At 41.2% G+C, this 65,647-nt stretch overlaps 1 protein-coding gene across 1 annotated transcript; it reads right to left on the bottom strand.

Moving 5' to 3' along the window:
• Nucleotides 1-32,518: 32,518 nt before the first annotated feature.
• Nucleotides 32,519-64,732, bottom strand: FHIP2A (FHF complex subunit HOOK interacting protein 2A). Its single transcript, XM_074158977.1, has 17 exons — nucleotides 64,688-64,732; nucleotides 56,723-56,801; nucleotides 54,688-54,857; nucleotides 52,486-52,590; nucleotides 52,018-52,140; nucleotides 47,423-47,716; nucleotides 46,369-46,565; nucleotides 45,082-45,196; nucleotides 44,900-44,976; nucleotides 44,601-44,793; nucleotides 43,272-43,441; nucleotides 42,210-42,353; nucleotides 40,405-40,495; nucleotides 38,550-38,693; nucleotides 34,058-34,198; nucleotides 32,861-32,964; nucleotides 32,519-32,761 (listed from the first exon to the last, which is right to left on the bottom strand). Exons 1-17 carry the CDS (start codon nucleotides 64,730-64,732, stop codon nucleotides 32,656-32,658), a joined length of 2,298 nt encoding a protein of 765 aa, XP_074015078.1. The 3' UTR covers nucleotides 32,519-32,655.
• Nucleotides 64,733-65,647: the final 915 nt, after the last annotated feature.

The raw sequence follows: 65,647 nt of genomic DNA, 5'->3' as shown, positions 1-65,647 counted from the left end.
TAATCACCTGCCTGTGGAAATATTTGCTGTTACCATAAGCAGCGAGGGACGATTCCCTGGTGAGTGGTTGCCAGTGGACATCTTTCCAGGACGTGGAAGCGAGGTGTCAGAGTCCTTCTCCAGAAGGTAAAATGGCAACACCACACAGGGATAAAAGGGGTAAAAATCGCTACTGATTTACATGCAGTTAAAATTTAAGTGGAGTTGTGGAAGGCATATTACAAACCATGATGGAGTTTCTGCTGCGGACATGGTTTAGTCAGGCTAACTGTTTGAAAACTATTCTCACCAATTCACTGCTAAAAAGAGCTTAAATACAGATTGCTCTGTAACTGGGCTCAAGCAAAACTATTTAAACGTGACTATTAAGAAATGGTGTTAGTAAGCTGCCACACAGGGAGATTGCAGCCCAAGGACTGAAATGCAGACCTGTCACACCGCCATCGCCAGCAGTATCGTTGGGTCAGCAGAGTGCTCTGAAAACATCGCAAAGGATCAGAGGGAGATTATGCAGAAATGAGAGCTTCTCTCTTGGCATAAAGATGTCTTTAACGCAAAGAGCACCTCAGCTTTCAATAACGCAGCAGCAGACAGGGCCTGTGAAAAAAACCCCACCAAACCTATACTGCCTTCTCAGGACTGACTTAAGCAGGGAATTGTCTAAAATGATGTAATTAACCTGACACAGGCATAGGGCACGAGCTAAAGGTCAGTGTCTGACCCCCAGTACTGTTCCCACAAATTGCAGAAAGCTCAGAAAGCTTTTATTCTTCTTTTTTTTTTTTTTTTTTAAGACAGGGTTTCAGGTGTCTAAAGGAACTACCCCCACTCTCATTTTTAGTATTGAGCAGGAAGTTCTTGTATATCTCCCAAACTTCTGCATCAGCAATTAAAACACAACACTTTGTTATTGCACCAGATGGAGACTTTGAAGGCTTAGAAAGAAGAGCTTTGCTTTGACTTCACCGGGCATTGGATAAGGGCCCAGAATAAGAATTGTGAAAAACTATTAATGACTGTCAGTATTTGAGTGAGCTGGAAGTATAAGTGTACATAAATCACACATGGCTCTCTTCATGGGGCAAGGTTATTCAGCATTCAAAATGGTGGGAATGATGTACCAAACTGTTCATCTCAAGGGCATTATTTCAGATTTGCCTCATGTTTCTTGTGATTAAAAGTCATTACCATCTGCTCAGTAGCCTATTTGAAATGAGATGTTTATCTCCAATGATTCCTAGCCAAGCCAGGATCCACAACAACCAAAAGCATGATTAGAGTGACTGACTTTATTTGCAACCTTAATAAAGGGACTCAGTAAGTGGCTGAAAGGGTGATGTTGCTTTATGTATGGAACATGACAGGTCTAGTAGAGGCAGGCCAAATCCTCCGCTCAGGTCACTGGAATTGCATAAAGTAATGCCTCGAGGATCTGGTGCAATTATGCTTTATATAGAAGAGATAATGGGTAGTAGCTGTTGTACATGCAAACAGCACGAGTGCTATTGCACAAGACGAGAAATCCCTTACTCTCTTGTGCAGAACAGACACAACATTTTCTTCTGCCTTCTCCAGAAAGACTCTCACTTCTTTGTGGGCTTTCCAACTGGCTTTTTCTGAGGTAATGCACACAGACCACAGTGCAGAAGATAATGATGCTGCATTACAGCTTTTAAAGTAGAGTCAGTAGCAACAGGGCATTTCTGTGTTTGTGTTCACTTTATGATTCCAGCTTTATTGTCTGTATCCAAATTGGAGCAAATAACTGCAAGGAAGTTAATCCCAGCTCATGTTCTTCCTGTAAAAACAGAGTTGCAGCTGTTTGAAAGTTTAGGTCCTAGTCATGTAAGCTGCTCCCTTGTCAGCTAGTGGAATTTTGTCCATAATAGGAACTATCAAAGCCTGAAATAGATTTTTTTTTTCCTCTAACTGTTCCATCTATTCTGATAATAAGGCATAGATAAAGATCTCTTCAACTTGTTAGTTCATTTGGTCCCATTCAGATGGGCACAAAGCACATAATTCATTGTATGTGAGTGGTTCTTCTGAACAAAAGTAGGTTCTTTAGTATCTTGTTGAAGTGCAGCAATTTTGAAAAAAAAAATGTCAGTTATTGCAGGCAAGGGAAAGAAAACTACCCATGGCATACACTAATACTAGGTTTGGTAATTTTTGTTAGTCATTCTGCCCATAAGAAAAGGTTCATAAACTGCAAGCATTTAATAAACAGATTTTTGTATTTTGTTCAGAACAAGATTGGTAGTTAAGGTTTACATCAATTTGTATTTCATGTGTATGCTTTTGTTTGTTTTTAAGGGATATTTTCTTTACACCTTTATTCTCATTTCTCTGATATTAGAGGGATTGTTTTTAATTGAGAATAGTTTAGACAAAAAGAGATTTTGTTTAGCTGATTTAATGCAGATTTATAGTGTCAAATTGAGTTGAACTGGGCAGAATATAGTAGGATCCAAATGTTTTTAGCTGTTTCTTCTTTATGTGAAATGCAGTTCTGGCAGTTAGCTAAACAAGAGAACAGCAGGTTTTTTCCTGATCACTGGTAGGTCACAAATCATTGAATCGTTTAGTTTGGAAAAGAACCTTTAAGATCATCGAGCACAGCCATTAACCTAGCACTGCCAAGTCCACCACTAAACCGCGTCCCTAAGCACCACGTCTACCCATCTTTTAAATACCTCCAGGGATGGCGACTCAACCACTCCCCAGGGCAGCCTATTCCAATGCTTGACAACCCTTTCAGTGAAGAAATTTTTCCTAATATCCAATCCAAACCTCTACTGGTGGAACTTGAGGCCATTTCCTCTTGTCCTATTGCCTGTTACTTGGGAGAAGAAACCAACTCCCACCTCTAAAACCTCCTTTCAGGTAGTTGTAAATAGCAATAAGGTCTCCCTTCAGCCTCCTTTTCTCCAGGCCAAACAATCCCAGCTCCCTCAGCCGCTCCTCATAGGACTTGGTGCAAAAATATGGAGAAATACAATAGAGATATGATTTCAATTGCTCCGTATGGACCCTTTCTAAACATAGTGCATTACTAAGCGAGGACAGATCTATTATGGACTGGGAAGGTACTTTCAATCTCTGATACATGCCCAGGTGTGTTTGCAATGACAGAGGACTAAGCATGATCTGGAATCAGAAGATTCAGTGATGCTGAGGGGAAGAAAAACAAAATTTTGCAGTTCTTTGATTTTGTTGCTAATAAAAGTCTCAGTGGGATTCTCAGTTCTTGTTTACGTTTACAGTTTCTTGTTACAGTTGCTGTCAAAGAACTAATTTTCCAAGAAGCTGCATCCTAATTAGGAATAAGGAAGAATTCACCAGATGTGCATATGGAAGAAGCATCACATAAGGGATTGTTTATATGAACAATTCAAGTCCAACCTGCCCCTCTGTAAATTCAGAACATTAGGTTAAAAGGACCTAGACACTATCAAATCTGAGAAGCTGCTAAATGCCATGGCTAGAAAATAAATGCAGCAATGCAAGTTGAACTGGAGTGTGCTTTCTTGAAAAACATTTAATCTTGATTTAGACATAGTGGGAGACAAAAAAAAAAAAAAATAGTTCTGTAGCTTCACTAGTAGTTCAAGTTTATACCTGTTTTCCCAACTGGCTTTGTACAATTTTAGCATTCTGATAAATGTCTTGTGAGCACAAAATAGATTCTGATTAATGGTTTATGATGGATGTGCAATAAAGAGAATATCTGAACTCCTCAAATGACTTCCTTTCCCCACCTATTTGAGTGAAGGAAGAGATTGTACCTCCAGAAAAAAAGCCACCTTCAACATCTAGCATTAAACTCACATCAAAGTTAAATACATATTGTTGTGGTAATTTTCTTGGCACAAGAAAGCTAAAGCCTATGAAGCCCCCATCTGTGGAGAGTGAATTGCTTGTCTTCCCAAACACTCTTGCCCTTCCAGATTCAATGTGCTCTAAGGACGGTGGTGGCAGAGCCATCTCCTCTGCACAACCAGCTGAGGTGGCTCAGGTCCCCAGCCCACTACTGGAAGCCTGTAGCAAATGCTTAGGGAAAGCGTAAGAATGAACACTGCAAGGAGCTTCCTTCTTCCCTCACATACCCTCCCAACTTCTTCTTGTCAGCAGCTGGAGGTATTTTCAGCCAAAGTTTGAATGCGGACCATTATATTTAACCATTATCAGTGGGTCTTCCTGCAGTTGTCTGCCTAATTGCTTTGAAATGGTATCTACATTCAGCTTTTACTCTGTGGCAATGACTTTCTCAAGTTAGTTGGAGGTTGTATGAAGGAGTTCTATTTATTTTGTCCTTTATTTCGAGCTACCTTGACTAGCACAAGGTACCTCCTGATTCCAGTATAATGAAAAATGAAAAATTCACTCATTTATTTCCTCCATCTCTCTTATGATTTGAAAGGCCTTAAATCATAGCTTGCTCTCCCTCCCTCTGTCTCTTCTCAATGTGAAGTATCCTATTAAGTCTTTCTGAAGCTTTCTATTTAGTCACTCCTTGGACAGAGGGTATTTGTTGGCTATAATCTTCATTATGGTTCTAACTATCTTCTTCATCTATTTTTAGATTTTACAATGTCCTTCTTGATACAGGGTAACCAGTATTTTACTAAGCAGTTACAGTATGGCCCCACTATGGTTTTATAGCATGGCACGACAAGACCTTCTGTTGTGCTTTCTGTTCCTTCCCAAAATTCTTAGCACCTGATTTACTTTTTTGATCTCTTTATGAGGTGCAAAGCTTGACCCCTTGAGCACAGCTTAGACACTCTTTCTGCACCAGTAAGAACATGGAGCATCATTAACAGCGCTGGAGATACATGGTGTGAGGTGTCTCAGGCCCTCACCACACTTTCCTGATTGCCTGACACTTCATGTATTGCAAGTGAAGCTGACTGATGCCCGATAGCTCTTCTTTTTCTCCCCGCATCCTCCATCTTCCATTGCATGGATGCTTTTAGGGGGGTCTACTGGACAAAGACAAGTTATATTACTGGGGGAAAGAATAGTTTTTTGCATAAGCAGGATAGCACATGTCGTTATTAGTTTTTCCTTCCAGTCTGACAAGTTTTCATACCCTTCCCAAGAATGGCCCACACTGGGTGACTCACAGCAAGAAAGTAAACAGCCAGCTGAAGAGCATTTCTGCAAAAGGCAGATGGAAGAAGCACAGCAATGAAAGTTCACTCCACATTAGGGTCTTGGACTTCCAGGCCAAAATGTAACAATTTCTTAAAAGCTCTGGTCTATCCTATGCTTGTAAGAATAAAGAAATATCTCTCCTCAGACTGAAGAAGGGCTGTCCAGAAACCCTACAAAGGGCAGTTGCTAAGCATCTCAGGTTCTTCCTGCCAAGAAGAGTGGGAACATAAGTAGATGACCTCTCCCCAGGCACGACCTCAATCAGCACCTCTCTCCTCTAACTGGAGACATCCCCACAACAGTACTCACACACAGAGGCAGAAACTGGCATTTCTCAACCTAATTCTAACCTGACAGCTTTCTCAAGCCGCCTTCTTTCTTTTGTTCCCTGGAAAGAGTCAGTCCTTTGGCTCTAGCTTTCAAATGAAGACACTGTACCCACATTCATCTTCTACCTGATCATTCACCCCTTGCAACTGCTCCTGAATATTTACCCAACTTAACACCTTCTTTGCTTTGAGAGGTTTGTAAACATCACCAGCCCAAGCACATACCTATGGTAAGATGGTCAAAGCAGTGGATTTGCTGTCCATTATCCCAAGAACAAAATTGGAGCTGAGGTGTTTGCTCTGTTCTGTGGCCAGAGGAGTCAGGGGCTATTCTGCTATGTTTTGCCTGGAAAATAACCTGCTGGCCCAAGAACAACCATAGCACACCTCCTTCATCCTCTTTTATTGGCAGAATCTCACCCTAAACAAGCACAACTAACCATGGATTGGTTCCAATTAATTCAGAAGTGCAGGCAAACAGAAGTAGCCATTGCCCACGGGCAGGGGGTGCCAATTGCATCACTAATGAGAACTCCAGAATCAATATCAAGCAGCTGCAGGCAGTGAAGTATATTTCTAATGCACATTATAATACTGTTGACAGAAATTGTTCCATTTGCTATAAATTATTCAACTTTTAATTGTTTAGGCTTTGGAGTCTGTAAAGATGCTAATTGCCAACTGTAAGATTAAATTGATAATATCTGCTTTTTTTTTTCCATAAAGTTAGACTTAAAATCGCAGAGAGAAGAAGGACTTTGATTTTACAAATACCTTGTTAAAAATAAGGAGATCAAAGAGATGATGAGTATTCCGCTTTTTTATTCTGGGTTGCAATCATTAAAACAGTGTTTCATATTTACCATGTCTGCGTGAACAAAGTAATGAATATTTTGGCCAGTGCACATACCTAGATCAATATTCCACTCCACCCGGGTTATCCCATCCCATTTCTTCATCATGGACAATGAGCAACCCTAAGATGAGACTCTATTTTTGCCTGTCACATCTGAAGTCCTATACTTTTCTTCAAAATAAGAAAGTAAAAGAGTCAAGTATTTGTCAGTTTTCTGACGTTTCCTCCAGGTTTTCATGTATTTCTAGCATTCTTTCATTGGTTGTTTTATCTTGCAGGGCTTGTAAGGATATTGTCTAGACAGATGGACAAAGAGAAAGTTTGCTTGTAATCACTATGGGCAAATGATAATGAGAAGTTTATTCAGAAATATTTTTGCTTAGAAAAAAGACACTACTTGCTAGAAATATAAATCTGATATCACCTATAAAGTCAGTCTGGATTTTTCCATTTTAAGCTGATTTCCTTTAATATGAAACTCTGCTTAAACTGTTTGATGAGGGAAGGAGTTACTATACTGGTATCCTGATTCACGTTCCACTTCTGAAAGGAACATCAGTGCATCCAATCTCAAATGTAAAAAATTAAATGAAATAAAGAATTTTTTTTCTGTTAGATGTTGAAAAATCCTTCCTGGAAAGCTGAAAAAAGGCCAGAGTATTTCTGTCTTTTAGCTCAGAAGTTCGCTTTGAAGCAATATTCACTTACACAGCTGAAGAGCTTGATCCCAGGAGTGCTATCTGTTGAAGTCAGTGAGAGGTAAAGGATGCTCAAAATCATGCCCTAATTGCAAACTTGGCTTGAAGGTATGTTCTGTGTCCTACTAAGAAGCCAGTTTACAGCAATCATCCTGTGCTGTAATAAAATCATGGTAGGCTGTGGTGGCTGAGACTGCCAGCATATAACTGTAGCATTGAAAAGGGGCATTAAAGGGATGTACTTTGGCAATGATATTTTGGCAAATGATAATCAAAAGGTGACCAGGGACATGCAAAAGATGATCTACTTCAGTTACTGCTTGAGTATCCTTTTGGTTTAAGCCCTTGTGTTCATAGGAATATCATTAAGTTACTTTGTTTCTGGAGTATATTTATTACTTTTAAATCCAGTGCAGTCTATTTAGTCTTTCTTGATGCTTCTTTGTGAAACATTAATGAGAAGCTCACGCACACAGTCATAGAATTTTTCTGATTACTCCATTCATATTTAATAAGCTTGCTGCTTACACTTCAGAGCAACAACAGAAATTAGATAATGCAATACTTTAGTCCTGGAGTGCCCCTAAATTTGGCTCTAAATTATTCATTATACTGGCTGAGGGCAAGAGAACTGTCATAACCCTAAATTTATCAAAATCCTACATTGTCTAATTTGTCCCTCTTTGTTGTTATTCCCACTTTAAAAATTAACTAATTTTTATTGAAACTGAAAACATCCAGTTTTTATCTGGTGCAGATTTATCATCATTCTCTGCAGAAGTACTGCTGTCAGCTAAAAACAAAGATAATTTAGTTGGACTTCAGCTGTATATACAAAATGTGAGCCCTGCAATGAAGTGAGACTGGGAAGGTCTGTTTTGTTAAGGTAGTGATTGTATTTTCTAGCTAAGACAGTATTTTTTTAAAACTGTCAATTAGACAAGGACACAGATATTAACCAGCTGCACTCCCACATTTTTAGATTTTTATGGTTTCATTCTGTAAACTGAATGTCTTTTCATATGAGTTAAATCCAGAAACACACTATCAATGTAATATTTTTAGGGTCTTTAAAGTAAATAAACCTTGTGAGGTAAAAGGTGTAATCTAAGCCTAGGTGGCCTCTCAAGCAGAGTCTAAAATCATATCTTAAATGTTAGTGCCCTCTTAATCTATTTACCAAAACAGACAGAATGTGTCATACCTTCTGATTCATCGCGGGGAATGTCACATTCTTAGAAGTCATATCTGAAAACAGGACCACATATAGCCCAGTTGAGATGTGTCTCAAATTTCACAAAAGCAGACATTTCATGAGAACAGCTCACTTAGGCGACTTGCGTCCTCTGATCTGATCTTCTAGTAGAGATTTCCTGTTCTCACAGGAATGGTTCATAAAGCACTTCTGAGTTTAAAGCTTTAATGGAGTACGTACACACGCCCAGCATGAAAATGGATCAGGTACCTGGGGCACTGGCTCTGAGGTTCACATCTAAGGGTCACTCTGGACTGGATGCTGTCTAACAATGTGGGGTGAAACCAGGCTCACAGGGAGGGCCACCAGAGCATCAGTGAAACACCACCCCCTTCCAAAACATCTCAGGGGAAAATAAATATGAAAAATAACGTGGAGTCTAACTACCTTACACACAAGCAAGGGGAAGCAGTGCAGCTACCCCCACTTTATCCTCATTGCCTGCACCGCTGAGTGAAACGGCCGCGCTGTGGCAAGCCCCAGTCCAGACGAGCAGCACCACAAAAACTAGTCACTCATTCCCACACCTCAGCTTGACCAACCAACCTGGTCTAAAAGACTAAAATGAGGAAATGGCATAGAAAATGTTGTTACACTGTTCCGAAAATACAGTAAGTCCCCGTTCAAAGTTTGGAACCTCTTTGTACATGTTGCCTTTCAGGTGAGGTGTGTGATAATGCATCATTATCATCACCTGTTATTAAGAAATAAAGTAACACATGTAAGAGTCGGAGGCATTTCATCACATCTCGAGTGCTGTCTCTCTGGAACTCTCACAGAGACAGATTGCATATCCTGACAGCAGTCCAAGGGGGAAAAAAACAACTTTGGGAAGGCAACACAATCTAAATTTCTTAGAGTTGAGCCAACAGACAGATGGCAGGAACTAAACGTCCTTAAAAAAATCCCCTGGCCGTGGCTGTCCTGGCGTCAGTCTGATACTCTGCCAAACTGAGAGCCCCAATGAATGAACTGCAAGGAGCTTATAGTTGTTCCAGTCCAAAAGAGCTTAAGGGGGAAAGAGTTGGAATAGATGAGCTGCTGCAAATGACAGCAGCTCAGAAAGTTAATGTGGGAACCTGCCCATTCAATACTGACAGAGGGAGAGACGAACCCTAAAAGAAATCTGTGATTTGATAGTCATATTAATAAGTTATTTTTCAGCAATAGTGGAACAGTTATTGTAACTGCTGCATGGCTGGAAGATCCAGCTGCTGGAAATGCACCTCTTGTGCAGAAAAGAAGGGCAAGGCTTTTCCCAATTAAATCCTCGAAAATAAAGCTTAAATTAGATTTGTCCTGGACATGGCAGAGGCAGGTTGATGGAGTAGAAGCCTCTCTGCTCTTCCCTCTGCTGTCTGTGCTGTCTGCACAGCCACACTCCTGGGCAGGTACAGCCACGCAGCTCCCCCAGCCACCCACGCTGCTCATGCCACAGCTGAGCTTAAGGATTCCTCTTTCAGATAAATCCCATTAAATTATGGGAAAGCCTTAGTTTTCCCCTGCATTTTGGAGAGCAGGAAATACCAGCTGAGGGAGGAATGAAACCTAGAATAACAGCTTGTATTAAACAAGACTTGAGAGACTTTTTCCTCATTCTTTTAAGTACAGCTTAATGGTTCAGATGACTAAAAGAGGATCTGCTTTCCTCTCCAGAAGCATTCATCCAGATTTAGTTTAAAAGTCCAACTGTTTTAACACTGGAAACTGTGGGTTTTGTGAGGTTTCAGCAACACAGTACACTTGCTTTTCCCCACAAAGCTTCACGTTGTCTGACCAGCATAAAATGACAGTGGAGCCAGACCAAATGCTCACAGGAAGATTCTTGTGGGTCAGAGAATCACCATCATGTCTCCAAAATCAGCTGTGGTTTGTACTTAGTGTCAGCAGCCAAGGCAACAGCCTTGTACGATGCTGGTTGACTAAGCTTCAGTTCATAGGAACACACTCCTAAATGTTTCCGAAAATCTTCTGAGCTCCTTTCAGAGGTTTCACGGGGAGGGAACAGATAGAAAGGATGACCTTCCCTCAGAAGCCCTTCCCTCAATGGGTAGAGTTGGCAAGGTCTCCCACTCCTAATTCATATTTCCATCTGGCCTCCCATTGAAGGATGAGGGTGAAAACATGCCTGGGGGAAGGCTGGCCACAGACCTATTCTTGGTTTTCCCTGCATCATTGCTGTCCAAAGCGAAGGAAACAACCCGGACGGTTACAGGCAGGCAGGAGGGCCACAAATACTTATAAACCGCTGAGCTGATTAAAATTGCTTTGATCATCACAGTAATTCTGGATCAAAGATACTGTGGCAAATCACTGTGCTGGAGCCATTTGCGGGTGAACATTTCTCCCCCAAAGCCTGCAAGAGGGAGGCTTTATTCCACAGTAAAAAGTGAGAGATTGAAGCAAACTATCAGAGGAGTGAGCAGGCTGCGGGGTCTTCTCATTTCCACTGGGGCCAGCCTTAGACAGCCAGTCCAGGCTCAGGGAGCAAAGAGGACACTTAAAGCCACTTTTCTACTTTCTGATTTTGATTGCTGTGTGCTTCTTGCCCGCAGATCCAGGCCTTTACTGTTTTATTTACCCTTCCCAGAAGTGCACTTAGCGATAAATGGAAGATTCGAATTCAGACATTCACTCTGGGGAAAAAGTAGGTTACAATAAATAATGGTAGCAGGTTAAGTCATCCAGGTATTGTGTATGCTCTTAATGGTTATCAGAGAAAAAATATGCCATAATTCTTACAAATAACTTTTTTTTTTTCCCCAACAACGTCCATTTTAAATTATATCTCATGAGAGATTTCAGCTATTTTCTTTGCTTTCAAACACAGCTTCCCTCTGTGTTTCTGACTCTGAAGTAGAGAGCTGAATTCAAAATCTGTTAGAAGATGCCTGGAGGTATATGTGGCACAAAGACACAGGAACTTTATCTTCTTTTCTGGCTGCTCTGAACTGATTGTGAGGATTAATGATTTATCTCTCTTTAAAGAACTCCTTGGAGCTACATAGTCTCAAATCAGATAAAGTACATACCATTCCCTGACCAGGCACCTGCCAATTTAGGTTTAGCCTTTAATCTGGGCGCATCTAGTTTTACAAAGATTTGACTTAAAGAAAAGTTTCTTGAGAGGTATCATCAGTGTTCATCAGTTTTCCAAAACCTGTATGATATTCCTTCTGAGAGCCCTGCTAACCTGGATTTTTTTTGGAGAATAAAGGAGAAATAGTAGAAATTTACCTTTCTGCTGAGAACAGTCCAATACCACACCTCTGTCCTGGGTAAATCCTTGAAGAGTGTGTAGGGCTTGAGCTGGCTTCTGACACAAGGACAAAGTTTGCCTTGGAGAGTATCACAGTCATATTTCAGCCTGCCTTCAGGACCAATGTAGGTTATCAGCAGGCACAGAGAAAGCAGGTGGCTCCCTCATCGACCTAACATCTGTTCAGGTTTGCTGCAAACTTACATATCTGTGCAGAAAGGGAGTAAGGGATTGCTCAGAAGCAGAAATACACAATGTTGGTCTATAGACAAGTCTTTAAGAGGTCAATACGGATGTTTCTGGAAATACACCAGAGACGATGCGGCTCAGTGACATTAAATCTGATTATTGACTCCCTTGTAACAAAGTCAATGGGAGTCATCTTGGTGAGAGCATGTTTGGACTAGATACTTGTCTGATTCGTGTCCTTATTTATGAGTCCAAAGTGGGATTTGTTATTTGGGGTAAAAAAGAAACCAAGCAATTCATTCACATATACAATAAAAAGGAATTCACACACAGTCAGAAGTCTGCCAAATGCAAGGCAGCTCCAGAGAAAAATGACATTGTAAACCACTTCATAGCTTAAAAGAAAATAAGCTGGGCGTACAACAAGGTAGGAACCATCTGCTTGGCTTCAGTGGCAATTTCCCCAGAGTAATCATTGCAGGGGTGGATAGCTCATGAAACAGAGGAATTTTTTTCCTCCTCTCATAATTAAATTTACTGGGTTTCTGTGGAGCAGTTCCTGGCACAGAGTAAGACATGTGTATGTAATACCTTATCATTGTAAGGCTACATAATTACAGTGATAAACAAGCCCATTTAGTTTAGCAGAGTCTGACATTTCGTCTGATTGACAGACCTTCATTTGCTACCAATCATAAGTCCATTTTTTGTAGTCATGTCAGATTTCCCATTCAGCCACTGCTCCATGCACCAAAATACCTTTCCCTTCCTGCAGCATCCAAGATAAATATCTCTTTGATGTAGTACCAGATTTCTCTAGGAAGCTAAAATTTGAAGGGGTGACCATATTTGCTTCATTCTTCTTCATGACATTCAGACTAAGCAGTTGGCCTTTACACAGGTCTTCTGTAGAGCTGGGAGCAGAGAACATGAATCAAGGAGGTAGAGGTCTGTATGACCTTGTAATAAATTGATATCGTCCTTTGACTCAATGCTTTTGGACCTGCACCATAAATTCTTGATCAGGATGTAAATTCAGCCCTACTCCTAGTTTGCTTCTGCTGTGGTATCTGGAATTAGTATTGCAAGTAGTGATTCAGTTCTAATGCAATGGGAGTTAAATATTGCTGCCAATCTAAGTACATTTAATTAAGCAATATTTACAGAGCAATTGGATGTTCTGAGAACTACAATATAGTGACCTGGAATTCTTCAAGTAGCCTCTTCCTTTCTTTCTTATTTCAATACTTCCTTTTGCGTCTCAGCTTCTTTTGCGCTGGCAATTTAACGCTGTGTCACATCCTCACAGCTGACCTTTAGAGGACAAGAAGCTAGGACCACTGTGTTGGTTATGTGCTTTTTCCCTTACAGTTTCGAATAACACATATTAGATTTACGTTTATTTTCTATGTGAAGTGAAAACAACCTTGAGCGTTACACAATGTCAAAAGGAACATTTTGTTGAATCTTTTTTAATATGCTAAGCTTTATTTTTTCAGTTCCCACGCTAAGTGGAAAAGGCTAGACGAAGAAGAAGCAATAATTGTCTAGTATTGTCTGTATTATTATTAAAAATTAATAAATTACATGTAAAAACAAAAATGAATAATATATCTCCAAGCAGTGGGCCTGACAAGGAAAATCCATATTCTGGCTCTATTTTCTCAATATACATCAAGTAAAGAAACTGACTCCTATGAAGGAGTTTAAAATTATGTTGATGTATAGAATGTCTTGGGTTAGAAGGGACATTAAAGCTCATCTAGTCCCAACCCCCCTGCCATGGGCAGGGACACCTCCCACCAAACCAGGTTGCTCAAAGCCCCATCCAGCCTGGCCTTGAACACTTCCAGGGATGGGGCATCCACAGCTTCTCTGGACAACCTGTTCCAGTGCCTCACCACCCTCACAGGAAAGAATTTCTTCCTAAATATCTAATCTAAATCTCCCTTCTTTCAGTTTAAAACTGTTCTCCCTCATCCTACCACTCCACTCCCTGATAAAGAGTCCCTTCCCATCTCTCCTTTGGGCTCTATTAATATATATGGAATGTAAATATAGTCAGGTGATTTCACAGAGAGAGAGGGACAGAGAAAAAAAAATAGAAAAAAAGAAAGATTTTTAGAATAGGCTTTTATTGTACCTTTTGCAATGTTTGATTGACTTTCTAATGTCCTCTTTTGCAGTATCATTCTGCATAATCAGAACCAGAAGGAAAAATTATCAATGAGCAAAGCAATCTAGTCAGCATTTTCCTCCATACAGTTGTTAAAGAAACCATGTAACCTGCGACAGGGGTTAGTAGTGTTCAATATCAGACCCAGCCTGGAGACACTGGTCAATCAATGAAACCCAGCTCCTTAAGGGAAGGGCAGTCGCTTCTTTAGTTGATTGTGTATGGACCCAAATTTTGGTCATACCATCTGCTGGGCAGCTGGATGTTTCCTGATCTCTAAATATGCTACAAAGACACTATATATACTACAAAGCTTTTCTAAAATGCCCCACGCTCCGCTAGCAAAGTCTCTGAACCTCAAGATTCTGACAGCATTTTTCCTTCCAGGAACACAATGAGGATTTTTGTGTCTCGTGGCTGCAGGCTGTGATGCACCGAGGCTGGCTGAGCTCTCAAGGGTGCAACGGGAACCTGTAAGTCCTCAGACGAACCCAGAACTTGAGATTTTGCTCCATTTCCTCTTCACCTGGCAACCTGGTTGTTGCACATTTAGAAAACATAAATGTTAGATGAAGTTAAGTTGGACTGTGAACAACCTTTTGCATTTACAGGGTAGTCCCAGTGCTACGTCCGTAGAAAGAGTTCTCAAGCTGGTGCGTACTCCAACTCACACACCTTGAGTGGTTTAAGGATACTTCTATGTACGTAATATTTGGGCCCGATGTGACTTTCAGGGAGTGCATTGCTGCATGGTACAGCCCACAGTCTTCAGCAATTTCACAAGTTCTCTATCAATCTTTACAAAACACAGTATTTTGCGCTAAGAGGCTGTTTAAGAGGGCTCGTATTCCAGCTCCCATTAAAATTAAGCAGAGCAAAGACATCCCCGGCTTCTCGGCAAAGCTGGAAGCTCAGGCTGTCCATCCTGCAGTGCAACACGGTTATGCTACAGTTCTGCAGGATATGCCAGACGGATTTAGGGCAGTAGCTGGTCTGGGAACAGGGGTAGGTGAGGAGCAGATGCCTCATCCCTTTCTGCTGCCTCCGCTCTGGGGACAGATAAGCTGGGGGCCTTGGGGACAGAGCAATCTCTTGAACCAGCGCAGCAGAAATCCCCGGGGTACTGAATCTGTGTTTTGGATCACTAAGGTGGAGCGTTACAGATTTTTTTCTATAATGCATATTTTGAGGTAAATACCAGTTGCAGTGAAGCATCTTCTATGAAATAGTCTGTTAGAAAAGGGTCAAACTGCTGATGTACCAATTACCGTTATAAACCACCACTGGCGAGTGTCCACGCAGCCATGAGGAACGTGGCTCACACAAACTGCTCCAATTATGATAAAACAGTCAGATATACATCGGGCTGGGTTTCACTGCCTGGCAATGAGCAGGGATTGCAGCCTTAGACTGATGATGAACTGGCTGCGTAAACTTTAATTAGCCGGCGACAAGGCAGAATAAGAACAACTGTTTTACTGTGCAAAGTAAATACTTGCTCTCCTGCTTCCCCCATCCCTGAAATTTATTGCCCACTTGAACGTGTCCCCATCTGAGACGCAGGGAGGCAGATGCTGGGGAGGTGACGAAGAGGTTTTTGCAGCCTGACCCCTCAGGAGAAATAGCTGCAGCTAAACCTTTTATGCTGACACATTTTTCTGAAATATTTATACCCAGTCATCCCCAGTTGTTTACCTCATGGTCTCCTCTCCTTGCTCACCCCAAGCTGCCTTATCAGGCAGCCTCCACTGTTTAGGAAGCACAGAAAAAAAAGTTAGGAGTCTGGAATTAGAGAAAAGCCTTTTTGGCATGCATTGAAGCATCCACTAAGAGAGCTGCGGAGGATTAATTGGGCAGGCGGGAAGGGCTGGGAGTGGAGACTGGCAGGTGCCCTGTGGAAGCATGTAAAGGGCAGAAGTTCCCCTTGCCTCGGCAGGCCTGACGGCTGTCGATTTTAGGTGGGATCTGCTTTTCAGGACCAGTTATGAACCGCTGAGTGGCCTGGCTGGTTGTTTCACTCAGTCCGTGCTGGATGCGTTCCCCTTACCTGCTGGCAGAAAGGGCAGGCGCACCCTCGGGAGCAGCTGCAGCAGCCACTCACAGCAGGGACAAAGGGAAAAGCCTTAGAACAAGTGGCAGAAACTGGGTTAGTGCTGAAAGGTGTGAGTGGAAGCGGTGTTCTCAAAGACATCTTTCTCATAGACTTCTGTATATTCACTTTCTTAGTGGCTGAGAAGCAGGTGACACTCCTTAGCATCATTTTCAATGAGGACAATGCTGAACTCCTGCCCTTCATGCTCTCCCCTCTGACCTGTCTAATTACTGTAGGAGAAGGGGAGCCCAAAGAAAGTCAATATGGAAAAAAACATGTTGGATCCTGATATCAGTCAAACTGCTGGTGGAAGGGTACAACCTCTCTGAGGTCATAGATTTAGCTGAGAACAGCAGATTTGTCCTTTTCAACAAATTTGTAAGATGAGGTGCTTTTGCTGTGGGGTTTTTGGTTTCCTTTGCTCAGTTGTTGTGGTTTTCTTACTGTCTCTAGATCCAGGCTGCCTGAAGACAACCGTGGTTTTGTCAGTGATGTTAGTGTAATAGGAATTTGATCTTGACATACGCTGAGTTCACAGGCTATATAAACTATAATATTTTGTATATCTGCTCTAAATCCAGACAGCCAGAGAGCTGAAGGTACATTTCTCCACTGCAAACAGATCTGCTAAAAAGCATGAAATAGATCTTGATTTATAGGAGAGCCACCATTGCAGATTCGGTTGTACCTTACATGAGGAATGGAAGGAGAATCATGAGCAAACAAACTTTATTGACTTTATTCTTTCCTTAACTAAGTGGCAAACTTCTGAAAATGTGCATGGTAGCCATTTTATGAAATATGAAAGCAAGCACTAAATTACAATCCTCAAATCACCAATTCAGAGCCCTCAGAAATTTTTTTTTTTTTTCATTTCTTCCACTATAATTTCCGGGCTGGAGCTCTAGCCATTAATAGCAGCTACATCATTACACTGCGGTGACACTTCAGCAGCACCCTCATCCATTTCAGTCATTGATCCACTAATGTGTGCCGGATGAAAAAGGAAAAGGTCCAGCTCATTCATCCTCCCCCTCCTTTCTCCTCCTCTCACCAGGTGGCAACCACTCACCCTTTGCTTTAAATCCCTATCAGATTTCAGATGCTCAGTGTTAATTGTCTCTGTACAAGGACTGACCCCAGCCAGTGAAACTAAAATTAAAGTAACAGGGGCACAGAAGTGGGTGCAATGGTACAGAAGTGAATGGATCTGCAGCTGCTTCCCTTGGCCCACAGTCTGCTGACACCACTGGAAACGACAAGTTAGAGCCATAAAGCACACTTGTCGGCACTGGATTCTTCCTGGAATATGAAGCTGAACCAGAAAAAGAGTAGGAGAAAGGCTAAAGAAATTAGACAATAAATAGATCAAAGATACAGCAACGTGCTGCTGCAGAAATGGTACTTTAAGTAGTGTCAACTGCACAAGTAATTCTGTAATTCCAGTTGCATATGGAGCAAAAAAATATCCTTCCTGTGGACATCCACAGTTAATCCATATTGCAACTCTGTGTTTAGGTGATTTTCTGAGTTACAAAGATACGGAGCTGGAAGGTACATTGCTTATGCTTGTAGCTTGTTGAGGTTTTCAAATCCAGCAACCTGTTCTGTTGGTTTGGTTTTTTTAAAAAAATCTATCCAACTAACCTATAGGCACATTCTTGCTTTCCCTTCTCCCTCTTTGCTTGGTACATCTGTTCTTTTGTTCTGCTTTCCCTTATCTTTATATTGCTCATTTTGGGGATCAAAGGATAAAGGAAATAAAAATCCTGTTAGTTTTCAAAGGTCCACACAGCGGTAGATAATTGGTTTCCAATCAAGCCCAGACTGTCTTTGATCTCCGAAGCCCTTGCAAAGAACATTTTGCTAAGACACAAGCATATGTGTTCTGTAGCACTACCAGGAGATCTAATTTTGAAAGTCTGCAATTACCTGTGCAGTGGCACTTATAAAGATGAGAGGGACTGATAACTGCTGTGTTTTTATACCATCTTCCATTAAACTTGCATTAATGAGACGTAACTACACCCTTCTGAAGAGGTACTTTCAGGAATATTTCTCTCATGCTCTAGTAACGGAGGTGATGGGTCGTGCAGCAGGGTGAGGGACAGAAATGAGCTTTTTCCAGCTCCCCAGACCATGGTTCAGCCACACAACCACCCTTCCTTGCTGGAGATCGCTGCCCGTTACCACCCTGGTTCATCCTTCCACCTCCCTGCAGCACTTCGTAACCTTTGGCTGGGCTGGTCGAACTTTTTGGGCTGTGTCACAATGATCAGTGAAATGTTTTTGTTTATATCTATCTTTCAACAAGAGCAAAACATGATGCCCAGCAGCTAAGCATAGGAAAGTTTTTGTCCCGGTTTGAAGTAAAACCGAACCAATTTTCTGTTCTGTAACTTTACATCCTAGCTAGGCCTCCTCTAACTCTCTGAAATTAACGGCATATTGTGGAGAAAACTGCTCGTTCTCAGAGTGATCAGCCCAATGTTTGTGCTCCATGCCAAGGAACGGTATGCAGGGAGGCCCTTGCTTATACTTATTGCTATAACAACCAAGGTCAGCCAATTTCGTTATTTGCCCCCTTAGAGGGTCGGAAACGGAAAAAACGTAGAGGGGTCACATAAGTGGGGAGGAGCGGACAGGAGAGGTGACCCAAACCTGACCAACTGGGGTATTCCATCCCATCTGCCCCATGCTCAGTATAAAGGCTGAGGGATCAAAGGGTCAGCCCCTTCCTGCGATGGCCAACGTCCAGAGAGGACTCTGTCTGTTCATCTGCCTTTGATCCCGATCCGTGTGTTCCTGACTCCAGAGCTGGAATCCAGTTCCCATTCGTCACTGAGTCCAGTCTGGGACTTCCCCAGTGCCTGCCGGTGATGTAACTGACATCCTGGGAGCTTGATACGGTTTTGTATATATTGTATCTATTTCATTATTTTCTTCTTTATTTTTATTTTAATATTAATTTTTCATTAAAGTAGTTTAGTTCATTCTAAACTTCTGAATCTCCTTATCTCTTTCTCCTCCTCTCTCCTCTTTTGGGGGGGGGGGGGGAAGGGGGGAAAGGGCCATCTGCCAGTCCGGTTTTGGTAAATTCAGCCAAAACCACGACAGTTTTTAAACCAGCTTTGCCACCAGAAGAACCATGATGTGAAAGTGTACCTTGTTCATCTTTGCAAGCAGTTAATCTGTACTGTTGTTTTGAACCTTAATGCCCTTCACTGTACCCTCCCTTATTCACTGAACGTCCTTCTCTTTTCTCTCCACCCACTTGTAAACCCAGCAAAACATATGAAAAAGCAAAGTGTGTTCATGTTAGAAAAATGTGAGATACTCAGGGTGAAATGACCGATCTTGGTTTTGTAGAAGTTTTTCCCTTTTTATTTTCTTTTTTTTTTCTTTTTCTTCTTTGTTTCTTTTTATTTCTTCCCTTTTATTTTTATCTTCAGGGCTGGCCACAAACAAGTTTTTTTGCAGGTACCAGGGCAGAATGATTCGGTGCGATCTGGAGAGGCAGAGCACAAGAGACGCACAGGTATATCCTTCCATATGCATACCAAAATCTGTAACTGAGTCTGCTTCTTTAAATAAACAACATACATTCATTTAGCTTAAAATAGGACTCCTGTCAAGCTCCTGCCCTAGAGCAACTACCAATTGCACTGTCAAAATCACTCTCTGTGGTTCTGAATAGGTTCCGTAATGAAAGAGCAACATTAGCTCTTTAGAACATTTTGTCCCTGAAGGATGCAGCAGCAGCAGCCACTGAATGATTTCTGGCTCAGACATGCTTATAAATGGTAGGAAACATAATGGTTTAAAACACGAGTATCAGCTCCCTGGAAATGCTTCGTAACTGTGATTCAGGGAACCAAGAGACAAATGGATGCTAAGAAGGGTACCCGCTGCTGAGCGCTTTGTTTCCCACATGCACACTGACCCCCTTAAGAATAATTATGGCGTGGGTATATTGTCACTGAAACAATGTAATAACCGGGGAATGAAATTATTTGGGACCCAATCCAAAGAAAAATATGTTCTGGTAAAATGAAATTTTAATGTCTGCTGGTTGCTGGATTAAAAAATGATGAGCATTTGACTGAAATTCCCTGTTTCTATTTTTGCAGTCTGGTCATACCGACAGTCAGAGTGGCCGTTTTTTATCCTGGTTAAACCTGGAGGCAGTAGCAGAGAAGAATTTGACTTGAGTAGAGATGTCTAGATTCAAACCAAAGAAAAAGAGCTTTTGTTGTAAAATGCTTGGTTGGAGGCAGGACTCAGGTGTTCTCTTGTTTCTTTAATAGGGATGATGGGGCTGCACTCGGCTAAAGTCTCCAAATTGGGGCTTCAGCACCATTTAAATGTTGAAGAATGATATTTACCAGCAGCCTCATGCATATCCCCAGTCTCAGTTCCAGACAGATTTTAGATCAAATGTCACTGTTCTTATGCAGGAAAAACCCGCAAGCAGCTTTTCCACAGCATGGAGGGTGTCAGGATCAAGGGCAACAATAAAATAGATGACATTTTTCATCAGAAGATAGAAGCTTCTGTCCCTGCTTTGTCAGAATCTTCTCTCTGGCAGCAGGAGAGTGAACTTTTCCTGGTGTGTTTGATCCTGTTGTTTGCTATTTTTTTGTAGTTCTAAAATGTATTTGTTACTGTTATGCCCCAAAATTTGTTTATAGGCAAAGAGGAAACACACCTTATATATGAAGCCAAGGATTTATTGTAAGCATAGTTGAAATCCTTGCAGTCTGTTCCAAGAGCTAGTATCACGCCAGGTCTAATTATTACAGAAAGAAGCAGCTCTGCTTAGGCACAAGAAATTTCAATGCTAATAATAAACCAGTTAAAATTGCTCTTCCTGTGCTCTTCCCTGTTTCCCGATGTTGTGGCTCCCTTCTCCTTGGGGCTCTGTGGTCGGAGCTGCCATTCTGGTGGTGGTGGTGGTGGGGCTGCTGCAGCAGGTCATCAGGAGTCTTTTGCCAGGAGCACGATGATGTTCATGTTGGTAGTTTTGTCTCCCTCACTCTCAGATCCACTTGGGCTCATTTTAATATGTTTGTTATGTTAACATATATATATGTTAATATAACTTTCCTCTTTCTTCATTGTTCTGCAGCTTCGCATCTCATCTGAATTTGCCAAGTACAGCACCTTTTAAATATGCTATTCCTTTGTTATGCCTAAGACCAGTTTTGTCCAGCTTCAGGTCTGCATTACTTTAACGGACCGTGGGCGAGTTCATCACTGGGGGGTCTCCAGCGGGAAGCCTGTGCCCCATCTCTTCTCCCCACATACTGGTTTCCCTCTGCTCTCAAGGCTCCAGCCCTCGTACCAGCCCCATATTTCTCTGTACCGCATGGTGTCGGCAGAGCGCAGAGCGACAGCAGTGCCGTTGCAGTCATAAGTAAAATAAAAGAAATTTGCTGCAGCCACCTACTCAGAAGAAAAAATGCTGTTGCAGCTAAATCGAATTAAAACAAAGCTGCAGGCAGGTCAGTAAAAGTTCAGATGAAGCAAACCTGAGGCACCTCAGCCCTGAGGCCTTGCAAACTCAGCACAAAACCTGTGGCCTGTTACTAGCAATGGCAATACGATACAACAGGGGTACACGGCTACATCACTATTATTATGATGATGATGCTGATGCTGATGATGCTATTCTTAAGTTTCTCATTTGCTTCCCATCCAAGAGACACTGCAAACACCCAGCTCCCAAGGTAGGGAGCTGCAGGCACAGGGATCAGCCCGACATCAGGAGCTCGCTGTTCACCTGCCTCAATGAAAACCAACTCACTAAGTACTGCCTGCGGGATTGCTGCCTCCTTGGCTGTGCTTATAAAATTTCATGGAGCCTCTGGAATAAATGGTACTGAATTAATATAAAGCTATAAATAGGTTAATCAGGTGGAATCTTCAGCTGCTGAAATACTTGAGTTACACAATTATACTGACCTTGGCTCATGATGGTGCAAGTTTTCTTTATTGAATTTCAGTCTTAACCTGGAGAAGATCTTCACCTGGCATCTGGGTCAGCTTGCTCTTGAAGTCCATAACTTTTCCACTGAAGCAACAAACCATGGTGCCAATGTTGGAGCGATTTCTTAGGGGCTTCTGATAATTGTTCATACAGTTGCTGACCATAAAAAGTTTCTGTAGAAAACTGAGTAAAGACTAAGAAGTCAAGACTAAGAAGTCAAGCCCCTTCCGCCACACAGTTTAATAGCTGAAGAGCTGAAAAGATGAATTACATCTATATAGCTTGCACTTTAAAAAGTTAAATGAAGTCTATATATGTAATTCCTCTGTGACAGCTTCCTCTATTAATAGACTAAGTCATCCAGCTGTCACATGGCGAAAAAAACGTTTGTCACTCAAAACCACAAACCCAACAAAATTGCTCTGATTACTCAGCATCACCTCAGTGTGCGGATAGCAAGCAACCTGCTTAAAAAATAACTAAACAATTAGCAGAACAAGACACAGTGATCGAGGGTAAAAAGTAATACGTTCCTTGAAATGGCACCAACTGCTGCATATGTCTGGAATTATTAGCATCACATTATCTACAGCTCCCACACCAATGCTTCTTTCTGAAATAAAATGAAATGGAATAAACAAATAATGGTAACAGGATAAGTATGTATACCATAATCCCAAACTATCCATCATAATGCACTTTCACTTTCTACCCCAGAATTAAAGGGTAGAAACTCGTGTTGCGGCTTTCCCCTCTTAGAAAAAAACAGCTGGAACGCTCCTTGTCGGCATCTCACTGGAGAGACATGAACTGGAGAGAATGGTCTTGAAGCTGTGGTGCTGTCCCACTGGTTGAACAGGGCACGTTTAATCATATCAAGGCATTTATTTGTTCACTGTTCTGTTTGGTTGATATTTAGAAACAAAAATGCAACCCTATTTTAGAAATTTGGCAGTTAGATTCAGATTAGTAGATCAAATTGACATTTGGAATTAATTATAAAAGGGGGAAAAAAAGGGTTTGTGCTCCCTCTTGATCTTTTAGAATGTAAAAATAAGGTCTGATAAATCTAGTTTCCTGCATATTTGCCATCTTGGAAACATCAAGGTTTATTGTGATTTGTTGGTTGATATTAAACCAACTCCTTATTTAATGATCCAAGCTGAGCCCATGGCTCCAGAGAAGCAGCTGTTTAATGTATAGAGCGTGAAAAGGCTCGCACAATTTTGATGCATGATTTACCCAGTATTAGTACTACTTTTCCTAAATTTCAGCAAAAAGTCAGAGAACAGCAGAATTCTAAGCTGTGAACGTAAGGTCTTATGTACCAACAGCAAAGCTGTCATCTGGCCTATGGCTCTGGGAGGGTAATATTTCAGTTATCCTCGCCTCAAAGGTGTATCTTAGATGTTCCTGACAAGTTTTTCCCTGTGTGAGCAAGGCCAAGACATTTGGGTGACTGAATTTTGATCCCAAATTCTTCAGGCTTTGGTTCCTTAGGAATTTGTCTTTGATTATTTGAACAAAGAAGCACCATCAAAACAATAAAATTTTGAACAATCAGAAATATGAAATATATGAAGTGTATGTATGAAATACGAAATATATGAAGTATCTATTTCCTGTATCTATGAATTATGGTTATCCTGTCCTTGGCTTATGCTTTACTTCTGCTGTAATGCTGTAAGATAACCCTCTGAGGGTTACAAGCTCTTGCACTTCCTTTGGTCCAAGACACCGGTTGTCCCACACCTGCCCAAGCAGACGCGGGTCCCCTGTCCCAGCGCTGGTGTCAGGTACGGCTGTTGGCGCGCTCAGAACTGCTGCCAGGGCACAACTTGTGCAGACACGCAATAGAAGGTGTCTCCTTAAATAGCTGTCTTTTAAACACCACCAAGCTGTAGTTTTCTTCACGCACCATAGGAAACTCAGGAATCCAGTTTTTTTCTTTGATAATTTTCGTTCCCGTTTTCCTTCTGAAAAACATAAAACATTCTCAGAAATGCCAAAATGAGTTTGCAGAGCAGGGGGTGAAGACTTTGCATCATTTCTACTGGTGGGCCAAATTCCCATTGATTTCAGTGGGCTCAGGTTTACCTTCTTGACCCCCCTCCTCACCACTATCACATTTGCTCCGTAGATGGGAATTTGCTCCGTAGATGGGATTTCCTTGGCAGATCCTGCAGCCGGACCCAGGGGGGGCAGAAGCAGCTCCGCTGTTGTCTGTGTCGTCCCTCACTCCCTGCCTGCCGCGCTGCACACACTGCTGACTGCAGAATCCCTGAGGTGAAGGACAAGATGAAAAACAGTTGCAGGGAATTGAAAGGATGGAATTAAGAAGGCAGGAGAGCGTGAGTCTCAGAAGGCGGGATAAAGAACAGGCAGATTTCTTTCCTTTACGGGAAGCTGCAAGGAAAATTGTCTGGAAATATGGGCAGTGTTGATGGACATCCTGCTAACAGTAAAAATAGGTGTCTCAGAAAACCTTAGGAAATAAAAATTCATGACCCAAATTAAGAAATACAAACTTGACAGGTGCTTCCTGGGGCTGCGGAGATGAGGGAAGCAGAAGTGGGTCTCTGGAGTGAAGGATAATGACGATTCAGAGCGCAGGTGATTTGTCTCTTCTCTCCCATGCAGCTCAGCATGGGGGGACCCTGGCCCCGCTAATCAGGTGTACCGCCCGCTGCCGGTGAGGGGTGCCGCCGCCGCAAAGAGCTTGTTATGGAAGCCAGTCGCATTTTCATACAATCACAGAATGGTTAGACTTGGAAGGGACCTTAAAGATCATCTTGTTCCAACCCCCCTGCCCTGGGCAGGGACACCTCCACCAGACCAGGTTGCTCAAAGCCCCATCCAGCCTGGCCTTGAACACCTCCAGGGATGGGGCAGCCACAGCTTCTCTGGGAAACCTGTTCCAGTGCCTCACCACCCTCACGGGAAAGAATTTCTTTCTGGTATCTAATCTAAATCTCCCCTCTTCCAATTTAAAACCGTTACCCCTTGTCCTGTCGGAAGGGTGGGAATTGCTTTTCTCAGATTGCATCAACTTTCCTGATTTAGAGGAGACGCTCAGGCGGATCAGGCCGTCTCGCTGCTTTCTAGCAGAACACATACCAGTTATTCAGGAGCCGTTAATTAGCTGGGAGCCTGAGGATGTAACTGCATGTTTACTTCGTCTCACCCCCACCGGCTGGTTTCCTCCAGTAACATTCTATGTTTTGCCCAGTCTGGTTTTAAAAGTGCGAGGTTACAGGCTCCTTCCGCTTCTCCCGATCCGGCAGCACTCGTGGTCAGGAAGTTTTCGTTGACAATGAATATCAGTTTTCCTCAATGACGTTACTTCATTCTTAATTGCATTCCGATAAATTAGGTTCCATAATTCCTTAAGGAAGCTTAAGGCTTTCAAATCTTTTTATTGGGAAGTAATGTTCCTCTAACCCTAAGCCATAATTTAACTATGCTAAACTTAGTTACCTCTGCTGCCCTCCTCTCCTAAATCAGTTTAACATCTTCTGCTGTTTTCTGCAGAACTTCCTGTAGTCATAGAATCATAGAATCATAGAATCATAGAATGGTTAGAGTTGGAAAGGACCTTAAAGATCATCTAGTTCCAACCCCCCTGCCATGGGCAGGGACACCTCTCACTAGAGCAGGTTGCTCAAAGCCCCATCCAGCCTGGCCTTGAACACTTCCAGGGATGGGGCATCCACAACTTCCCTGGGCAACCTGTTCCAGTGCCTCACCACCCTCACTGTAAAGAATTTCTTCCTTATAAGAAAGTAGTCTTGGGACATGTTCTTACTTGGCACAACGACTTCCATTTTCAGCTGCTTCATCTCTCCAAACTAGAAACGGGAAACTCTTACATCTGGAAACAGATCATGCAAATGTCCCGGTCCTGCTGTCCCCGGTGCAAATTTCTAAAGCAGGTTTATGCTTCCCGCTCTGGGCTCTCTGTGGAGGATTCCCTCCCTCTTTTCAACAGTTCTTATTTCAGAGAACTGTTCACTTTAGAATATAATGAGGTTCACCTTTTTGGAAAATAAAAGTGGTTAAGAAAAATATGCTTTTCCCCACGTTCCTGCAGGCTAGCACTGTAATGGGGTCCTTCCTTTCATGTGTTTCCATATTTCTCAGTTCATAAAACGTTTTCCCAGAGGGAAGGGACACCGTACAAACCCCTCCTGAATTATGACGCTGTGGAGCAGAAAGGCAAAGCCAGCAAGATGTGTCTACTTCATCAAAGTTACAAGACATTGACAAAGTTTTCAGTTCCACAGCGCTATTCCAGCAGATTTTATATCACCAGAAGCATTTATTGTAATAACCAGCAGGGATTTAATGAAATGTAGTTCAGAATATATATCCCACCCTACCGAGGGCAACTGAAATAGCCTGGTGAGATACCGCCACCAAGATGCGTCTCTTTATCCCCACAGATCTGGCTCCAAAGGCGATGCCAGCAACCGGTGCAAACTTGCAAAATTTGACTTTTCACACTCACTTTCTTTTTTGGCATTCCCAAAAAGCTTCTGACACCTGAAAACTTTAATCCACCATATGCTTCACTTGATTCCTAAACTGCTCCTCAGTTCTCTTTCTCACCCTCCAAAGGGAACCTCGGCTGATAAAGGATGCGCCAGGAACATACGGGTTTAGGCCGAAAGGGCTCATGCAAGTTGTGACAGATTCACTTCTCTGAGCATTAATCCACTTTAATCCAATTGGATCACACACCAAACTAGAAAAATCCTTGAGGCTTTGACAGCAGCAGTTCTGTTAATATTTAAAGGTTAACAAATTCAGCGGATCCCGCGTTACTTGTACCTGCTTTGAGAACTTCGACCGAGAACCTGTAAAATGAGTTAATGAATATGAAGTAGAGACCACACGCTGACGATACTCCGGGTTTTTTTCCAACAGGATGTAGAGCCCCCAGATCTTACATCAGCATTCAAGTGCCATATGATTATCATGCTTCAAAAATCCAGTCATTTCAGGGATATCAAAGTAAGAGAAAAATACAAGAAGATAAAAAATGTGCAATTTTGATCCAACTTCCTCCCTGCTCGAAGAAGCAAAGTGTCCCTGAATCTCTAAACGACTCATGCAGGTACAGCAAATAAACGATCTGGGGTGGGAGATGACAATCTCTGAGGCCCAAGAGGATGGGGGAAAGATGCTGAGAGCTATCAAAAAAGCTGTCAAGTGTATCATCTTGCTGTAGCGCTCTTCTCGTTAAAGATGCAGGAGCACTTGCAGCTGTTAAATACTGAGAAGGAGAAACAGCTTAACATCCAAGTGTAGCCCTCAAAGGGGATCCTACAGAGCAGTAAGATTTTTAAAAGGCTGATGAAAACCTGAAGGACACCAAAACTAGATGAGATACTGAGAAAAAATACCCAACAAATACAATTTAAAAAAATATAAAAGCGTATGTATAAAAGCCTTTCTCAAAGGCCCTGGAGTAAGAAACGCTGCTTCCTCTCGTACCTGCCATTTCTACCCAATTCAATAAGCTAATGCTGGGCCTGACACACTCTGTCCTCAAATGCAATAGAAAACCAAGATCCTGACCAGCTGCAGTCTTGAAAGATATGAGAGCTCTCGGGAAGAGCAGACACTAATCTGCGTTCGGGATGAGTCCATCCTGGCCGTTTCCTTTCGCTTCCAATTTTCATGGGCCAGAGCCTGCTGATTCACTCCGAGCCCCGCAGAGAACCGTACAGGAAACAGGTTTATCCCAGAAGATGCTGCAGCGACAGACTCAAAATAAATGAAAGGACTTCAGGATCAAAGGCATGATGTAAAATGTTAAAACATTCTCTGTCTCAAGGTCATCCATACAAAACCTGTTACGGATTCTGTAATAATAGAAGCAGTCGCTTCGTTGAAATTAATTTATTTTGAGAATATCCCTTTTAATCCTCCATGCATTTTTTTTTAGCACAAAAAGTTGGATTTTATCACATCCTCCTTCATAAAACGTAATATTGTATGTCTGGTGAGGCGGCTGTTTCAACAACTCCTCATTGGAAATCCCACACCTGCGAAACCTTGGCAACACCGTCAGTAAGTGACCTACACAAAGTTTAATAGAAAAATTTTACTCAATATCCTCTGTTTAATGTAAACAAGGCAGGAGGCAAAACAAGGAGTATATATTTTATATAGTTACACTATTTTACAGGGCACAGGAAGCATTGAGGATCATGGTTTGAAAACCCTGTATGATATGCAATACCAGATATGGATTTTCCATGTAGCCCCAAGTCTACTCCATAATCCTTCGATTTCATCTAGCACTTCTGGTTTAGCATTCCTTTTAGCAAGACAAATAGCACTAATAAAATGTCAGCTGTGAAATTACACTGCAGGTTATGGTAGAAATTACCATGCATTTGCAAAGCCATTCCGTGATTACTTGTGCCCTGTAAAATCAAGTGCGACGATCTTTACACTAATCGTAGTGTAAGCAAGCTCGGGATTCTGGTCCTTATATATATATATATGTATATATATACATAGGTGATGTACAACCAGACTCAAGCTGTGTATCGGGTCACAGCTTTTATATTGCACAGACAAATACATAGTAAGAACATTACACAGACAGGATGTGAATACCAGGAATATTACAGTCATATGAGAAACTAAGGGCAAACTTGTTCTACCAGAGCTAGCACATGGCTTATTACAAAATCTTCTATATTGGAGTCTAAATCAAATACATACTATAAATGGGAAAAAAAAGTAAAAATGCGTCTATGTACAGACATGTGCATCATGATTAAAATGTGGTTTGGATCTACGTTTTGAAGTAAAAAATTATTCTAGCATTAGCTCTCAAGTATTTCAATCTAATCCTAGCGGCCGTATTTCCTAAGGTGATAAGCACTGGCATTTCCCACCGACATCTGGAGGATCTGCACATGCTGTGAGCTTCAGGCCATACCGTTTCTCAGGTGTCCGCCTCTGGGTAATAAATAACCACATACAAACACACACACACACAAACAAAACGGGCACCTCAATGACGTGCATAGATGGGAAAGGTGAAAACACGGACCTGAACTAACTTCTAACCTTTTTCTGTTTTTTTTTTTAAAAAAAAGTGCATGAAAAATATTACCACAAAAAATAATTAAACGAGTTCCATCTCTTAAGGAAGATTAAATCACTTTTACAAAAATAAAGGTCATTGTCACCATGTATGGTAATGAAGGGTCTGTAGGCAGCACTCACAAAAGCAGCTCAGGCTAAAGCAACCTGAAGGATTTCTTCACTTCTATCAGGATGGATCCAGGTCTTACAAATTTATCACCTAAATAACATTTGGTTTGCAAGAACATCACCAATGTTGGTGGAGACCGAACAACTATATCCTGAATTTAAGAGTGCTTATAGTTATGTCTACTTATTTTTCTCATGGACAAGGGTGAAGGAATGACGTTTGCAGCTCGGTTGACTGCTTTGCATTAAAACGCCAGAGAGGTTGCAGAGAATCACAGAATCACAGAATCATAGAATCGTCTAGGTTGGAGGAGACCCTTGGGATCATCGAGTCCAACCATCTACCCTACTCTACAAAGTTCTCCCCTATATCATATCCCCCAACACCACATCTAAATGGCTCTTAAACACATCCAGGGATGGTGACTCGACCCCCTCCCTGGGCAGCCTGTTCCAATGCCTGACCACTCTTTCTGTGAAAAATTCTTTCCTAATGTTCAGTCTAAACCTACCCTGCTGGAGCTTGAAGCCATTCCCTCTCGTTCTGTCATTAATTACCTGTGCGAAGAGACCAGCACCAACCTCTCTGCAGTGTCCTTTCAAGTAGTTGTAGAGAGTGATGAGGTCTCCCCTCAGCCTCCTCTTCCTCACACTAAACAGTCCCAGCTCCTTCAACCGCTCTTCATAGGATTTGTTTTCCAGGCCCTTCCCCAGCTTCGTTGCCCTCCTCTGCACTCGCTCCAGCACCTCGACATCTCTCTTGGATTGAGGTGCCCAAAACTGGACACAGAGGTTGCAGCGCTCCTTCCAGAAGCTGAGGGATACCGCTCCTGACAGCGTAATGAGCTCGGGTATCAGTGAAAACAACAACAACAACAACAACAACAGCAGAGGTGATGTTAATGTTTTCATTTGAGATCAGGCATCTCTTGAATGGCTTCAGAAATTGTTACATTACTTGGAATGCTCTTGCAAGTTTTGTTTAATGTTTCTCTCACTTTCATTTATAGTAATATTATCACTTCCAGTTTCCACTGAAATTGGGACATTAGAAGTATTCTGGTACATACACTTTAAAAAAAAAATAAATAATGAAAATAGAAAATTTGAGGAAAGAGTAATTAAACTCAAGCAAACCCAACAAAGACCCAAATTCAGTAAAGCATCAGCATTTGTGCTCAACCGCTTAACTTGTTCCTGTAAGAGACTGTGATTTAGGAATAAAATCCTTGAAATTAAGCTTTTGTTTAATTGCTTTGCTGAATTGGGACCTTATTTATAACATCATTGTATGTATTGAACATCACTCTGCATAGACACTTACATGTTCTAAACTACGTGTCAGGTATGTCACATTAACCAAGCTTCTAACCCGGACTGACTGCAACACCTAGCACCAAAAACGATCTGCTCCTTTCAAGGTATGGTTCTAAAGAACAAAAATGAAAAAGCGTCACTTCTTTACACTTTATCCGACTATGCTGCTTTGACCTGAAAATACTTTGGGGCTAAATTCAGAAAAAAAAAGAAAAAAAAAGAAAAAAAGGAAAAAAAAAGGCGACGAAGAAGTAAAACATGCTTTTGTTTGCCAGATAAATGCAAGGCTTGGTACAAAAGCCTCCCAGTCCAGGGAGCCACTAAATGCAGGTTTTACCTGCCAAAATGCTCCCCCAGTTCCAGAACGGCTCTCTCCAGCCGAACCTGTACTGGGACCTTTTACAGCAGGACCCTCTTCACTGCTGTGACAAGAATAAATTTAGCCCATTAACTGTGACACTTTCCTAATTAATCTGCTAACTTAGAAGGCCTCTCAACATCCAGGTTCCAAAAATATTAAAAAAAAAAAAAAAAAAAAGACCTCAAAGGCATGGATTCAGAGCAGAGTCTGATTCCAGGCACAGTCATGTAAATCCAGCAAAATTCTAGTGACTGAACTAGTGCACATTTGTGTACGAGCAATCGCATCTGCAGCGGGCACTACCTGTGCAAACAGGACAGGAGGAAAGACAAAGGAATACGATGTAAACACACGGAGCTAAACTCTGCCCTGGCGCCTGCGCTCTTCCGTTCATGGTGGGAGGAGAGGTTCTACGCCCCTGCGCGAGAGCAGGACAGGCCTCTTGGCCACGTCACTCGGTGTGACGAGAAGGTTAAAGCGCAGCCACCTGACCCTGGTGGTGCGTAGGTGGCAGGGAGCGGCAAGGGCTGCCATCCCGCTGGGGAAATCCAGGCAAAGCACGCTGAGGTCCGAACAGCTCTCCGCTTCCAATGCAAATGTCTGCCCTGGCTGAAGGTGTTCACATAGAAATAGATGCACTGAGGGACATCTCTGCATCCCAGCACCAGGAAATGCAGGGGCAAATTTTGGTCCTATATACGGTATCAACGCTTTAACTGAATTGGCATCAGTCAATCTTTTGCCAGGCGCTACTGCGATGGTTAGACAAGCAATAAAAACATTTCAAAAAATGACAGAATGTTTACGCTTCCAATCTTCAAGGCACAAAAGATTCTTAAACCAATTCAGGCTAAATACCATTTTAAGAGAAATTAAAAATACTGTTTCAGCAACAACTACTAATGACCTATAATTAACTTTCCTGTAAAGGTGACATAAGTCAAGCAACTGGAGTTCACAAGCAAAAACCTAAAGCAAATCTAGTTACACAGGTGACCTGAAGAGCAATCCCTTGGAATGACAGAGACAAACATGCTAGAAACGTGCACTTCAGGGATATTTGTTAGGGATGTGATGCTGAATGAGGATTAATTCCATTAGTACTGATTTTTTACTGATATATCTCCTGGAGTACTCCACTGGGGAATCAAGCTCAGAGCTGTCTTTAAGATTCACCAAACCAAAAATGATTCCTCATTAATATATCCCACTCTATGTGGATTGGTGGATTTTTTGCACCTCTTCATTTTTAATAATACACGTTTCAACTATAGTTGTGATTTCCTTTCATAGATCCAACTGAAAAGAAAAAGAATTAAGACATAAAAATGTTATAAAATTAATTTGCTTTTTAAAAGTAATATGGTCACAAAAAGCGAATTGGCGCATGTGAGCCCCAGAACATACAAAAGACCCAACTCTCTAAACATTGTCATTAGAACACCCGAGGTCTGATGTCTGTGGTTCTTCATGCAGCTTTTGCAGCTCTTCACACAGTGGCTGGAAATGCCGTGTATCGGGTTCTCCCAAAATGCCTTCCGTCATACCCTAGGTCCATTTGAATCCCTCTCTCTTGCAACGTCAACATCTGGTCAAAGTACCTTGTCTTCCAGTTCTGCCAAATGTCAACCGACACTTTGCCAGGAGGCACCACCTCTTCTCACCCGGGTGTTGTCAATGGTCTTTGGGACTGAGACAGGCCAGGAGGTTTTGCAGCCTGGCGGCTCAGCGAGGCTGCTTATGGTGTAGAGGAGGCGTGATACTTGACAAACGCAATCGCTGCCAGCTCTTTGCAGAATTCTTCCAGCACAATCACGCCCTCTAGTAATGTCATGTGGTCAATGCTGAGGAAGAGAGGAAAAAAAGAAATCAGCAGAGAATCAGGACTGGCACACGCGAAAACCAGCCGTGGGCCCTGGGGAGTAGGCACTGTATTTACTCACATGGGCCCTTCCGGCTCCAAGCCCAGCAGGCGTTTTCTGACCAGCAGAAGTTTGGGAGTGAAGTCTGGGATGCGCTGGATTCTAACCATGAGGTCCCCAACGACCTGTAAAGCACAATGCCATCAACACACAAAGTTCACACCTTTGCAGAGCGCCTGGCAGCAGGGTTAAATGACAGCCCTCGGTCCCCAGGACGCAGACCCGCTTTCAGCATCCTCACAGGCTCACAAAACAACACGCAGAGTAGCTCTGCCCTGAAAAAAGGGTGAGTGGGTGCAGAAAGTAAAGAGCTTCAAAAGGACAGGAACTCTTGAGCCTTACTAGCTGTTGCCATAAATGTTATTACTCATTTTAATTATGCCAACGATTAATTTGTCTTAGTAAATATTGATGCAGGCAATTGACCAGTAAATTCCTGGGTTTAGGAAAGCACAAGGGGAGAGAATGAAGATTAGATTTTGAAATAGGGAGGGCTGCTGGGAAAAAGGGAGCTAAGCCCTCCATTAGTATTGGGCAAGCATCGTTAATAGGCTCCTGACCAGCTTAATAACAGCTGGTGCGTGGGGCAGGCGAGGGATCTCCGACTGAGGAGACTGCGGAGTGACAGGCACCCAGCCAGCACTTCTAGGATGCAGGTCTGGCGGGAAGAGATGGAAACACAGAGGGAAAGGAAGGGGACCTTCGATAAATCCAGGGCTCCATTGTCGAGAACAGCTTTTGTCAGAAAAAAAAAAGAGGATGAGCAGAGATATTCATCCAGGCACGGGGTATTCAGGAGTGTCCTTTGCTCCTGTGTGAATCAAAGCCATCTCTTTCCCATCCAGGTGCAAACCTGTACCTGGCCTGTTCGTACAGCACTACCTGACGCTGCCTGCGAGTGACAACAACATGACCTAGCCCAGTTTAAAGCAACCTCGTTGCCAGAGGGGGTATTTTGCATCTACACAATGCAACTAAGCAAACAAACAATTTTAAAGACATGCAGAATGAACATAAACACCGGGAAATACATTTTTCAATATTTTTGGAAGAAAAGGCATGATTCTGATTTTCAAAGCCAGAGCATAAGTATCTATTTTCACTGAGAAACCATTTCCCAACTTAAACTAGCCAGAAACTACTACCACTAACTACAAAGTTACTAAATATATCACTGCTGTATAGCCACATGTAAACATTACCCCTGGGTTTACTCACCCTGACGATAACAGAGAAGAGAGACCTGCAGCCAGACGCCAGGTTTACGTAAGGATCCAAAAGGTATTCGTGTATATGAGGGTGGGGAAACAAGGACAGTTTGGACAACACTGACGTAACTTGTAAATTTACATCATAGGGCTGCAAAAAAAGGAAAAAACACAGCGCTTAGTTACTTCCATGCTTTTCATCCAGCCAGTATTTAACTACCAGGATCTTATATACAGGGTTATGAATATATAAAAAGTTAGATGAGGAGACAGGCCCAAAACCTCTGCTTTCCATGAGAGGAGCGATGCGAATGTGACAGTTGGGTATTAAATGTTATTATCTGTGTAACGGCTACAAGCACTTCAAGCTTTTGCACACTTGTTTATTTTAGGGTAAGTCCTCTTCCTGTAAAACATTGCTTCAGCTCAGTAGCTAAACAAATAGCGCAGAATCAGCCGAGATGAAACATCTGCTCGCTTCTCCCGGAGAACTGTAAAGTGTCCGAGCTCAGGAAATTGAGAGACACAAATCCATGTTTACGACTGATATGGTATTTCTCTTCTACTTTCTTTTTTCTTGGAAAGAACCGTTGCAGAAGGCCCAGACATCTTGTGGCAGCTACACGAGGTGAGACAGTCCCAGGCTGGGAAAGCAGCGTGAAATTCTGAGCTGCTTCTCCACCTCTTTTCCCCAAATCAACCAAACGGGAAAGGCAACACTCAGATGCTGGCAGACGCTAATCAGTCATAAGAAAAAAACCAGTACCTAACTTTCTAGGAAAATAACAGTGCCTAGCTTAAAGGATTTTATCATTCCAGTGAGAAACTCATTTCAAACGAAAGTATTTTCACCCTAGCTTCTTCACGTTCCAAGTACTTTTTTTCCACCACAGTGAAAACAAGCTGACATTTAATTCAGCCCAAAATTAGCAGATTGGTGGAATTCCCTTCTGTAAATTCAGTGGTGGAACAGACATTGGAAAGAGATGGACAGACCCTCCCTCGGTACACACCTATGCCAGTGTGAAGATGTCACCAACACCCAGACAGTTTAACCGAACCTCGGTGATTTTACCCGAGGTGGATTACAGGGCCCTCATTCAATCCCTTCCAGTGCAGAGTGGCAGGAACAGCCTCAGTGGCATAATCACGTCTAGAAGGGGATGATTCCATGGGCTCAAATTATCATCTTTACGCTCTCAAGTTAGCATCCCACTGAAGAATCAGAGAACAGATTCTTCCCTTTTCCAGACTGTAAGATTTGGAAGAATTCAGCTTCAGATTAAGGCAGATATATTTAGAGGTGTCTGCAAGTCTAAGCTCGCATTAGCCTACTCATCAGAGATCTGCCACTTGATGCACTTGCCCACAAGCAAACATCTCGTGCCATCTCAGATGCTCAAGAGCATCTGCTGGTCTCTTGACAGTTCCACAGAGGGCGGATCCTGCGAGATCCATGTTGTAACCACAAGCTTGTGAGAACATCTTGGGCATCACAAAAACACCAACGGGTACCTCAGTTCAGGCAACCCAGTCAAGCGTTCAGTCAATACCGTCAAGGAAGCCGAGACGGTGACTCACTTCACACTAAGAGAGACACCTACTTGCTCTTCAGTCTAACAGCTCCAGAGAGTTCCGGGGCTGTGCTGACAAAATTTCCGCTGACTAGCTGTGGACACCTAACTAATATGTAGGCACCTTATTCCTGAATTCATTACCACGCACCACCGCATTGCAAAGGGAGCTGTCTTACAGATCTTTTGAAGTGAAAGCACATATTTCTCTCAATCAACGGCAGTTACTTCTGTACTTGATACTCCAGCGATAGATTCATCCCAATCTTCTAACAAATGAAGCTTTCAGAGCCTGGAGCAGGGATGTTATGGGTAAAAGAGATCACTACATTTTTAATTATTATGGAAAAGTTACTCTGCAGACAGAGATGCAAATTCCTTCCATAAAACCATCCCGCTGCCTACCTAGCTGAGCTGTAGAAGGTCTTTAGAGCTGAGTCAGGCAATTCATTAGGAAGCTTTGAAGCCATGAGCATTATCTGGCGTTCACAAGAAGAGAAGGAAACAAAGTAGGAACACGTGCTGCATTGTTCAGACAGATTGCTGTTGCGATTTGAACTAATTGAGAGCATTAAGGAAAGCTGCTTCTTCACACAGAGCTTTTATTTCTGTCCACATCAGCAGACTCAGTACAAGCCTTATATCAGAAAACATCCTAAAAAATTTCTCTAAAACTAAATTCTTACCAAATTCTGAGGAAATTCTTAGGAATTCTTAGGAAACAGTCAGTTCCATAGAAATGTATAATAATAACAGGAGGAAGGAGGTACTGTCTAGCAGATGAGGCACTGGATTTGAACAGCAGTGAAACAAGTTACTTCACTTGTGTGCCTCAGCTACCTTCTGTCAGAAACCAGGCTAATGATACCTTCCATCTCTGCAAAGTTTTCTGATATCTACTGATAAAAACTGATAAAACCACAAGAACTACCTGTAGTATTGTGGCAAAGCAAAAAAGATGTTGAACGCAATCTCTAAGTAGTACTGTGTCCCCACTAAAGGCTTTTCCATGCTTTTCACTTTGTCTGGACATTAGCACCCATTATGTCAAATTTGTCATTGACAGGACCCAGGCTTTGCTGCAGGGGTTTTTTGGCTTTTTTTTTTTGCCTTTTTTTTTCTCCTATGTGATTTGTGTTTCACTGAGAATAACCCCTAGGAATTTCAGTTCGGTTTTTAGGACAGGGGTTTGGTATAATGTAAGTATTTACCCCTTCAGACTGGTTCAGGCAGTTCATTTTAATTCCTCTGGAGTCAGGAACCATTTTTGACACCACAGATCGTGACACTTTGCTTGACTAACCCAAAGGTGTGTCGTGCTGACAGGTTGTATATCAAAAAGGGCACTCTGCTTCCATGCCAGCTGCAGCTTTTGTTGGAATCGTATGTATCTGACACTCAGGTGCTTCTCGGGGGCTGTAACTTGGGTTCTTCACTTTTGTTAATTTATGTGTCATTGCTCAGACAAGGTTTCCATGTCCATGAGGCTTGTTTTTCCTAAGAGCTGATGATGCCCAGTTTTCATCATGACTCCAGTCTATAACCGCTCAGCTAGTGAAGCGTGTAGAACATGCTTACGGGAAGCAAAATCCTGAGAATACACAATATAGCAATGGAAGTATTTCTTTTTAGACTTCTGAATTATAAAAGTTGGTACTCTCAAACACCCTTCTCCCCTGAACACTGACAGAGCTGATGTAGCCGATGTACTGGATTCCTGACATGCTTCCTATGCATTTGTATGTTCAAATGGCTCTTGTCCTGCTTTTGACCGGAAAACGTGGCACTACTGCAGCTAATTGTTTATTCTGTAGAGAGCTCCACATGCAAAACAGAAAAGAATTGTACAAGCTTCTGAAAATGGTACTACTGCATCTGTGGCAACTCCAGGTGGTGGAACAAGGAGGGTAATCTAGATTTTCAAGGCTCGTTTTCACCAGCAAGAAAAGTTTTCTTCTTGATATAAAGCAGCAACGTTGATTTGACTAACTTAAGTCCAGAGTTTAGAGAAAGCAAAGGAACATTAAATTTTCACACAGGGCAACCTCCTTTTCACCTCCCTGAGCCTTCACTTTGCTTCTCCCCAAAAGGACTAGGCCATGCAGGCTGCCTAAATACACAAACAAACAGACATCAGGAAAATTCACTTAATCTTTAAGTTCCTTTGTACTAATCTGGGTCTGACATGTCACACCTCCTTTTCAGAACAAGGAGCCAGTCAGATCATATCACATTTGTTTGCCCTTCGCAGCTATATTTTTATTATTTGAAGATAATGAAACAGGAAAAAAACCCACTACTTTGCATTACAGATGGAAAAGGATACCTTCTAGAAACTTTCCATGCACTGATAACAGTTTTTTCTAACTGTGAAAAAATGGGGAAAATGTTAGCAGTGATACAGTAAGTTCTTCTCATCTTACACAGTGACATAAACTGCTTTCTGAACAAGACTTCCGATTGAAGTTCACTGAAATGTGGCTGAAAGGAGCTGTACAGTATTTTATTTACTGAAAAATATACATACTTTCTAAGTGTAAATGCTGGAAAATGAAACCAGAAGTAGTGAATCTAGTACTGAATGATTCCTAAGACAATATCTTACCCATATCTTTTATCATAAGGATATTCTTTTCTTACTCATCAATTTAAACAATATTTCTGGGTCAAGAAAACATTTGGTACACAAAAAGGTGGCTAACAAAGATAAGAGGGTTTTTGTTCTCTACTTCTGTTAAATCAGTAATACTGATCACTATAACATCCTGCAATCTAGAGAGACCTGCACCAAGGACATGGGACATTACACAACAATATGATTCTATAATAGGCAACTGAGTGATGGGAACCCACAGGACCTTATGGAGATTAGTCCTTTAGTAACAATAAAAGTATCAGAAATTGAATTCATAACCTGCTTTTTCTTACCTGATCAAGAATCCTGCCCATTCTTTCAAACAGGACTTTCAAGAAGTGTCCTTCAAAAAATGATGCTTCTAAATTGCACTTTTCCAAAGATCTGGGAGATCCAGGCCACTCCCACCGTAAGCAGATAACACAATAATCCCGGAACTAGAAAAAAGTAGTGAGGAAAACAGACTTAAACCTCCATAGAAACTATTTAATTTCCTTTTTATAATCCACACACCTTAAAACCATAATCTGTAGCTAAATGATAAATCTAAGCTCAAAAGGAACGGTCATTCTAAAGTCAACACTGTATCAGTTTCTGTGCAGACACCTCATTTTCTTCTTGACATTCATGCTATTAGGGTAGTTTCAGAACAGAGCTCCCAAAAAACACCTGGGGCCAAAACACAAAGCAAAGCCAACAATACACAACCTGATCAGGGCTCTTTTAAAGCAGGAATTGCATTCATATACATCCTTGTTACCCCACTTTCACTGTATTATGCGTAGCTTATCTTGCTCTCTTATCTTTATTCCTCCCTAATTCCCAGGAGAGGAAAGGCACGTGTATACGCAGGAGATACAAATGAAAAGTGCTTCAGGGCTTCCTCTGCCCTCTCTTTGTTTTCTACCATCCCTAACAGTCTTTCTCAACCTCTGCCTCTACCTCTGATTTGCTGTGGGCTGCCTGATGTCTCACTTGCGTATCTTGAAAGGAGCACAGGTTATAGCAGTGCAACTGAGGAACACAGGAATAAACAGCAGCAAGAAAGAGACAAAACAAGCTCAGAAATTTTTCACTGCATGTAGCTTACCTACTTGCGCAGGCTTCCAGGAACAGAAATATAGAAGCAGAACAGCTATTTGGATGTAATAACAGCAATAGGCAGGGCTATTCTTAGGGGGAAAATATTTTAAGAGTAGCCATATCATTGTTGGGATGTGACAGAAACCAATTCTGTTCTCTAATAACTCCCAGAATACTCTTTTTCCCAAGGCATAAAAGAAATACAAAGATGATATGTGTTTTCTGGCATCCAAGAATAGAACAGAGGGGATTTTACATCAACTTTTGTTTCCTTATTCTCTATTTTCCATTCCCTTTCTTTCCAGGAGAGACTACAGATAAAACAATACAATAAATACAGAAATCCAAGTTTCCCATCTTAAACTGCTGATATCAGAATTCAGAGGTTACGGAATTTTTGAAGTAGCTACTAAATATAGCTCTCTCAGTTACTCCCCTCCTTTGCATAATTTTTTCTGTTCTAGAAGATTCACAGGGCTTCAATAAGAAAGCTGCAAAAGAACAGTGATTGTCCTCCGGCCAAGGAAACTTTAGATTAGATATTTAGATTTGTAAAACCCAAACCTGCATTTATTTCAAAACAGTAAATCATAAAGCTTTCCCTACCTAGCAAAACTTAAGCCTCCCAACTTCAAACCTGAACGCCTTAGGCTCCGCGTTCCCTGTGATGAGCCTTTATTTTTAAAGTCCCAGATTGCGTAACTCCTATGCAGCATTTTAATTTCCCTTTACTCCTTTCAAACAGCTTGGCAGGCAATTCTCCAAGAGAATGCAGATAAATGCAAAAGCAAATTAAGAATCTATCTGCAGTTCAGATTTTCTCTCAGTGTATTTGTTGTATGAATATTAATGCATTTAATGTCATCCATTATTCCCACAAGAGTAATACAAGGCGGATTCACCGTCAAAGATCTCCAAAGGTAAGTTTTCATTAGAAAATAAAAATTGAATTTTCCCATCTTCCATTACCAAAAGATGCATTTAGTAGGACTATTTATAAACCATTTGCATATTGTCATAAGCATTTCAAATTCCCAAGGACTAAGGAATGCTTCACTGACTTACTTGTCTGTGGGCATCTCTGAGGTAAGTATCATAACCCGTACCCTCCACGTGGTACGATGACTTAGCTTCATCAGGTACGAGACAGAGAAAACTAAAGAGAAAAAAAAAAAAAGTACATTAATGAATATCTATAATCCACAGAGCACTAGATCAATACTTGCTGATCATCTGTAACAGTGTACACAATACGGATTTGTCTGGCCAACTAATCCACAGATTCTACCAGAACTTTATGTGAAGAACAGAGGATACAAAACCTATTTAAGCACATCAATTCTAACTACTGTTGGTAATAACACCATGTATACTTCAGAACTTCTGTATTAGCGCTAAAGGTAAAAACCTCAGTGGAAGCATTTTCTGAGAATTAGCAGACAGAATGGAGATGAAAAGGAATATTCATAACCAGGTTATCTATTTGCTAAAGGTCAGACTCCATCTTACTAGAGCATACAGAAAATATACTGGGGAATAAATGAGCCAAAAGAGAAGGAGAATTACAGTTAAAATTCTTCTTCACCTATTGCATAGGAAGTTTTATTTACTTCCTGAAGTTCGTTGTGGTAAAAAATTAATATCTAAGAACACAGAGGAATATTTGCATATAAATGCCCCAGTTACAAATATCATTGCCTGTCCCAGGTACGTAGTCCAAACACTGTATGTCCTTATTACTTCACCAAAATCTGACCTAAAAAGCATCAGGAAATCCTGAATCTTATTAGAAAGGAACTGTCTTTAAAAAATAAATATAAAGCCCTAAAATTTCTGGACAGCAAAATACAACTCAGTCTTTGGACCCTGTTTCCAAACATCAGCTTTCTCCACGCCCCAAGAGCTGCTGGAGGCTCCTGTAAACTTTATATGCAGAAACATGTAGTAGCTGACTTTTTGGATGGAATTCATCTTATGTGAAAAAATACAAATTTGCAAACCGCTGCAAATCCTGAAAACATTTCTGTTCACTGATGGAAACTACACGAGGTGAATTTAGGAGAATGTTCTTTGTGTCTTTGCTCCAAACCATGTCCACCACAGTCTATATATAGCAGTACTGGGGGAAGGAGGGCAAGAAGCGCCTTTCTACGCTGACTGTCTTCAAGCTGTTTGCTTCTTTGGCGAACACCTGGGATTATTTCTGGGTAAGTGGAGAGGTCAGCACTGAAATACCAGTGCTGCTTCGCTACCGTGTATCAACAGAGCAAACAGCATTTGTCCTAATGTTAGTTGCTAAGAGAATTACCGTCACTAAGTCGCTTAGAGCAGAGCCTGTCCTCTTTGTGATTTGCAGCACATCTAACACGCACAAAGGTGTGTTACAGGTGACAAAGATGCCCCTTGATTTTCCGGGAACAGAAGGTTATCTCTAGCATGGCAATTATTTCCTTTTTAAGGAACCTTAAGAAGTTTGAGGTATTTTTTCCCCCTAAAACATTTATGGAAGACTCCCCAGACTTCTCCAGGAAGGCCAAGTCCTGTAAGAGCAGTTTAAGTATAGCAAATATTTTTGAGAAAAGGAAGTTTTATAATCAGTGAGGCTTTCACTATGAATTTGGAGTATTCAACTAGACTATTAGCTGTAAAGTTCTTCGATTTCTCTCATTTATGTTGAATTATTTTTACTTATTGTAAGCTCTAATCTTTCAGGAGTAGCTTTCTGATAAAATGCCACATAATTTCCTTCTGTGGAGTCATTTTACCAGCTGGCACAAAATAACATCCATTACAGAGTACATTTAATTTGCACCGTGTGTGCAGACACCCACACATTCAGACATTTCTTTTAAGTATTTGTTTCAGCTTACCTATTTACAATTTTATGAACTTCAGTCTTCCCATCGTTTTTTGGATGTTCCGGACTGACAGGTGGAGAAGCACTGAGCCACTCCTGAGTTGACAATGTGTTATCTGGAGACAGATCAGTAAATAACGGATCTTCCTCTAGGTCTCTGTGAGATTATATTAGACAAAACCATAATTATTCACAGAATGTTATGAAAGGCATAATCTCTGTGTCAAAAGGCATGCTTGCTGTTATTGTTCTCTGAACAACTAGGATGTTTTCTAGACCACTATCATATGTACATGGTTTTACCTAATTATGGTATTTATTTAAATATTGAAATAATTGTAATTAATAATTATTTACCTAATGCAGAAATACAAACCTTTACAAATATTCAAACTTTGTTTTGAAGAAAAATTGCAACTTTTTGATCTGAACAACACAATAGACATTTTTGACTCGCACAAAATCACTGCATTAAATCACTTAAACTCTTTAGCCGCATTTTTTACGAGAAAGAGTTATACTCCAGGAAATCAATAGACGTCATCTGGATGACTCAGAAATATCTAAAATAAGACGCCTAACATAGCTGGTGTGACTAGTCCTTACCCCTCCATCAGTAAAAAAAGGAGTTACAGGAGTTACGTAGGGTATTTAAAAGGATTTTACGTAAAGTGTCCCTGAAAAGTGCTTCCATCCAAAAATGATTCGAGACCATAAATGCAAGCAAGACACCTAAGTTACTGACTTAAGAATAATCTCATTGAAAACAATACAAATATGCATAGATTTAAGCTAGGTAAATGCATAAGTAAATTGATATATGAAGACTTCTGAGTGCCTATTGTTCTGGAGAGAGGCTTTTGATAATTTTAGCTTTTCTGTTGCTGTTCGAAAAATTTCCGTAAATTGCTGATATAACAATTTCTGCATCACTTTATGGACATGGATTAATACACAGAACACTCAAAGTGCTATCTATGCTCACTTTTGGTTCAACTACTGAAAAATCCCTTGTTTTAAAAGTAAGGATCCAAGTTAGCTGTTGAGAAAAACTTCCCTTAAAAAAGAAACTTACACTGCTCCTGCAATCTGTCCATTCTCTACCACATCTTTATCTTCTTGACAGAGAGGCTTGTATTCCATATAGTTTCTTTCTTCTAAATTTCTCAGAACCAAATTATAAAGAATATGTTCATTGGGTTTTTGCAAAAGGTGCTCGAACATTCGTAAAGTCATTATGCTGATCTGCAACATCAAAAGTAAAAATTCAATAAACTGATGCACCGTTGCCTCATGCTTTTTGCCTTATATCTGGTTTGTACATCCTAGAACTTTGCAATTATTTATTTACATTATGCAAGGAAGCAAAAATCCTCAGAAAAATTAGGAAGTTGCTATGCTGAATGTGGTATAAACATGGATGAAGAGATCACACACATTTGCAACTCTGTATGTGGATGTATATTTTTCCTGTAAAACAAAAGCTGTTCTAAAATCTGCCAAAATAACAATGCAAAGAACATCCATAGGATTTACAATTTAGCTTTCCATATTACAGTCAGATCCGTGCTGGAGGATGGTTATCACTGAGCAAGTCAGACACAGAACAGGACTTAAAGTTAGTAATAAATACCCAGAATAAAACCAACTAATACTGGCATATTGTGACTAGAACTATAGGTTAAGGTTTTTACATGGAAATATTATGTAGGCTTTTAAAAGGAGACTGACTTTAAGCAATACAGAGACCAGTTTTAAAGACAGCTTTGGAGTGCTTAGCTTTGCAAAGATCAACTAGTTCATACAGGCAACTCTGGGTGAGCAGGTAAGCACATTGAAGAAAATGATTATATGAAGGCATAAATCTGTATTTCGGGCAAGCTTTCTTTTTATTTGAAGAAGTAGCGGGTGGAGGTTGTTTCATGGAAGAAATGAAAGCAGCTCCTGAGGAGGGATTGTACCCAAGTAAACTATTTTAACAATTCTTACTGTGTGTAAAGTGCTTAAAGTTATTGTATCACCTTTTAATTGGCATTGTGTATATTCTCTGACCACACGTTATATAAAAAATAATAAGTTTTTAACTATACCTTATGTGGTAACATGACAGGATTGACACAACATGGAAAATAACAGTGATGCAACACATAACAAAGCACAAATTAAAATGCAATTATAGAAACTGATTTTTCCCTATCTTACAGATGAGAAAGTCTAACTAGGTCTGTATAGGTGGCAGGAAAACTTACCAAAGATTCTTTATTAATGAGAACAATGTGCTACCTGGAGTAAACAGCTTGACTTTCATTTTCTAAAGGAAATTTGTGGGGCTGGCAGTCAGAACTCTTTTCCTTGGCAAAAAAAAAGTTAGCTGTGACATTATCACATCATTACCACTTCTCACCTCATCAGAAATATGATCACAGTGTTCGATTAATCTGTGTCGCAATGGATGCCTGTTGATGTCTGCCAAAGTTTCTGGCTCTCTCTGTTCTCCAAGTATAAAATAAACTATTTCCTCCAAGAGGACATCTGAAGTCACTTGACGAACAATGCGATGCAATAGTGCAGTTGATGTGAGGATTCCGATCTCTGAACTGAACAAAAAATTCAATGTCAGATATGTAGTGAATTTCAGCCAAAAAAAAAAAAATCAGCTTGATTCAGATTCTGTTCTGCTGTGTCTTGTAGGATGCTACTCACGTTTGCATCAGCTGGGGTTCCATAACATCAATGAAAAATCGTTCCCGCACAGCTTTTGCCATAGCAACAGCAGCAGCCTGAAACAGAAGTAAAAAACAGTATGTCTCAAACTCAAAAGCTAAGAAACAACTGGAACTACTTATTTGGTGAATATACGCGTATCATCTGCAAACATTTCAAACCTTTTGTGCTTCTTTGATGAGTTGATCACAGTAGTCAAACCATGAAAGAAATGAAATCAACGCTCTTTTCCCTGGAAAAGCAGATGCATCTTCTTTGTGGCTATAGGAATCCAAACTAGAGAACACAGGGAAAAATACTTATTTAGTCTACAAGCAATTGAAGAAACCTTGACTTCATTCTTAGTGAACTTAACAGAATAGTTAATGATCTACTTGCAATGAAGTGTACATTAAACTAGCTTTTCTGCCAGTCGCTACTAATCCCGCAGTGCTATCATTACACGGAATTTTCTGTGGCATGCTAAAGGATACGTAGTATGTACAGCAACAGAACTCTGTTTGTTTAAGTATTTCTTGAGTCTGAAGGGAAAACTGATCACCTAGCCTGCTCTCCCAGGAAACACAGACCACAGACACCGAATCAATAACTCCTGTAGTCAGAGAACCATAAAATGAAGGCAATTGTTCTTCTCTACTCTGTAGCAACCTCAATCAAGTCCATCGAAACCACACAGTGAACTAGAATTGAACTAGATTGTATCTTTCAGAAAAAAAGCATGTATCTCAATTTATAGGCTCTACAGAACAACAAATGCACCCTTTGCTTTGGTAAAGCAGCCCCATTGTTATTTATCCAACTATTCAAAGTCGGTTTTTCCCTTCTAACTTCAAACTCCAGCCCCTAGAAATTTTGATAGTTATTTTGCATCTACCTACTTTTTGTCTCAGTACTAATAGATCACGAGCAATTCATAATAATGAAAGCAGAGTGGGGAAGAGAAGTGTTTTGAAAATCTAACACGCATGCAGTTATCCTAACAGGCATGTAGCTTTTGCTTCATGCTGATGAGTTACGCAGTAACTCTTTCCTTCTTCTTTTTTACTGCAAAAATTTTGCAACAACAGCCCCCTGCAACAACTTATAGTGTGTACAGTGTGTACACTGAAAAGTTTATGTTTCCTAAATCCTTAATAATTTGGAATGATTTGTACCTGATACTGCAGCTACACCACTACAATTTGTTAACATAATTCAGTGGAAAAACCTGGCCCCTGGGGAATCTTTGCAAGGGACTGGCAGCCAAACCTGGCCCCATGTCAGAAATCACACGTACATTGGACGCCCGAGGTCGTATCACTACGCTGCGGCTGGGATCTCAGCTCTGCTCTTCAGACTTTAGCATGGGGGTGTGCATATTTTATACATCTTATCTACCTATAGAAAATCAATTTCAGGGAAGGGTGTAAAATCACCTTGGGTATTAAATACAAAAATAAAGTTCTTACCCCCAGTTAATTGCCTCCACTGTTTCAATGTCTAAGGGATCCAGTGACTGAGGCAGGGCTTTGTAGAGGGTGGCCAGCCTGTCTGTCAACAATTCACATAAACAAGTGCTTTGAGTCAGGCACTTGGCAGCTGCTGGTTCTGGCAAACTCACCAAAAGCATGAGGCCTTCACAGGCCTTCACTGCTATCCGGCCGTCCTGGCAGAAGGGCATGGAAGAATTAATCAGAGGGTGAACGAAGCTCACTTGAAATCAAGAAGCAAACATCTCCCATGTAAAACCTCTCCATTCCCCCACAGTGAGCAAATGCATTTATTTTTTTGTTGCCTTTTCAGTCATTAAAACTTAATTCCAGTGAATTTGGATGGTACAGAATAAAGAATCTCACCCGAATCCATGTCAAATACTAAGAATGCAACCTTCAGGTTGACAGAACTCGTGCTGTAGGTCAGCTTAAGACCAAGATATTAGACTATGTAAACTATCACTTAACGATAACGAGTACATCAGAAGACTCGGTGTTCTGCTCTCAACACTGCGGTAGCAATTACAGGCTGACCCAACCCTCCTCTAAGTTTTCTGAAAGAATCTGAGTATGAAATCAAGGATGGAGCTGGGTAAGACATACAGCAGGTGTTTTTAAAAGAAATCAAACCCCCAGAGATAGCCCAGACCCTTTACAAAAAACACAAGTGGGCTTGGTTAAGTAAGTACAATTGAAAGTAGACACTGAAATACTCTCCTGTGCTATGTTTAATCTAATGATTATCCTACATAGCTTGTCTGTGAAACATGCAGCAATCTATAGAAATTGATCAAAAAACACACTGCCATCAACAAACTTAATTTTCAAAACTAATATTTTTACTTTAATCTGAATCGGTAAAAAACACCAATTTACAAAACCTGCCTGCAAAACAAACCTAATTTTACTTTTTATAGTTAAAATACAGTGTGTACATACATGTATATTCGCTCTCTCTCCCTACTTCACACAGCATCCGAACTATTTCATCATTTAATCACATTAAAAAGAATTAAAATAACCAACTCACAGGACTTTTGGTGAGATTTAGTAGCGAATTCACTAAATTATAGTCTTGATTTGGACAACCAGTGGAGGACTCGGGTGATGATGTGACATTTAGTTCGTCCAGACTGAAAGAGAGATCATCCGCCTGTTGGGGGAGATCGTCTTCCTTCTCCATCTGCTCTGCTCCAGCGGCACTCGGAATTTCTTCAGGCTGAACGGGCTGTCCCGTGTCTGTTGTCAAAGAGTCTTGGCCTTTTAGCATCTCTTCTGTGATTACACCTGCTGATCCTTTGGAAGCCATTGCTTTTAACTTACTCTGCAAAGCATTTTGTCGGAATTACATGGTTGAAATTACTGTTCATCCTGAAGTAGAAATTTACTAAAAGAAAATTTTTCACATCATCATTTGAAGTAGTTCTCTACAAGGCTGGATATAGTAACCATGTAGAATTAACGGGCTGCAGGAGCGTGGGAGTCTTTAAACCTAGCACGTTTTTTTATCTGCTTAACTTTTGCTAAGGCCTCTATCATTTTGCTTCAAGGGTGAATACGGCATTTACAAAGAGATGGCATCTTCTTCTCTCCACCACTGACGGCACATATTCACTTGATTTGATAGAATTTTTTCATTTAGCTTATGAGTGCAGCTTTAGACCTTAGCACACACTATAAAACACCCCTTTCTAGGTCAAGGCCTCAAATTCATCTAACGTTTGAAACACCGTTTCCAGTTGGAGTCATACAATTAAATTAATTCTAAACTTCTTGAGATTTTATCTTCAACAGGAAAGGGAAAAAAATATCTTTTACTACAGCAAAGTACTCTCAAGTTGTGTTTCTCATGAAGAAAAAGTTGAGTAGATTGAATGGACAGAAGATACTAGAAGTTAGCATTGAGCACTGGATACTATAACAGATCACAGAGAACCTTCTCGGAAGCTACAAAGCATCTCTATGTAGCCTGAGAGAAAGCAACCCAACTGTCTTCCCATAAATCTGTCTCCAGCACATAAAAAGGCATTTAAATTTGTGCCCTGTGATACCAAGAAGAAACTCACAGCAAGACAAGATTCAGTGTTTTTCTGGCATAAGCACAGGTGAATAATACTTTATTAGAACCATAAATTAGACTTCAACACAAGACATTTTTTCAAGTGAGTACAGTAGTGAGATTATAAATCCAAATGGTTCCCCTTCTCTATGATAACACCAAAATTATTACAAATATATGTCAAGCATTAATAATTTAAAAGAGTAACCATTTGGGGTTAATGACCTTTAGTACATACAAACCAGCAGGGACTAACTAGACGACAGTCTCATGCAGCAAAGGAGAGAACTGCTGTGAGCGCGTGCTTGATTGATGTGCATTCATCCTGGTGAATTTGTACTGAATGTTGTGATACACTCATATAAGCGATTCCCTGGAGAGGCAACCCAGTGGTAAAAGCAGCACACTGCATGCTATAAAATCAGTGTGATTTTTTACTACAGTAGAAAAATTACTCCTTCCACACATAGATTTTTTTTTTACTGTGTGAAATGCGTTAAGGCTGCAAAGCAACCAAAATGTGTCTGTCTGAACCATGTCTGTCTATCCCTCAATCTTCTAAAGTCCTCCCATATATTTTATCAATACACAGGAATAACTGAATCCCAACGATGAGCTTTGCACATAAAGCAGAACTAAACACTGGAACTGCATTTCACTCCTGGATTGTACGCTGTTGCTGGCACTACCCAAGTAGCAGGCGAGGCTGACAAAGAGAAAAGCTACTTTTTTCCAAAATTAGATAAAATTTTGTAACATACTCATTTTATCTTACATCGGCCTATTATCTTATGTCTGGACTCTTCTGTCATTAGAAAGGCCATAGTTTGTTTAGCTAAGGCGTTGATGAGAAGACCTAACACATACAAATCTATAAATGCCCCTAGAAATTTGTCCATAGGTCATTACTCTTACACTGGCAGGTGACACAAAGCAGTCTGTACATTGAACAACACACAGGCAGAGTTTTTGCGTGTATTTAAGCTTCCTATTGTTTAATCATGCAATTCTGCAGCTTAGCTGCTCACCTGCCTCTTGTAAACGTGCAAAACAGGATCCTGAACGACCTAATGGAAAAGGTTACATAAAATACATATTCAATGCTTTCTAGACAAAGTACTTCTCTAAGTGAATTCAGCATCAACGGAGAGCAGACAATATAAAAATATATTTTTATATTTTGGTGATATGCAACTATCAGTGCATGGGGGTATGTGGGGTATGACGCTATGTCTAAGTTCCGATAGATTGAAAAGGAATTCTGTGAAAAAATCTAATGATATCACAGCTAATCAGAATCTCTACTTAATTCATGGTGAGAAATATGAGGCTGATAATTTGTAGTAATGAAAGTAGAAGTGAATAGTGAAACTATTGTTCATTTTATAAACTGAAGGCACTACTTTTTAACGGACACTATATTAGAACTTGTTTAAGGTCTCAAGAGTAGAAACTGAAACACAGAGAATCAAGCGTCCCTTTGCATGGAACAATCAGTTGCAAGGAGTATCTTGCATAAGATGGGATGAGGTGAGGCAACTAAGGAATAAACGAATAAGGAAAAACACGAGGTAACAAGTTTACCATAAAATAATGACTAAGATAGAGGTGATAAGTCAAACATTCCTATGTATGTTCTTTCTCTCTACACAAGAACAAGGAAAATGTAGTTTAAAGAAAAGTAAAAATAAAATTAATATATGGATTTAAAAGGTATAATAAAATAGAACGCAGCTCTTCCAGTTCTTACTTCCAGAACAAAAGTAACTTGCCCAAGAGATACAGTGATGCCATGCAGCCTTATTGGTAACGCAATACATGTGAAAGATTTTACTAAAACATAAACAGCATTCTGTCAACAAACTATTTGATATGGAATCATACAAAGGAAATCCTGGGTTTGTACATACTTGAGGTTTTTTCTGTTCGTAAAATACTGTAGAAACTGATCAGGAAAAGTCAAAGAAGGAGATACAGACCGTTTTGGAGAGATGGATCTGCATTTCAGTTTGTATGTGTTGGAGATTGGAGAGTCAAATGCCACGCAGAATTCTGTAAATTTACCCTTTCGTGCATTTGAAGGGCAGAAACAGCTATCAAGTCACCTCTAAGAGGCATAGATGTGAATAATCACAATATTCTATTCTAATAAAGGACAATTCTGTACCCCAAATACCTTATCTGGAAACAACTATTGGAAGTTATAAAGACCTATGCCTTAGGCTCTGACATTTAGAATAATGTTGCGAAGGAAACAGGAGCTACAAAAAATGTTCTTCAGCTTGTCTGAACTCTATGGCCAGCATTTTGTGAAACTAGAGATCTCTTTGAAATTGGGAATTATCTGTTTTCAATGTCTGATTTTTAATATTGTAATATTGCTATTTTGGGGAAGAACACTAATGTCTGACAAAATACTTGTGGTTCTTATGACTGGGGTTCTCAGATTTGATTTCAAGGGCGTTATCTGAGTGTAAGAGTCATTCAGAGGGTTCTTTTCAAACCATGTAACTTACATAAATAACATTAGAAGTAATCCTGGTTTGGACTTCTACCATATTCTGCATGTAATATATCTAGTAGTTTGCTTCTGAGCGTTTCTAACGTTTAAACACTAACTTTTCAATCCTTCTACCTTTCCCACTGCTTGTACAGCTACAGTGGATACAATGGCAATCAGGGTGAAAATGAGGTAAAAATAAACTCAAGATGGATTCTTTACTAGTACTGATTTATAAGTGATATTCATGTACTCAATGGGAAACAACTATTTTAGCAGTTTATCAGCATCTGCTGTTAACAGATCTTGTTTGTGGAAAGCTTGTAAAATATTCCTTAAGGACACTGTATCTACGTCTTTTCATCTACGTATTACATGCTTAATAGATACTGTGTCCCCACAGGAAACATCAAAGTGGGAGCAGGAGGCATTTCTAAATGGACTTTTATAAATTAAACTTTTACATGCTCCTTCTAAATGGGAACAGAAAGTCAGTCTAGAAATTCTTTCTCCTCCTACTCTGATTTCATCAATGCCACATGTTAAGTTCGAAGAGGGAGTAAAGAAATTTGGCTTTCTTACAGATAGAAAATAATGTCATATTGTAGATTGTGAGCTGGCACTGCAGCTAGACCATATGTGTCACTACCAAATAAGGGCCCAATCCTGCAGAACACTTAGCAACTTGCAAGGTTTCAGTGCCCCGTGCAATCTGTCCCTTCATCTTTATTGGGCTGAAGACAAAACAACATCAGAAATCCAAGGTCTCCCTCACACAGTGCTTTACATTACAATTCCCATCCCTACTCTAAAGGCACTTTCACTACAGAGTATAAGGACCTCAGGCAGGTATATTTGTTAAGTGAATGAAATTCTAGTAAAAATAATCAGATATATCAAGTCTCTGGAAGAAAAATAACACCAAAAAACCAACAAAGAATCTTATAATATCACAGGAAAAAAATCACAGGGTGAATGAAAGCTAAGCTATGAAGCACAATGTGGTTATTAGATTTTGTCTGTGACACCATAAATACACCTGCAAAATTTGGTTTGATTTACTCACCTCAAGGAAGAAGTTGACCAGGTATGGATCCTGTTTCAGCTTTGCACATACTATGCAGAGAAACTGAATTTCTTCATTTTCTGTTGGTGTTGCCAGAACTTCACCACACAGCCTGATTAATTTCTATCACACAAAGAAAAGTGAATGATTAAGAGAGTAATTTAAGAGCTTTTTCTAGAACGATGGACTGAATTCTTTTTCTCTATACATACTACAATGATGCATGATTATTGACTCGAACATTTGCTCTAGATTTAGATTGCTACAAACAAGATTTCTTTATTATTTATGACTTGCATTGCAGTGGCAGTACAAGGCTCTAATCATTAAAACATTAAAACCAATACTGCACTTGAGCGGTTTCTTTAACTCACTTGACAATGGAAGAATTAATGATACCACTGCCTACAGCAGAATAAGAGAAACTTGTCATACAAAAATATGTTTTCTTTAAAACTTGAACAGTACCTGCACTGGCCTATGCACATTTATGTGGGGAAGAAGAGGTTGCCGTATTCTTCCAAGAAGTTTTGTGTAAAAAGCCAAAACCTGCTGTTTCATTCCTGGAGGACACTGAAAGAAAAACATGAACAATAGCAAAAATATAACAAATGCAGAGAGAAACACAGATGCAAATTTGTCACTCAAAATGGCTAATTAAACAGCAATAATTTATCCAAAAGTATTTTTTAAAAAAATCATCATCTGCTAACACATTACTTTTGTCGATACTAACAGAGATCAACAAAAAATGTTGCACCTCATTAGTTTTCTTTTTCAAATTATTCATACTTTCAGTTAATTACTCTAGTGAAGACTTCTACCAATCTTTCCAGGAAATGTTCCCTATCAATACAGTGATAAGGGGAAATTAACTTTGAGTTAATTGGCTACAGGTCAGGTGTCTTTTATGGTATTGTGCCACAAAACATCTACATGCTTTTTAAATTCATGAGCAATTAACCTTAGATAAAGTGTTTATAAATGCACAGAAGTTCCAGGACAAGAGAAAGCTATTGTTTTCCCTGAGATTCAGCAGAATATAAATCACAAATATCTTTGGAACACCCAGGCCCATGTTCTGCTGTCCCTCATCGCCCATGTCACATGAAAGCACGTTCTTATCTCCATGGGATCTGATTGCTTGTGGTCTTTTATGTACCTTTGTTTCTAGCCAAATCCCCCCTGACTCTAATGTGCTCTACCACATTAATAAATGCTGTCATTCCATAGGTTAATTCTAACCCACATCATTTCCCTCATCTGGTTCACTGCACGGGTGAACAGAGCATGGGTGGCAAAAGCCAGGAATAACAACTGCCTAACGTAGTTCTCCTTCCAAGGTAATTATCCCCAGATTATTAATACCTAATTATCACCGAGTTATCAAGCAATCCGTTGAAAAGAATGGCAAAGAATGTGTCCCACCAGGGTGCATCTACAATAATGTAATGTCTAAGTGATTGCTGTGAAAGGATATTATTCTTTTTGCAACAGATCTTTGCAACATCTTGCAAGCACCGAACTGCGTGTTTACTTCAGATGTACCAACTCACAAGTGGCACAGTATAAAGACAGGCTGTACAGGAATTGTTTGTACGGGTGTATTTGCATGAGTGCAAAATGACTTCTCTCAACTCTTAGAAACATACTACTAATTACCCGCTTCGCATATGTCACCATTTCATCTTGGTTTCTTGACAAAGTTTATAGATTACTGAACGAGCTGTATTTCTGAGCGAGTATTTTTGATACATCAGGTATCTTAGACTGGTCGTAGGACAGTTGGTACAGTAACAGGAGTTGTAGAGCTCTGGTCCTTCTAAAGCAAGGAACACCCCAGGCTCAGACAGCTAGTACGCTACATTGTCTATGTACGTAAAATCGAGCAGATTAAAAACTCACGACAACGTATAAAAGACTGACTGAGAACGAAAGCAGGGATTGCTCCATTCATCCTTGGAACGGGATACACTGTGCTTTCCTAACTGCACCTCCATCACGATACAAAAAATTCTAGTGCAAGGGCTGCCAAGTTATTTCACCCCATGATCCATCCAACCTCATACATCTCAGCCCAAAAGTCTGACCAGACAGCAACAAGAACGCACCAAGACCATGATGCTAATTTTGCATGTGCCACAAGGCAGACCTGAGAAGAACCAGACAAGATTGCCAAGGGCTGTATTCATACCAAAGACTTGGATGTGAAAGCTATCTGGGGATCAGCTTAAATTAATGCTTTCCAACACGGAAGTCTTTCTGAGCAACAACTTATCACATTCAGGAAAATTAAAATTTATGTTTAATACAGCACTTTTCACCCAAGAATCTCCCAGCACCTAACAAAGGACAGACAGTTCTTCTACAATACTCTTTCGTAGAAGCCAGAAAAATTCTAGGCGGAACAGAAATGTTTCTTCTATTTCTAGCTTCACTGTCAACATTATCAGAGTGGTGAGTAACAAATCTCAGGGTTCTGCGTTAGTCAGCATCTCACTGGCTGTCTCACTTTGCTCACGCTTGTAAAAGGCTGTTATTTGAAATATGTTGGTAACATAAGCAAACAGTTACTCGCTAGAGTTCAGTGTCCCACACTACCACCTACTGTAGAACTTCAGTCCCTGTTACAATTAGGAGCTCACACTTGCTCTGCTGAGAAGTACCTACATCAGCTTTTCCTAGTGTGTAGAGCGTCTCCAAAATCTTGTGATGCAGCAAATACTCCATACAGGGTCCTGTTTCGCCTGATTCCCTCTCATTTTCTTCTTGAACTAGAATATCCAACATCTGTTCCAGGTGAGAAGGAATGTTGGTATCAGTCACAGGAGCTTTGTCATCTAAATAGAAGAGATGTGCAATTAGAAACTATTAAAATATTGTCCTCGCTTTTCTTAAGTTAAGTTCCAAATTTAAGATCTAAAAACATGACCACTCATTTAAAGAATTTTATATACAGTATGTAAGTTTTTAAACATGTATTAAATCGAATTTTCAGAAATGTGAACTAGAACATGCATGAGGCAGATATCTGACCTTGCAACGGGGAAAAGGTGAAATGCCAAATTTCAAAATACATGTTAATTACACAGTCAAAAAGGAAAACTTTTACAGCCAGAAACCAAACTTAGGGTGAGAAATGTTCAGCTCTCAATCTTCCGGTTAATATCCACCCTGTCTTGATAACTTCCTCTTTGACTCCTCACATTGTATTCTGAAATCTATAAAACCCTCTAACTTCAGCTTTTTTAAATTCAATATTCTTTACAAACTAGATAACTAAATAAATGGTTTTTTTAATGATAACAACAAAGAAAACCCAAACTCCATGCTGTTTATTCTTCAAAAGTTTTTAGATTTGTCTTTTATACTTTATGCATTAAGATAGCATACTTTAGAAGGAAAGAGTAAGACTCTTAAAGTCATGAAAGTGCTGTGGATTTATGCCACTAGCAGTAGGAGCTGGCATTAACACATTGTTGAGCACATCCACACGTGGAGACTTTCCTTTTTATTTTTTTCAGCTAAATTCTACTTGAACAACTATCCCACTAGGGAAACGACTAGCACTTCTTACGCAATAACCTAAAAATAACTGTCACTTGCATGTGAATGGCAACAAGATCACAAAGGAAAACTGCCATGTCAGAGTGATTTTGGTCTCGAGTGTTTTGCTTGAGCTTCCTAGGCATAATTCTGCTCCCACTGCAGAGGACAGAAATACATCCACTGAGTGGGAACTTGTTTTTCACAAGACATTTGAAAGTCTGGGAGAGAGGTCACCTTTTATTCTGCACCACATAATCGCAGGTATCAGTTTTCCCCTACCACCCTGTCATTTCTACGTTAGGAAACATCACATAGCGTTCCAAAAGATGGGTATTTAGAACCAAGGGTCGAGTTTCAGCTTGTAAAAGTAAATATTGATATAAACAAAATGATCGGTCCCAGATTCAATAGGTGAATAGCAGAAATGCACAAATAATAAGCTTGAGGAAAGCATGGTAACATTCACTTTTAAAACTTAATGGTTTAATACCTAGGACCAAAAATTAAAAATTTAAATGTTGTAGGAAAACAGGGAAGAGTTTAAGACAAAAAGCAACTACAGTCATATTTCATCAGAATACCCATTTTTTACAAGAGCAGAATAAAGTTTGTATAAGTTTTAGCAAAACGCATTCTAATCTTCTCAGAAATTCACTTTTCATAGCTATGTTACCAAAATACCTTTCATGGCGACAAGACACTAAAGAAAAAATACCTAATACTGAGCGCACAAAATTCAGATATATATAATAAAACGTATGACCACAAAATTACTTTTGTTAAAATCTTAGAAAGTAAAAGAAAATCCCTGATGCAAAACAATAAAAAGGTTAACAGCAGGGACTACATTTCTGTAGTCGTCTGTTTAGATTAAACAGAATATATGAAGACAGATATTGGGTCAGACGTGAAAAGGTACAATTCTCTACATGGTACTCAGGAAAGAAGACCTTCCCTCCATCCTTGTTCATGCCTACTTTTTAAGGGATGAATGGAAGTACATAATATTTTTAATTGTTAATTATTATTGTTGGTATTTTGATAAAATACTCGACTCATTTTAGTATTTCTTAAGCTTTAATTTTTAACAATACTGAAATTAGGAATTCTAGTTTTCACAACAAAGAGACAAAACCAGGATGTTTCCTTCTTTTACCTGATGTCTCTATGTAGTAATGGGTGATTGCTTTCCAGTGGTAAACAAAATCTTCTTGTAATGGAAGGGAAGGCGCGAGCTATGGGGGAAAAACAAACAAACAAAAAACAGTTAGGAATTAAATAAACATACTTCCTCAGCGATTAAATTGAATTTTATCTTATACTTAGAAGTAAACTGCTACAGACTAGTGCTACAATTCTTATTCTGTGCTCTTTTACCTTTAACAAGGACTACATACATTATTCATGACATAAACCCCATGTCATATTGCCTAGCTTGTGAACATCAGTAATAACCTCTGTGATGTCTCTGTGACCAGACAACCTATTTGAAGCAACAAAAGCAATTGTTCATACAGCAAAGCAGCACTAGAAACGTGTGTTTGAATTGTTTAGATCTCAGTCTGTCCTTCAAGAAAAAATCATGTTATTTTACATCTGATTTTGGTGCCCTCTTCCCTTTCTGTAGGCTTTGTTCTTCTCTCCTTCTGCTCCCTTAGAAATACCGATTAGCTGCTTCATGCAGTTTTTGCCATGCCTTTTTCTCCTGTTAACCACAACTTTTAAAAGATCTTTATTTCTTTTTTTGTTGTTGTTTTGCACATCCAGAGCTTGACAGGTTGTTCTATTTATTTAAGAAATACATTTCTTATTTCATTTCTGAAAGAAAAAGAAGTTTCTTTTTTTCTGGAGGAATTTGGGATAGCCAGTTGGGCATGACTGGCATCCAGGAATAGCATTCTGCAAGAAGGAAACAGCCTCCCACCCAGCCAACATCAGCACTGCTCCTTTTTCACCCAGCTTGAGACATGGGTGCCCTGCAGCCCATGACACCCACAGGTAGCATGTGAAAAATGAAGGACCACGATCATTTTACCACTCTGCTCTCCAAAATGAGAGTTGAGGCAAACACTGAATTTGTGACCACAATGTAAAATGTTCAGAGCTGGTAAAATCAGGAAATCTATAGGGAAAAGCCCCACCACTCAACAGGTCATATGAGGGTCTGTTGTTACTGAGGCCCAATCCTACTTGGTTGAGTCTTTGTTTTTGACATATCCTCAAGTCATTCATTTATACGCAATCCTGAAATAAAGGATTATCACTTGACATGATGGTAGCAATGAGACATGGGCAAACGGACTCCCCTGTATAAGTTACTGTGTCCATTTTGGTAAGGATAAGAAGCTGAACCATCCCCACAAGCTATGGAGTCCCATCCTTCACAGAATCACAGAGTGGCTGAGGTTGGAAGGGACCACTGGAGGTCATCTGGTCCAACTCCCCTGCTCAAGCACAGCCACCTAGAGCTGGTTGCCCAGGACCGTGTCCAGATGGCTTTTGAGTATCTCAAAGGATGGAGATTCCACAACCTCCCCAGAAACCTGTGCCAGGGCTCAGGCATCCTCATAGTGAAAGTTTTTTCCCCAGAAGCTACAGATACCACATTTGAGATTACTAAATCCAAATTCCTCTAGTGTCTCCTCGTAGGGCCCAAAATGTGCTGAGTTGCCTCAGCTCTTGAACAAACAGAAGCACAGGGTTCAAACATTTGTATACTCTTCTCTGGGTACTGTTGGTTTTTTTGAAAAAGCCTTGGAAGTTTTCCACACCAGTCTTTTCCTTTAATTTAACAACACTTAAATTTATCTTGGTAAAGACGTACAGCCCAGAACACCAACAGCATGCCCTGCCACGATAAGAAAGTGGAATGCTAATTGTTAATAACCTTTTGCACACAGGACTTTGAAATGCCAAGGCTTTAAAGAAGCAGCGGTGCTTGGTAACTATCTCCACCTGCATCCTGTGTGGAAACGTGCCCTCACAAATGGCAAGCAGGAACTCACACCGGCATTGCTTATCCATTCCCTGACAACCTGTGGGCTCATTAAGTCTTCCATATTTCCATAGCCGGGCACTGAGAGTAGCACTTTAGCACACCAGCTACCATGGAATAAGTATCAGGACACCACACACTGGACAAAACTGGTTTATTTTACTATGAAGTTTACTAGGCTATTGAAATTCAAAAGAATAACCGAACAAATCGAAGACCGAGCACGCGATATTCTGTACCATGCTTTGTATGTCACATTTGCTGCTGTGGGTGTGCATTTCAAGCAATGTAATGATCATTTTGCATCTTTCTGTAATAAAACTACACTGAAAACTCAACTCTGGCTGATGAATGGCAGAGATACCACTGTTGAGGAATACTACGCCTTTCAGACCACTCTATTTCCATAGTAACACATGATAGATAACATTAAAGATTTATCCTTGACTGATGTGATTTTCCTCTCCAGTTCTTCTAGCCTCATCTGCCTCAAGATGAATTTAGTGCCCCTGAGTAGTGCCAGGAAAAGGATTTGACTTCTCAGCGCTGTCAATAATTTATCCACTGCAGGAGAGAACTGTGGATACAGACATTCTCCCTCCCAACAAACGCCTCCAGGGACTCCTCTCAGAGGTGAAAAGGTAATTCAGGGACAGGTCCTGCCCTTGTTAATTAAAATACTCAGTGATTTCACCAAGTCTTCTCTGACCCAGGACTGGAAGACAGAGATACCGAAGTGAGATACCATTAGCGTGTGTGCACCTATGCTTGTGTGTGCACGCACACCTATTGGGAATATAGGATCAACTCTGTCACCAACTGGACCTAGTGATAGAGAGCTGTGGCAGCTTTGCCTGCATTGGGCTACCAGACTCAGCAACTCCTAACAAGATAAAAAAAAAATTGTATTTCTTTTTCAGTTAAAGTATCCCCACCCCCAAATTCCTCCTCCCACTGCAGATGGACCTAGTATAAATCTGCTTTTTACAGCAGAGCTATTCCAGGGACTATTTAACAGAGATGTAATTCCAGCAATGCTATGTATTATTCTGAGAGAAGCGTTCTACTGTTGAAAAATGAAAAAAAAATCCCAACCCTCTTAACTTAGTTATTCAGACACAAAATCAAGGTAAAGACCAAGACTAAAATACCAGCTTGTACACAAAGCCCAGCACTGGAAGGCATTAGGAAAATGTAAGCTCCCAAACACTTGGCTGACGTGCTTTAACCCTACTGGGACAGGTAGTTCTAGGATGAAGCTGTAGTTTCTATTTTAGGATGAATTATTAGCTACCAGCTGAGAAGAAATACATGTTACCATTGCCAATCTCAGCAATCGCCCCTTTGTAAAAGTACGCATACTCATATAAAGATTCTGAAGCAAAACAAAATTCATTGTGAAGGCCTTTAATACCTGCTATTTGTCTAATTTGAAGGAATTACCATAAAAGTGCAGTTATTTCTAGCAGCTATATTAATTCATTTTTATGTAATTATATATGTTCTTACTAATTTTGAGCTATTGATCTCATAGTGAAGTTCTCCTCCTTTGCGAAAAAATACCCCAACATTTTAAAGATTGCAGTGTGGGTGTTGGTATATCAAATAGCTAAAACTCACTGAACACTACTAAAAACCAGCCCATTTGAGCAGACATTGATTAGCTCTTCCATCTGGTCCCCAACTCCAGCAGTCGAGCTTCCTGGGAGTGAGTGAATGAGTGTTCTCATTTATGAGCTAAACTTAACACATGGTGCCTTATCATTCTGGTGACAATACGTTACTAATGATCGAACCCCACTCCCTCCAGGAAAAGTGCTGTTCTCAGGAGAACTATAGATCTTTGACCAGAACTATAGTCTGCTTGTTATAAAATCTGTCCAAAATACAGTTCCACGTAGTTTTCAAAAGTATACAGAATTTGTGTTTAGGCAGGAAAAAAATAAAATATTGTCAAGAGCAAAGAAACCTCTAAATATTCAGTATTGAACAGCAATTCCTTTATGGATGTAAAAATCAGACATATTTTTCATATATGCTTTTCAGAAGTGCAATTCAATACTGAAAATGGAAGCAACGGAAGCTGGTGATATCTCTCAATATCTTTTGGACAATTTCACAAAGTTAAGAAAACACTTTATAAAAGAATAACGGGTACTGGCTGGTCAGACGCCAGACTAAAAAAGAAAGCGGAAATTGGGTCAAAGAGAAATGAAGGGGAAGTGCGTGCACACTCCCCTGACTGAAACACGGAAAACTACAGCAGGCACTCGATGTTTTTCTTCCATCTTACTACTTTACTAGTGTGAAGGTTTGCCCCAAGAGAAAATCTGAAAAAAGACTAATGCTGGAAGGTTTATTTTATTTCTTCAGCTGGTGAATGCACAGAGTTTATAATGTCACTGCTATCACGTAAAAAATTAAGACTGCACACACTTGCAAGCCGTGCATTAAATTTCATCATCAGAATTTGTTAATAGCAGCACAGTGTTAAAACAATCAGTAATCTGAGGTCATTACATCAAATAAAGTGGGTTCAAAAAGAAGAAATCTTGTTCTGAGCAGTTATGCTGTCAATGATTTTGGAGCAGTAGCTTTAGCGAATGACTCTATTTCTTTCAAAGCTCAGTTTTGCCTCAAAACATGAACAGAAAAGAAGCTACTTAAAAGCACATCAAGGTACCAGTGTAAGAGATACAGTGGAATAATAGGTTGGTAGAGAGAGGCCCCAAAAATGTGCAGCAGACACCAAAATCTAAATTCACTCCCAGGTATCAAAAGTGTGATACAAATAAAGTTGTCTGACAGCAAATTGCAAAATTCAAAACAACCAAAATCATATTTTTCCTGCTCGAGGTACACAGCTTAAAAACAGCCTTTTGAGTTCACTATTAAGTGGAAACATCTCCTGAAAGCCCAAATGAAACACAAACAAAAGTTCTTTGAACACCGAGTGACCACTTTACAGACACCCTATTTTGTCTGGAGAAACATGAGTGAAGAGCACAAGATAAGAGAAAAAAAGGAAGTCTAACTTGATGCTTTGTTATTGTACACTACATTTTGTCTGTTGCTGAGAATGTAGCACTCCTGGACTACATTTTGGATAAAAGTAGATCAGAAATGCATAGCAAAGAGAAAACACCTTGGAGACAAGCCATACATAAACTGTCACAGATTCATTAATACTAACCCCATAAAGCAACAACATTTCTATTCTGTGCTTAAGTAAGGTAACTGCAGTCAAAGACTGCAGTCCCTTCTACCATTCTCACCAACCCACACACGCCAACTTAAGGATGCTCTGTCAGGACGATACCACAGTGGTGCTTGCTCACCTGGATGCTGCAGAGAAATCTAGAAAGGGCAAAAATATCTGAAATACTGGCAGGATTGACATATGATAAGAGGTGGCAAAAATTAGGATTCAGTTGTAATGAAAATCAGGAATATGATTTCACACACTTGGACAATTTAGGCTGAAAAGACTAAAAGTTTTGAGTTATTCAAGGAAAGAAAAAGCCTTAATGAAAAGCAACTGATCCCTTATGTTTGCTTCATCTCAGTCCAGTCATGAAGGCAGTCAATTAAAGAGTGGTACATGCACAGTGAGTGAAAGGCAAATACTCCTATGTGTATTAGACTGTCAACCTTTGGAACTCCTCGTCATAGTTCAGAGAGATGGCATATTGAGGGTAAGATAACAATGATTATCTAATAATGTAGGAACTCTTACTATTTAAATGCATCTCTCTAAAGTCTGCAGGCCCATGGGCCCTGAGGCAGGACAGCAGCATTATATAAGTGATGTGCAAGAGAAACGACAGGGGAGAATGGTTACCCAAACAACTCTGATTTAAAAGTGGTCCTACCAGTGAAAGCTAAGCCCAGGCACTTCTTCAAGTGTATTTAAATGTCCAGCTCAGCTGAAAACTGTTCAGCTGCAACTGAATTCCTCTGAGAGGTAGGCACCCAAAACCTTTAAGAGTTTCTATCTTAGCTACCGGTTCTGTTGCTGATATTCAGGGCTGAAACGGAGTCCACTTGAGGCTGCACGAGCAATAACAGCGAGTGAAAATGAAGCTCCAAATTATCTAGGTTCTGAAAACCGCAGGCAGCATTAAGTTTTCATTTTCAGAGCAGCAAAGCTAAGTAGCCCACACAGTTTAATTAAAGAGAGAATGAAACAATGATCTGAAGTCATACAGCCCCAAAACTGGTTAAAAGTTTCTATTTCTCAGTTCTGTGTGTGAATTACAAACTTTCTAGCTACAGTAAGAAGTGTTCTTAACATCCTCTTGCTTCTGTGAGCCCAAGTTTCATTTCTAGCATGTGGTGCTCGGTATTTGTCACAACCCTGTAAATGCAATTCAGCGCAGTATTTATGATCAGAAGGTCCATCACAGTGGTGTTAAGTAGGATGAGGCAATTCTAAAAGGGACACCAGAATTGAGCAAGGACATATAGCATGTTGTTTGATAGCAGTCACTTGCAAAATGATGTTATGAATCTGGTTGTGGTTTTTGTTTATTTTTTAATTAAAAAAGATCATCTGGTCCCTTCTATCTCTACTTTTCCCCTTTTCCATTCAACTCATTCATTTTTCCCATTTTTTAATGGATCTCAAATAAACGCAGTTCTTTTTGTTTAATTTCGTATGCCATCAATAATGTAAACATTCTTCTAGGAATAACGTTTATTGCGTATCTTGAATCACTAGGCCTGAAAGAATAATTTCTCCTCCACTCCTGTATCATTCAGTCATCCACTCTGATTCAAAACGTGGCAGGGCTCACCATAACAAGATTTCTTTAGTTGGGCAGCTACTCATTTCTGTTTCTTCTCCAATGTCTATTGGAGGCATTCCTGTGTGGTCACAGAGAATTTTCAATGAGTCGTTTAATCGTTATTTAAAAGATTCCTTTCCAATTGCCACTTTACCACTAAAAGAGCAAACTAGGAACCTGCAATTAATTAATACATGCTTAACTTTAAAACCTGAAGAGTCCTGCAGAATCGAGGCACACATGAAGTCAAGTGTATGCTTAAGTATTTGCAGCATTGAGGCATACATTAATGCACAAAGGCTGCCCCTCACATGAGGTAGGATTTGGTGTTTAGGCTCTTTTTTTTTTTTTCCAATCATTTGAACCATTTCCCTTCAACATTTTCTGCCTTCACTTCCCGCAGTATTTCACTGCCAGTTTTTAGCACCGAACCAAAGATGACCTCTTCAAATTCCATCTCCTGGATGTCCTGGTTTGCTAAGAAAGGCGCTGAAAGCCAGAGACATTACTGCCAGGACCCCACCTCACCAAAAAACAAACAAAAAATAAATTGTGTAGACAGTCAGGGAGTCCTGATAAGCAGGTTAAGATGAAGGCGGCCTAGAGAAATGGCAGCTTCAGAAATAGGCCCTGCTACCTTCCTCTCCCCAGGGCGGCGATGGGCACTGATATGCGAGTCTCCATGATGAAAGCCAGCTGGACACACACAGCCCCAGGTCCCCTCCACCCTACCCGATTTAAAACGAAAGCGGGGACGCAAACCTCGGCTTGGAAGCGACACCACCACACAAAAGCACCGGAGACAGCGGCCGCTGTTGTCTGACGGCCACGACAAGAAGAAAAACCCTGAGGAGTCTCCTGAGCTGACCTCCTTTCTTATTTGTTTCGCAGAAAACGGCCGGGCCGAGTAAGGGCCGCCCTCACGCCCGGGAAGGCCGGTTCCCGGCGGTGACAGCCCGGAGGCCGCTCCCGCCGGCGGCGGGGGCTGCGCTGGGGGCCTCCCGGGCCCGCCGAGGAGCCCCGGGAAGGGGCCGCTTCCCCCTCTCCCGGCAGCCCCGGTCCAACTCGCTCCCCTCCCGGGCACCGCGCGGGGCCCGCCCGGGCGGCCCGACCTCCGCCTCCCTGCCCCGCGGCAGGGGCGAGCCGGCACCGGCGGATACGCCGGCTCGGCGGGGCCCCTCGCCGCCAGCCCTGTCCCGGCAGCAGGCCCCGGGGAAGGGGCGCCGCGCTCAGGGAGCGGGCCCGAACCCCCCGCCGCTCCTCCCCGCGGGGCCCGCTGGGCGGCTAGGCCCGGCTCGCATCCCCGGTGCGGCGTGGCCGGGCCCGCCGGCGGCCTTACCGCCTCCACGGCGTGCTGCAGGATGGAGGTGAACTTGGAGAACATCCTGTCCCGCGACTGGAGCAGCCGCTGCCGGGAGGACCGCGAAAGCTCCTCGATCCGCCGCCGCCGCTCCAGGGTGAGGGCTGCATGCGGGGGCCAGGCCGCGGGGACGGATGGGGCGGGCGGGCGGCCGCCGGCTCTGCCTCTCGCTCCCCGGCGGACACCGTGGCACTGACACCGCCGGGCTGCGGCGACGGCTGCCGAGGCTCCGGGTGTCCGCCCCGGCGCGGCCTGCAGGGGCCGCCACCCCCCGCACTCAGCCAGCCGCGCCGCGGGGAGGCCCGGCCCGGCCCAGCCCGCTCCCCCTGGGCCGGCCTGGCCCGGGGCCCGTGGGCCTGGGCGGCGGGGAGCACCGTACAGCCGCCTGGCCGCGCCCTTGGCATCGTGGGCCGCCTGTGCCGGCCCCCGGGGTGCGGGCAGTATGGGACATGGCTGGGGCTGGGAGCAGGTGGCGAGGTCGGGGTGCCCCGGGCCAGCCCCCCCTCGCCTCTGCGGACAGCCCCCGGGCGGGGGGGCTGCGGGGGAAGGGGCGCCCACCACCACCCCTGTCTCCGTGCCCAGAGGCCTGCCACCGGGCTCTCACAAAGGTCTCTGGGTCTACACACGCTGCTCTGCTTCGTGAGGAGACCACGGCCTCCACCCGGCCACACAGGAGCAGCCCTGATGCGGGTGACTGACGGCCTGTCTGTCTGCTGGGACAGGGACTGCCAGGTCCTCAGGGAGACATTGAAATGCCCAGCCTGACATGAAGCTGCGTAAGGGTGAAAAACTCAGAAAGTCAGTGACATCTTGTTGCTGATGGGCGAGAGGCTGGTGGTGTGGTCCTGGCTGAACATGGTTCTTCTGGGACTTGCTGTGTACCACAGCATGAGAGGGCTTGCGGCAGCACAATTTTTACCTGTTTCACTGCTGTTTTTT

This window comes from Numenius arquata, chromosome 15 (genome assembly GCF_964106895.1).
Source record: "Numenius arquata chromosome 15, bNumArq3.hap1.1, whole genome shotgun sequence".
Lineage (NCBI taxonomy): Eukaryota > Metazoa > Chordata > Aves > Charadriiformes > Scolopacidae > Numenius > Numenius arquata.
This window is presented reverse-complemented; position numbering and strand designations above follow the sequence as displayed.

Coding starts and splice junctions, on each gene's coding strand:
- FHIP2A (XM_074158977.1), bottom strand. CDS start 64,732: ATGTTCTCCAAGTTCACCTCCATCCTGCAGCACGCCGTGGAGGCG. Junction 38,694..40,404: donor TCAGAGATGCCCACAGACAA/GTAAGTCAGTGA, acceptor ACTTTTTTCTAG/TTCCGGGATTATTGTGTTAT. Junction 32,762..32,860: donor TTGGAGCCGGAAGGGCCCAT/GTGAGTAAATAC, acceptor TCTCTTCCTCAG/CATTGACCACATGACATTAC.